This window comes from Cyanistes caeruleus, chromosome 6 (assembly GCF_971803275.1).
Source record: "Cyanistes caeruleus chromosome 6, bCyaCae1.hap1.1, whole genome shotgun sequence".
In the NCBI taxonomy this organism is placed as follows: Eukaryota; Metazoa; Chordata; class Aves; order Passeriformes; family Paridae; genus Cyanistes; species Cyanistes caeruleus.
Genome location: NC_141706.1, coordinates 22952441 through 23024529, shown reverse-complemented (window position 1 = coordinate 23024529; position 72089 = coordinate 22952441). Strand labels below are relative to the sequence as shown.

The 72089-nt window shown below is 41.8% G+C and overlaps 1 protein-coding gene across 2 annotated transcripts; it reads left to right on the top strand.

The window, feature by feature from the left end:
• The first annotated feature begins 13802 nt into the window (after positions 1 to 13802).
• On the top strand, positions 13803 to 64880 carry LOC111930749 (mucin-5AC). Of its 2 annotated transcripts, XM_086895675.1 has the most exons (49): positions 13803 to 14243; positions 16173 to 16244; positions 17177 to 17236; positions 18168 to 18429; positions 19431 to 19545; positions 20011 to 20101; positions 20507 to 20619; positions 21117 to 21333; positions 21677 to 21802; positions 22799 to 22916; positions 23673 to 23811; positions 25131 to 25241; positions 25636 to 25705; positions 26486 to 26623; positions 26708 to 26872; positions 27988 to 28082; positions 29058 to 29184; positions 29728 to 29983; positions 30606 to 30655; positions 31248 to 31348; positions 31477 to 31628; positions 32166 to 32304; positions 32402 to 32515; positions 32802 to 32981; positions 33493 to 33732; positions 34342 to 34498; positions 35112 to 35240; positions 35580 to 35721; positions 36958 to 37001; positions 37096 to 37302; positions 38156 to 52180; positions 52334 to 52557; positions 53443 to 53617; positions 53798 to 54048; positions 55367 to 55550; positions 55916 to 56114; positions 57049 to 57227; positions 57456 to 57525; positions 57807 to 57904; positions 58265 to 58296; positions 59034 to 59211; positions 59937 to 60041; positions 60270 to 60304; positions 60671 to 60793; positions 60889 to 60987; positions 61641 to 61769; positions 62407 to 62464; positions 63074 to 63179; positions 63701 to 64880. In XM_086895675.1, exons 1-49 carry the CDS (start codon positions 14171 to 14173, stop codon positions 63930 to 63932), a joined length of 20505 nt encoding a protein of 6834 aa, XP_086751801.1. In that variant the 5' UTR covers positions 13803 to 14170; the 3' UTR covers positions 63933 to 64880. The 2 variants fall into 2 exon arrangements, with proteins under 2 accessions (XP_086751801.1, XP_023784693.2); XM_023928925.2 differs by lacking the exon at positions 16173 to 16244.
• The last annotated feature ends 7209 nt before the right edge of the window (positions 64881 to 72089 follow it).

The following is a 72089-nucleotide window of genomic DNA, read 5'->3' as shown; positions in this document are numbered from 1 at the left end:
TAAATTAAATTTTCATGGATAGATAACAAAGAATAAATACCCAGATAGAATTCTTGTTTTAACTTCAGTATTTAGAGAGTTTAAGTGTGCGACTGAAGTGTAGCACAAGCTCTGTTCTGAAATCTCATTTAAGGGACCAATGTGATCCCATTTGGGGACATCATTTACAAGAAATATGGACCTTTTATAGCAAGATGTTCACTAGATTCACAGTGAATCTGGAATAAAGGATCCTACCACACCTAAAGCATTCTGGTTTAAAAATTGTCTATACACTGATATAACACACTTCCTCTACAGAATAGGCTGATTGCATACCTAATGCTATATGCTTATGTATCAAAGTCAATGGGTTTATGCTCATTTATTAAAAATTGAGCTGGTTAATAATTACTCCACCAGGTCTAATTCACAAGTTTAACTGTACTTTACCTCAGATCCTAGTTTGACTTACTTTTTTTTCTTTTTAAAGAGACTTTTCCAGTCTTCCCAAAGGACTCATGCACGTTATAAATATTCTTATCTTATTTTTAAGTCTTACATTATTATATAACATAAAAACAAATTAAATACTGGCAACAGAATTTCCCCTAAGTCACTCTCTGTAAAAGTTCAGTAATGGCTTCAGAGGCAGCAGCTTTGCAAAGGCTACTGTTTGTTGCATGAATGGCTGAAGAGCTACTGCAGGGGTCAGATACCTCTGGAAGTCTGGTTATCAAAAGCAATATTAAATGAGATCAGCAAATGTCCCAGGAAGTAATTTCACAGGGAAGCCAGAGGGTCTGACCTGGCAGAAAAAGCAAATATTAGGGGGCCCAGGACACTGTCTTCTTTACTTCATCTAGATAATCAAACAGCAGATAAAATCAGAAATCTTAAGAGTTCTGAAAAAAACTACTTTCATTTCACCATTCATATGAAAATTTGCCTTTGTATGCAATACTTTTCTATGATTTCTTATGAAAACAGAATTTCCCCAAGGTTTACATATTCACTTCATCTTATTTGAGATCCAGATGGGTTTTTTTTTTCTCCTTCAGCGACAGATGTGCAGGGCCAATGTATCTTGAGGCCGTTTTTCTTGTTGACTCACTGTTTGGGTGATTAGAGCTCTCCTTCCAATCCTTTGTGATACTTGTTGCTACACAAAGCAAGAGACAGAGGCGAAATACCAAGTACTCCAGCATCCTGGTCCTTAATTGAAATGTGTAGCACTTTCAGGAAATTCACCTTTTGACTTGGAAATCTCTATTCTCCTCTTCTTTCATTTTGATCTTGAACTGGCAAATACTGTTTTCCTCTTAAACAGCATTAAACCTGATTATCCTAGATAATCCTAAAATAGCATCACAGTGTGAAACCATCACTTTCAATCATTTCCCCAATGTAACAATCATGTTAGAAATGTAACATAATTTATTTCCTACAGTAGGGTAAGTTTTACTTTCTAAACTTAACAGAAGTCACTTCCCAGCTGGCATCGTGAACAAATATGGAAAAGCAAACAAGTAGGTTGGACTCGATGATCTCAGAGGTCTTTTCCAATCTAATTGATTCTGTGAAATAAAAGTAGACATTCTATAACTCCCAAAGATGGCAGATTCAAATGATCTAAAATCTGTTGAAACAAATAAATGTCAGAATAAGTACCTCTAAACACGATCACCAGTCATTAAGTTCATGCAAATGTAGAATTTAATATTTAACTCATATTTGCTTGTATTAATTTGTATCATAATAATTAATTATGATTAATAATGAGAAGGGTCAAAATCTTCCTCCCTTATTTTCTGACTCAACTAACTCAAAAAATGGCCCTTTCCCGCTCTGTGCACCAAAGGAGTCTTTCATCCAAACTGCCTCAGCATCCTCACTCCATTCTCACATTAGCTTTGTTCCTTGAATCCCTTCACTGCTTGCCAGCACAGAAAAGGAGCTAAGGGGAGACTGCCTTTCCTCAGCTGCAGTCTTGTTGATTCCTGTGTAACCCTGCTAGGAGGAGTAAGGAGTCATCAGCCAAATCCTTCCCTAACAAGTGGGATGTGGGACTTGGAACCAAGGCTTGATTGGGACTGAATTTCACTGGGACAGCATCTGCGTATTTGCAGAATTTGAAGTACTAAATTTCTGAGACGTGAAAATGTGTGATCTTATCAACAGGATGTTACACATTGCAGGTATCCATGATCTCAAACAGCCAAGCAAATAATCACAAGCCACAGGATAATTGCATAGAAGTTTGATAGAATTAATTACAGGGACTATGCAGTTAATACATTTAATTAGTTCAACCGAAGATTCTACTACAGATAAAGGCAGAATATACTTCAGAATCCAGGTTTTAACCTGACCAGAGTGTTTTTGTTCGAAATGGAGTTAAATTTCCTGGCTGAAATGTGTTGATCTTAGAAAGTGTAATTAAGGAAAGAACCTGTGACATGCACATTGGCAACACGGGTTTCTGAGGACTCTGCTTATTTCCTGCTGTTGCTGCACCAGAGCTCTCAATAAGAACATCCCCTTTCAGGTGTGCTGCTCCTTGTTTAGTCAGCCAAAAGTGAAGCTCTCGGTATTCAGGGCTGTTTCCAAGCACCTGTGACAGATAATGTTTATCTCTTCCATTGTGGAAAAGGCGCTGTCTGACACCCACAGAAGCCCTGTGCAAACTCGTGTTCTCCTCATACGTGCAGGCTGGTGCTCAGATCAGTATATTTAAACTCCTTAGTACACAACAACACCCACCAGGAATAAATGATTCTTCTATCCACAGTAGATGAACCAGGAGACCTCTCCAGGTGAAAGTGCAATTTTTTTGACTGCAAGTTTTTTGCAGTCATTGTGGAAACAAATGGATTTAACTTTGTAGGTCTTCATATGAGACATTTTGGCTGAACAAGAATTCCAAGTTTGGGATCTGTGTGGTTATGGGTGGTATGGTTACTATCAAGAGAAAGCTTTGCATTAACCACAGCTAAAATAAAGTGAGAGTTCTCTATTTTGATCTTCCTGAACGTAAGAGGTTTTCTTCCAGGCACCTGTCTGCTGAGCACAGCTTAGTATTAAGCATGCACTTCTGGGTGGAAACCAACTACAAAATTGTACTCTTTGCTGTAGTTCTTGTTCTCCTAGATAATGGTTGAACAGGCTAGTCTTTGTTTTCGACAATGCTTAACTTGAAGTTGTTAATTTAGTGTTTTGGCACCATACAGAACAACTTGGCAATCTCTGTGACTGTTTACCTTCTCAATATTTTGTTTAAAAATACTGTCATGATAAAATCTGCCCTTTACTCCAATAGAAAATACTGACATATTCAAACAGTCCAGATTTTGCACTAACACCTAAGAGAATTGGAAATTGCTAAGATAGGAATTATATAAGTTAATAGTTTATTAAATTACTATAGCAAGTTATTATTATATATATTATACTGATATTGCAAATACTTCTAGTTCTTTGTATGAACATATAAATAGGTATCTGTTCTGGATATAAAACTATTCAGTGTCACTTCTTGATGATATCAATCTTGGATGGGCAACAAGTATTCAGAAACTGCAGAGGGAAATAGATGCCAGAAGCTAGCCAGGCAAGTGCATACAGTTTGCTATAATATCCAGTTAGCAGGTATGTAAAACAGCATCCTTTTACTTCCCATTTCACATGAGGTAGGCTTGCCAATCTTATGCTTCCAGAGCATTGCTGCACATCCTTATGTATGTCATCTACCAGGAATTTTTACTGCAGTTTCATCCTGATTAGAGAGATTTTCAAATCAGACTTCAATTTGTAACTACCAGTGTTTCTTATGACGATTACATTTCCTGCTGGCAATAGGAAAAGACTTATGGCTATTCTCAAATAATGCAGTCAAGGATACACTAGTCAGACCCCAGGTGTTGAGAATGTGAGGACCAGTTGGCCATAATCGGGATAGCTGCAAAACTCCCTGAAAACATTACTCACTGTAGAGGGTAAACCTTCTCTTTAAGCTCTGTGATCTTGCAGATGATGGTAGTGACACATGAAGGAAGCAGTCTGTCCATAACACCTCCTGTTCAGCCCGGCCCCTCTCGATTCCATTTCCGGATGCTGCAATGCCTTCAAGAAACAGTGAGCTGTAAGCAAATCTGCTTTGGGATTGTGGCCAGAGTTTAAGATACAGCATTACCATTGTAGCATACTACCTACAATTACCATTCCTTACACTTTTCTTCCTTAATCTCCCAACATTCCCATGAGAGGGGGACAAGAAGATTCTCTGCACACCCACCAGGACACAGTGTGGTGGCAATTCCATTGTGAGTAGTTTTATTCTTTGTAGTTACTGGAATGAAGAGAAGTAGTAATGCAAGGCAGATCTGTCTGGAGCTGTTTCTCCAATACTGTGTATCGCACCGTTTCTTCCCTGCTTTGAATAAGCACATGTCAAGAAAGCTGCCAACAAAAGCATTGTTTCTGACTTTCAGTGCTTCAACAAATACTGTTTTCACACTATGAAATGTGGCTCTGAGTTTTAAATGCCTTGTTTTCAGGGAATGGCAAAGGCAGGAGTGATTGAACTTGTGCACAGACTGCGGGCACTTAAAATCCTCACCAATGCCATAGCTCTGGCCTCCACCCTTTCTTAGCACTTAACCTGACATTGTTATTAAATACTGAGCTTTGTTATACACTGCCCTAGACAGTGGCTAGGCTTGTTGTGTATTTAAGATTTTAATAGGATTTATCCTGGCTAATCTTACATGTTGTAACTGCACAGTGTAATATAGTCATTGCTCTTTATACAGGGAAAGTGTCCTTACACCCATATATTTACCTTTTCATGTACAGTTCTGGCTCTGACCTGCTTTTTCAGGCATTTCTACCTTATCCCTTTATTTACCAAAGTGGGAACCAGCACAAACCATCTTCCCTTCAATTCCTCTGATTTTTAAACTTCTAAGCTAGGACCCTAAGACATACCCATTTTTACTTCAAACACACACCTACCAATAAACAAAGAAATAAAAAACCCCAAAACCCAAAACAACCACCTAAACCCCAAGCCTGATTTACTTAGTTTAGAAGTTAAAACAATGCAAATTCTAAACCCAAGGAATTTTCCCCTAGCTTCTGTAAAAGTAGATTGTCAAAGTACATTGCTTATCAAGGTGGATCATCTCCCAGGACGACTGAATTTGGTGGCTTACACAGCACAGAGATAATCATTACTTCCATATGAGTTGAGAGTATGCTGAGAAAAACCTTTGCTTTACAGCCTAGTAAGTTTTGTGATTATCTGCGAAGGAATCCTTCAGTGGAAAAAGTTTAATTGAATATCAAGATTTTATAGGTCAGATACACTGGAATCTGCAGTCGATATTCTTTCTTGATATGATCCACCTTCACTTGTGTGGGATAAAACTGGACTGATTTCCTGGTAACTGAAACTCTGTATGAAAAACAAGGTGGTCAAACTGATTTTAACCAAATTTTGACATAAATCTTTCAGCAAACTCACTTATTATTTAGCTGGGAAATGCTTCAGCTGCTGATGTATGCAGTGTAGGCATTTCCCCCTTGATTCCTCCCTTAGAAAAGGGAGACTGACATTTAGCAAGGTTGAGTAACAACGAAAACAGCTTTTCAACAGATGCAGGCATTCCCTGTCATCGGTAATCTGTGAGCCAAGAAGGGGTGTTTGCCTAAATGATTTGCCCTAAATGTAAATTGGTAAGTTAGATGAAAAAAGCACAGGATAAAATGTATATAAGAGCATGGTCTGGGATATAGAGGAGTCTGACTCAACAAAAGTGATCACCTGATGGTTTACAGTCTTTGAGTCAAGAAATGTAGTGTTTGGAATACCATTGACAAAGCCTGGGACTCGCAGGTTTCCTTCTGTGCAGCCCAACTGAGTTTTGCTGAACTGCTTTGAAATTACACCAGCGTAAGAGGCTTGGGTTTCCTGGAGCCTTGAATTCAATCCAAAACCTGCCAGAAAAGAAAGCGCTCCCCACCTGTTTGCAAGAATGATTCAGAGAGAACAAATGAGCATACAAAGGAGTTCCAAAACTGCAGGATCCACACCATAAAAGCAAACTAACTTTTCCTGTTTCTCTTCTTGTTGGACAGAAACACTAAAAGGAGATGAACAGCTTTCTGGACCATGTTTGTTTCAGAAGGCTTAAGAGCCCACTACCTGCTATGAAACATATGTCAAACTTCTTTATTTCTTTCTTAGATTGTAGAGAGTAATTTATTTGTTTATTCTTGTGAAGACAGGAAAAAAGTCTCCTCGTTTCACGGCAGTATGTTCTCTATCAAAAATGTTATTGCATCGATAAGGCTAATAATGGAAAACAGCCCTTTGTGTCAATATTAATCTGAGATAAATTTCAATAAGAAACTTCACTTTCGATTTCCAAAAGAATCAGCTTTCCATAGAAATATTTTTTGCATCCATTTCCATTATCATGTAATTAGTTCAACAGTGGACAAGCTTTCTTCGAATCTCTTCAGCATCCAGTGCACAGAGATTGTAAGCTTCTCAGTTCAGATCTGCATTTGATGCAAATCATTACTGCCAATTTTAATTGATCAAGTGCAGTTTTCTATCTATAGTGTCCAAAATTTTTTCCAGAAACTTTAACATCCTAAATTATTAATAGGAATAATATCAGGAGATAACTGTGCTTTACTGTGCTGTATAAAAGGAATCATAGCTCTTCTACTCTGTGTTTGTAAAAAGGCATCAGCCCATAAGCACATATTAGAACTAACCACACACAGAATGTCACATCTAGTGTGACAAGAGACAGTGTTCCTAATCAGCAGCTCACAAAAATTGGTTTCAGATCTGAAATCTACATGTGATTCTGTTCAACTTATTACTAATAATTCAGACTTTACCTTCATTTCATCAGAAATATTGTTAGCACTCAAAGGAGGTGAAGAGTTAGAAGTTGTGCAGTCAAAATTAGACACTATCTACAACAATCACTACCAGCTTACAACATCAATCTCCTACTGAAGACTGACAGTCAAACTGCCATGGATAAAATTTGCTTTATGATGGCAACAGAAAAGAGCTGAATAATCTTCTCTCCATCCCTAACTCTGCAAGTCATTTCAGGGCATGGTAAGAAAGTTCAGTCCATACAATTCTTATTTTCAAAACATGAACATTCAACACCAGTTTTCAGCCATTTGCAGCAACTGACCAAAGCACATAAGGATTTTCATAGTTTTCAGATCAATAAAGCCGAAAACTGACTATAAAAAGGTCAACAGACAATTCATCCACTGACGTGTTGAATGTTCAATACAGTACAAGTCTAGCTGCTCAAGTTTGACAGCATTCTTGTTTTATATCATACTTCAGCACTGCAAAATGATAAGAAGTCTGACAGCTCAGCTTAGCAAACCCTGCAAGACCAATTAGTCACCTCCATGATGTATATTTAGAGAATATATCTAAAACCCACGGTCTGTGATAACTTACAACGCAGAGCCCATGAGAATTTCTCATGAGTGGTTCTCCTCTCCCTACTCAGACTCACTGAGGAAGGGTTACTTACGTGAGCAGGGAGCACAGGCTATCACAAGTCGCACTGTGCCATCTCTGTGCGTACGCAGGATTGCACAACCCCGAGTCCCTGATTGGATCCTGCTGCTCTCCACTGGACTGTGTGCACATCAGGCACCTGCTGCAGGGAGCTGAACCCGGATTCGAGGTTCAGGGAGAGCGCACTCTGAGCATGAAGGTTCTCCACAGTCCTCTCTCACTGTCTGGAGAATTTGGCCACTGCAGAGTGAAAATGGCACACAGATGTCACCACATTGATATGGATTCAAATACTCCCTTATTTTGAATTGTTTTGATGCTGCAAATATTAATTTAAGCTGGAATTTTCACACTTGGTTTTTTTCTTCTAGATTCTGTGCTGGACATTTCAACATCTCAGCTGCAGAACTGTAGGACTTTAACAGCTCTATCTGAAGGTGACATACTAAACATGTGACTACCAAAATAAAGCTCAGTATTCTGAAAATTAATCGTAGGGGTGTTAGACAGTTCGCCTCCCAAAATTACTGTGCCTTATTTAGCAATATTTAAAACAAAGATAATATATCCCAAGGACGTAAAAACATATTTTCAGAAGCCATACACTACTATTGATGAACTTCTCAGGGACTCCAGTGGTGGGCACCGCAGAAAAGTAACTGAGGAAATTTCTGTCTGTTTTTAGTGAGGACTAAATAACACACAGTAACAGAGTGTTAGGACACATAGGAAAAAAGAATTGAACAAGAAAAGACATTAATTTTCTAAGCTCTGTCTAAAAAAAAGCAAGAACCCTCTGAGAAACATAGTATTTCACCCATGTAATTTAAAACTATCTAATGGAACTGCACTGATGTGTTTTGACATTGCAAACTTAATACTTTATAAAAATAAATATAAAGCCTCCTTAAAATTTACTAAAATAAAACTAGATAAAAACTATGAACACAATAGACCCTCATATTAATAACCATATAAGTGAGCATCAGGTTTGTCTTCAAAGTGATTATGATTTTATCCCTGCTACTGCAGTAAGGTCTTAAAAAAATGATAGCCGTCCTTTGATGTTTGAAAACCTTAGCCAAACTTCCAAATGAAACTAATTTGTGGCCAGTTTGTACCTGCAGTACAAGCAAAATACCAATGTACCTCCCTGCATTTTGTTCAACATCTTCCATCAGTTTAAGTCTTTATGCTGTACCATTATCCAAGTTTGTGAACCGAAATGGTGAATATAGAAAAGGATTTTTAAAAGTAACTTTTAAAAGTTACTTTACAATAGAGATTGAACACACATACACAGGTAACCCCCATGCAATATGTTCTCCCTTTAAGGAGGATGACATAACAGAAGCTTAAATTATTAATGTGAATAGCAGTATTTGAACTGAAATACTAAAGAGGTCTCTGCTAACTTTTATACCACTTGTATAAATTTAGTTAATTTCTCTGAGTCTTGAATAATACATGGACCAAAGGATTTTGTTTCTTTTTCCATGTTTGTCTTTGCTTGTATGCATTTAATTATATCCTCCATGCATTTTTTTTTTTTTTTTGAATAGGAAAGTCTGCTACTTATTTAAGATAAGACATTATACTCAAGGGTCCGCTAATAATAGAACTTCTGACAAAACTTGCTAAGGTAATAGTATATATACTTATCTATCTCCACTTATACACAGTCTGTAGTTTATACTATTACCAACAAACAAGTGAGAAAAGTGTCATTCAGCAGAATTGTGTCCACCAGAGTATATTAACACAGATATTTTTGAGCTTGTACATCACCAACAGGTTCCTTTGAGGGTTTATAGATATTGCTCAGCATAGCCCTCCATTTCACCCACTTTTTGACTAGCTGTACCATTTATTTCTCTGAGCCTGCAGACACCAGTTGCTTCTAAAGACTGATTTTTGATCTGGGTCACTAAGGCACAGTATAACAGACCCCAGCTTTCAGCTGGCTCTGCACAGTGCTGCAATGGCCCTATGGCATTGCATAGCTCTGGGTAGAGCTCCGATTGCAAGCACAATGCTGCAGCGTCAGTGCCCCAGAGAAAAGCAAGTTCTCTGAGGTGCAACTTCATATTGAAGTTCACTATTCACTATTGCCTACTATGAATTTACCTTGGCGGCTGCTAGCAGAGGGATCTCTGCAGCACGCACCACTGCACAATGTAAATATGCCTTCCAGTGTGTCTGTGTACATCAGTTTTTTAGTCTATAATACCAATTGCAAATATTGGCATGCACGGTTGTGGTGTCTGTGTTTACAAACTGTAAAGAGGCTTAAGTGTTTATCCCCTTTATACACAGAGATATCCTGGATGTGTTCGGACAACATGGAAACCCAACTCTGGCCCCCATGGTCATACTTCTCTTGGTACAGGGTGCACATTGTTTTTCCTTTACTAACTCTGCACAGGATCTTTACTAACTTTCTGTAGGGAGAATGTCTGAATACAGTACTCTTAGTTGTTCTCTGACAGATTTGCTTCCCAGAGGATAACTGTTAAATAAAATGAGAGATATTATACTCAATATCTTTTACTTCCTAGTCATAGCAGTGTTAACCAGCCTTTTACATTCCAGCTATTCAGTCTCCAATGCCTGATTTAAAATGTTATGCTTTGCTTGGGTTCTTCTAAACGATTCTTCAAACTTTGAAATGAGCAGATCAGAAACAGATCCTAATCAAGTCACTTGTTTTACAGTAAAACATAGACATTGCAATGGAGGTTAAAGAATTAAGTATTGCTCCTCTACAGTGCACACACTAGAAGACAGGAGAACTACTCATGTTAATGAAATGGCTTAAAATCTCCATTATGATGTGATTTGATTCTCAATTAATGAGTTTTATCTAAGCATTTGGAAGTAAAGGAATGGATCAATGGCTCTATGTTTGACTAAGATCTAGTAAAGAACATAAAAGGAGTTGTATCCCTATTTTGGTCTTTAACTATAGCTTTACTTTAGATAGACTGTATTGTATCATACTATGAAATACTTATTGCAGCTGTTTGAAATGTAGTTCATCTTCACATAAGTAAGAGAACACCTATAACATTAATGAACAACTTTTAAGCAGAAAACAATCAGTTACCTCACTTTTCCATAGAAACCTTCAGATAGAAATCATGCATTTGAATTTGTACATGCCAAAATTCAGGGGCAATCAGAATGGTACTTCAGCTGAATTCAATGCCAAGTGTCCCAGCATCACTCTGGAGCTTAAACATGGCTTCAGAAGTGGCCAAATGACCTGCCAGAGAAAAGTCCAGCAGGCAGCTCCTTGTTAACTTGCGTTTTAGCACTCACACAGAGGAAGTGCTGTAATTCCTGTCAATCACATGTTTTCCTTCCTACCTTGAAACAAATACTCCCTACTCCAGTACGACATCAGGTGGACTAGACAACCTTTTGCATGTCTCTATAAGTTCATAATTATTTCTTTTTTAACTATAAATGGAGATACTGACTTCAGTCATTATTGCACCCAAAAGTTAACCAAGTTTGCTATCACATTTTATTTGCATTCTACAGTGGGTATCTATGAAGATAAGATATGATGGTCTCATTTTATTTTATGAAGAAGGAGATTCAGAAATCATGAGTAAGATGTGTAAATAACATCACCACTATGTAGCATTTGATCACATAGTGTTAAAAAGAATGGATCTGAAAATGTTAGTAGCCCTTCTACTGAAAGATTTAATTCAAATTACTATTGCAGATGCAGAGAATAAGAATATGATCCTGTGGAAAAAGGAAGAGAAACTATCGAAAGAAATGTCAGGGTTTCAGATCAAATGCAATGGCAAAATATTTTATCTTTTCTGTTAAAAAAATTAAAATTTTTTTAATTAAAAAAATAAAATTTTTAATTTTTAATTTTTAATTTTTAATTTTTAAAAATAAAATTAAAATTTTATCTTTTCTGTTTAAAAATTTAAATTTTTTTAATCAATAAATTCTTCTGACATATTAAATTTTCATTCCTGCAGTCAACTGTATGGATTTGATCATAAAGAGGTACAAAAATCAGACATGTTACTCCCAACCAGTTTTTAAAATATACTCTCCCATGTCACCCGTGTATGTCTGTTGAGTGAATGGAGGTGGAATACAAGTTGAAGAGGAATTATTTCTTTGAATAATTAATAATACTACTAAATCAATTCATCATAAATATTTGAGATTATTTTTGCAAAACTCATACATTTTAACACATTTTATAAAAATTTTCAAGAAGAAATTGGACAAGATAAGAAATTTAATATGGCAAGAGAATTAGTCAATGAATTAACCACTTAGTACTCTACGGACAGTTGATTCATGACATACATGAGATTTGAAATTTTAAGTCAAAAATACAGATATAGGGAACCACTTCTGATGGTGCCTTAAAGCTCAATTAAAGGGGTTAAACTATACTGTAAACCAGTTTCAGCCTAATTTATGATGACCAGACTGGGACATCTCAGAGATCCCAGTGCTTCCCTGAACATGCAGGAAATGTATATGAAACCACAGCATACCAACTGTTGATATAAATCAATTTCTAGTGGTAAGGAATACAATGATTCATAAAGTATATTTTTCTTCTTGCCAACATAATCTCTTAATAAGCTTATGTGTGTTACCCACCTGAGTTTACCATACTATTTTATCATTACTTTAATTACGTACCATTTAAATCCATTCATTTTTTTTTTTTATTTTTTCTAGATCTTCATCCCGGAACTTTGATAATAACCATTAGAGACAAAGATAATTCCTTAAATTTTCACTACATGTATTTCTGTATATACCAGTATCTTGTAGACATCTTCTTGTTAAATAAGGTATATTCTACAGCCTTACACATCGGTGAAGTTGCCAAAGGTATAACTCATGACTGAAACAGAACAATTCCTTGCCTCAAAATTTTCAATTCAATTTTGTTATGTCACCTTTATTTAAATAGTTGTCCTCTTAAAATGTTCAGGACTACCAGCATGTTTTCTTGATTTTGTTTGCTGCTTAGGTAAAAATTGTGCCTTTTATTTCCCTCTTAGTGTTGAAGTTACTTCCTCAAATCTAACAAAGAGTAGATTTTTATTAGATATTAGAAAGAAATTCCTTTCTGTGCAGTGAGTGAGACACTGGAACAGGTTGCCCACATAAGTTATGGATGCTCCATTCCCTGGAAGTGTCCAAGACCGGGTTTGACAGGGCTCTGAACAACCTGGTCTAGTGGAACATGTCCCTGTCCATGGCAGGGGGTTGGAACTGGATGGTCTTTAAGGTCCCTTCCAACACAAAGCATTCTGTGATTCTATGATTCCATGATAATTTTTCATAAAATATAATAGAGAATCATATTTGAGAGAATTTCAAGTGGACATTTAGTCTATTCCCTTGCCCCAGAGCACTGTCAACAGCACTTAGACCATTCTCATGTAGGTGTTTACAAACCTAGTGATGGAATTTGGACAGTATTCCTAGGCAACCTAAAGGAGTATTTCACTACTTTCTCAATGCTCCTCTAATGTCCCTCCCTTATGGCTAAACTTCATTCCATTTTAAACATAGTTATGGTTCCAAAGAATATGGAGACAATCCCAGTACCCTCTTCCTTGTAGGAACTGTTTGAACTCATGTGGAATTATGGGATCTGCTCTCTTAGTGGAACACTGTGTTTCTCTACATCCAACAGTAAAACACTATAAAAGGTTAATTTCCCAAACTAATATAGCTGCAAATAACTATTTTAACATGCTCAAAAACCATTCTTAACTTTCTTATTACTTCTAAGATACAGAATATTCCAAAAAATATTCTTGCTTATCTGTCCTTTACTGCGTCTAGGGTTAGAAATCACATGGATTTTTTTTTTTAATCATAGGTAGAATCCAGTAAATTTTTAATGGTGAAATCATGTTTACTTGGAAGGGAAACAGCTGAAATAACCCTAAAATTGACCATGTGAGGAGTTCTTCAAGGAAAGGGCTATATTACTGCCTTGCCAGCACAAAAGGATTATCATTGTATACACCTGTGTGGTGCCTGACCAGTGGGATAACTGCTGACTATAGATGGCATTTGATTTCTTCATTTTCACAAGCACAGTAGCTACACAGGCAGGTGCAAACTAATTAAAAAAAAAAAAAATTGTATCAGGTGGAACTTCTTTGGGGTTTTTTGAGGAGCTAATTATCATCACTTGCCCAAGGGAGCAAAATAAAAAAACATGTGAAGTAATTCAGTCAAACTTCCTGCTCAAAAGTCACACAGAAGTCTCTTAAATTGTGTTTATTCCACAACAAATAAAAATTTGGGAAGGCTAAGCCTACGCAAAAATTCTTCTTGCTCACTTCTTGACATTTCATCAAAAAGACTTGTGGAAAGAATACTCCTCCTAGAGTGTAAATACCTCAGGGAAAGTCAGAGCATCCTCTATTTACCTCTGCACCTGTAAAGGAAAACGAAAATGTCTGAAGCCCCACCTTTTAAGAGCCTTGTGAAACAGTCTGGGAACTGAGCCAAATTCTGCTCTCTCACTATATAAGACTTGGGAACAGACAGGTATTTCCTCAGAGGCAGGTTGTTCGGTGGATTCTACCGGACTTCCAGAAGATGGGTAAAGGTGGTGGGACACGAATACCACTATGGATATCAATACTAACCCTGGTCTTCATACAGATCAAAGGTAGGACGATTCACTTGCTTGACATTTTTACTGTTTTAAAGAATTTATAACTTGTTTTGGAGTTTGAAGCATTTTTTTTTTCTTCTTGGCTTTATGAAGTTAAGGAACCTGTTGCCTTCATGCAAGATTTTATTTTCTGCTTAAAATACTTTCCCTCCTAAGAAGAGAAAATTAAATCTTTTGAAACTATCATAATTTTTTTCTCCAGTTGAAATCTGGAGCTGCTCTACTGCATTGAGTGGAATTCCCTCTGAACTCACATTTCTACAAAAATGTTTCAAGATTGGTATTTACCTTTTAATGTCCATTTCAAGGTGGTATAGCAATTGTAAATGTACAAACCAAAAGGTGCAAGGGCCCCTCTAGAAAGGAATAAATCAGTTGAGGTGTATGTCTGCATGAATTATTAAAGACTCTGTTTATCAGCTGATGATAGAGTATTGAAAAAAGGGAGAATTTTACTTAAAAATCATCAGGCAAGAGATTTTAAAAAATCATTTAATCTTGCTTATGAGGTTACATAGAAGTTTAGCACACAGAGTTGGTTTGCAATGGGCTGAAAACAAATGGAACTGCTATAAATATTCTGAGGGCACTTAATAGTCACAGATGGATAGATATCTCTTTAATTTTATTTTTCTTTTTTCACCTGATAATTTCCCTTTAAGGTAACAACAGTGTTAGCTTTAAATGTATTTTGATCTCAAGTGCAGATCCTATTGTATGTTTTCATATTTTTCCTACTCCTCGATAGTCCCATAGTAACATATGTTCAGAAGTGTCAGTGTCAAAGAATAGCCCGTGACAGGACTAGCTGTAGCATTAGCACAACATGCACTGACAGCAGGGATCTGCCTGTGGCACGAGACAGAGCAGAGCCACACAGCACATGGAGAGAGAAGCTAAAAGCTGTTTGTGGCTGGGCACTGAAGGAGCCCAGAAGCACTGAATGGTTCCTGCCTTTAAAGTGGGCACGTGCCCTCTAAGGCCAGCTGCAGACCCCCAGCTCTTTCCCCAGGAGGGGACTTGCAGGCTCCCTGCAGCTCTGCTTTCAGCCTTAGCCCCTCTAGTGGACCTGGCCACAGACAGCCCCTGTGAGGTGCAGCAGGGGGTGAGCCTGCCCTTGCAGCTTTCTCTGGCCAGAGCACTCTTCACCTCAACCTGCCCCCTGATGAACTCTCACTAAACAGTGGATGGAAAGCCCCTCTGGCCCCTGTGGATATTGTAGGTATTCCTATTCTGATGCTGCAGTGGAATGGAACAAAAAATGGTTTCTCTGCTTTGGGGCAAAATCAACAGGCACAAATGTATCTATTGGAAAGACCTATTTCCTTCTGTGTGGTGTGGCTTTTGTATTTATTCTCCTTCTGTGGCTTATTACAAAGAGTGCTTGAAACTATAATATACAGAGCAACTTTGGCTTTGACAAAGATCAGACTTCTAACCCTAAAGTGAATTCTTCCTGTACAAAAGGGACTTATTTTAAAGCCATCTAGCTAGGAAAAAGGTTTTACTGATGCTTAAAGCACAGAAAATCTAAGAAGTTTAGGTCCTTTATCTGAAAAGCTTATAAGGGAATCCAGGGGTATACTAGAACAGAATAAGGACCTGTTCAAATCACCACTGGCATGTTTTTGATGGCTTCCCTACAGTAATTTAGTAACCAAAAAAAGGAAAAGGCTGAAGGAATGATGTTTGGCCATCATTGTTGTATGGGTCCTGATGTATCTTTGACCTTCTGCACATAAACATATCATTGATGATTTCTGATATACCGTGTGTTGCATGTTTAAACAGATATAATTGAGACTATATAATGATGTTATATAATGAGACTATATGATGAGACTCATATAAATGTGACTATATAATGAGGAAACTCAAAGAAATTAGACACTCACATTTCCTTTACTGCTCTTCCTGATGCAGTTCAAGCCCAGAGTGGTGAAAAACCAACAAAGTTAGAGTATGTTTCTCCATCTCTCCTGCAGCGACAAAAATGTAGGTATTTTTATGGTGATCTCATTAAAAAAAAAACAAACCCTAAGGTTTTGTTCAAAATAAAAGTAATAAGTAGTAAGATTACTACAATATTTTGATTCCTAGCTAAAATATACCACACACATTAAAAGAGAAATCCTCTGTGCTATATCTCCAGTTCTCAGCCAGTCTCTGACTGCTCTAAGCTTGAGAACTTTCTCTGAGATCTGGCCCAGTGGATCTGCTCTACTGATATGATACAGTTATCTAATCTTTAACTTCACGAAAGGTACATAACTTATATCTAAAAGTGTATTTTCAGAAGAGGTGTGTGTTTACATACATATCACCGAGGTACTTGATAGTAGGTAATAAAAGGCCCATTTTTTTACACTGTGTCAAGATGACTGCATTACTCACAAGAAAATAAGAAAACTGTAAGTACCTTAAACATTAGAATAATTATGTACTACAAGATCATGCATGACACATAATTGGATAATGCAAAATAAGTGTGGAAGCCTCCAAAGCTGACTGGTGTACTAGTGATGACAGGCTGAAGTAGTTGCTCATTAAGTCTGCCCTGCAAAACGTGTGCCACATTATTTAAATATAGCTGTTGTAATCACTATGACAATACAGAGCTCTGAGGATCATATTTCTGCTTTTGAGTTCAGAGTACCAGGGCCAGCATCAGATAGGAGTCCTGAACAAATAATGGAATAAAGTATTGCAATCTGTCTAATTTAGCTGTTAGTGAAATTTATAGAAAGACAGAACACAAAGCATTATGTATAAACCACCAATAAAACCTTGTGGAAACTCTCCGCTAGAGTGCAACTAGTAGTGGGAAAAACTAATCACTTAAAGGCCTAAACAATCTCTACCCATGTTTTAGAATTTCAAAAAAGATTAAACTTGGTCATTTTTTTCTCCTTTCTATTTTCTACCAGCTTTCAGCTCCCAAGGAGTGACAATCATTCCATCTTTTCAAAATACACTGAAAGTAAAGGGTAAGTTAAGCCAATGTCATGGCTCAGACATCTGTGCTCTTGTTAATGACAAGGAGCATGGAGCGACTGAAAAAATCAATAAATTTGTGTAAGGTCCTTTAGCATCAGAAAAAATTAGCAGAAAGTTAATTGATCAAGTAATCTAACTGTGAATCCAGTGCTTTGCTTCATTCTTTTATAATGCTGTAAAAAATTATACATATATTTTTACATGCATACATATTGTACATGCTTTTCCCTAATATTATGTATATTTCCAGTAAAGTGAGGAAAATATTAGTGTGCTGAAAACTGTCAAGACAGTTTATCTAGGGAAATAAGGTAGAATTCAAGCAGGCTGAGTGTAAATGTGGAAGGGGACTGGGAAGATAATCAGGGATATTGGGGAGCATGCTTGCAAGGAAAGGAAGACTGAAAAGGAAGATTTCTATAATGGGCAAGGGGAGGAGCAGGGATCAAGGTGATGGGTAATTTTGGCACAAGAACAACCAGGAATACGTGGGATGGGAATGTGTTTTGGAAGATGTTGACAAAAGTCTTCCAGCCACTTAGAGGTTGTGGGTATGAATGACTTTCCCAAGTAAGAGTATCAGTAAGTTTTAAACTTGCTTTAAAATGGTTTTATGGTGAAACTTCAGGACTCCATACATTCAGAAAAAGACTTATAGGATAGGGAAGTCATCAGAACTAGAGCACTGGATCTAGTGACCCAGGAGATCTCTTTTGATCCTAGGCCCTATATCCCTATGCAAAGCTGATTAAGCACAAAAAGCAACTGAACTAAATAAATAAATAATGAAAAACAAGTATCTTGACAAAACAGAGGAAAGATGAGCTTTTTGGACAGAGGCTGGTGAAAGAAGCAGGAGGGAAAAAGCATCTACAGTGAAGGTATTACAGAAAATTCTTACTGCTTATTTTGAATCCACAGCTGGCAATCCCTCTCACAATGGCCGTGTGTGTAGCACGTGGGGTAACTTCCACTTCAAGACCTTTGATGGGGACATCTTTTACTTCCCTGGGGTCTGCAACTACATCTTTGCATCCAACTGCAAGTCTCCCTATGAGGACTTCAACATCCAGATTAGGCGTGCGATGGTGGAAAATGCTACTGTGATCACTCATGTCATCATGAAGCTGGAAGGAACAGTGATTGAACTGACCCCCACCTCTGTCCTGCTCGATGACAAATTGTATGTTCCTACCTTGTTCCAGTGGGCTCTTTGAGCAAGTATCCCTTTCCCTCATCTGATCTCACATTGCTCTGTAGCAGTGGGAGGGCTCAGGTTCTTCTTGAAGTAGTAATAAAAAAAGAGGGCTTGAGAGCAAGCTAAGTGCCACTTTTGCAGATTTTCCCTGTGGCTGTTTTGTTCAGATGAGCTGTATCCAATATGCTGTCCCACTGCTACAATAGGGACAATGCTACAAAGTCTATAAGCTGCATTCTTTACACCCTTGAAGTTAGTACTTTCCATTAATTTTACCACAGCAGAATCCCTGAGAGGAATTTTTGACAGCTTTTGCTCTTGCGCTGAACAGTGTGTGGGAAGGCAGTGATGGCTCTTCAGCTTGTACCTGAATTAATTTAAAGTTATCTGTTCTGGAAATTTTCTATCTATGTAGCAGTTGTAGCATTGACTTTGACAGAGGGTGTGACACCTCCCCAAAAGGCCAGGTAAATATTTGGGCGACTATCCTATAGTGAGCTGTCCATTACGGCAGCTATGTACAGAGAACTAGTCTAAAGGTTATCTTGGGTACAGCTTCCTGATTGGCACTCATGTCACAGAAAGCCTGGAGTCTATCCCTTTAGCATCAAATGCTTCAAGGTGTGCTTGAGCAATATCCTGAAGCACACTGGCTGCAAAACAGAGCCTCCCCGCACTTTTGTAAACAATACAGCCAGAGATATATGCTAACATTTTACCTAGCAAAACACCCTTAACAGAGACAGCCAAAAGGAACAACAGGGAAAGCAAGGCTGATCCATTTGCACAATGAGAGGCAATTGCATAGGAAATGGATAAAATATTACAAACCTGTGTTGTCTGCAGTATTTATTGCTCTAATTTCTTCACAGATACATGTTGAAAATTCTGAAAGAGAATGAGAAAGGATATCATTGTGGGCATTCAATGGATATTCTGTCCCTACCCTATTTCTGTCCCTACCTTGACTTATGATCTTTTTCCAGGGTCCAGATGCCCTACAGCCATATGGGAGTCTTGATAGAGAAAAGTAACAACTATTTGAAAGTTTCTGCCAAGTTGGGACTGACTTTCCTTTGGAATGGACATGATGCCCTCTTGGTAAGAAAACATCCAAAGCACAGAAGAAGGGCTGTACTTTGAAAATAGTCTGTTTACACCTTTGCAGTATTACAGCCAGGCAGGCATTAGTTACTTTTGGATTTGTGTCCATTTTTAGTGTATTGTTCTGTCTTCCAGTCTTCTCTCAATTTCCCTTTATTTCCCCCCACCAAACTCAGCTCAAAATCAATAGATTCTGAATTATAATATTCCTACCTCACAGTATGTAATCCTCGGATTCCAGACCTGGCAAAGTATTGATGGTCACAACCCAGGGCTAGGATAAGAGTGAGCTTTTCTTGGTCAGCACTGACCGTTCCAATGGTGCCTACCTTGTTTTCACACAGCACAGTCTCCACAACAAGCATGTCTCAAATTTTGAGTACATGAGCAATACTGGCATAGGCTGTGCTCCTGACCATCAAGACTGCCATTTCTATAAAATGCCTCTTTTTTTTTTTCTAGGTGGAACTAGATAAGAAATATGCCAATCAAACTTGTGGACTTTGTGGGGACTTCAATGGAATTCCAGTCAGCAATGAATTTATTTCAGGAAGTAAGTAATAAAAAGCATTCCTAACTACTGGTGGTTTGTTTTGTTTTGTTTTTTTTTTTTATTCTTACAATATACTTTAATATAGGTTGTGGGTTGTATTAACTGGAAAACTGGGGATACTTCTTTGTGTATTCCTGTGATGTCAGTTGTGCAAAGTCAGGACTTTAAGATATATCAGAATGCTTCCATCACTGTTAGATATTTTAAGACCTTACAAACAGAAATTTTTACTTGTTTTCAACAGTTACAATCCAGTTCTTTATATATCCTGTTCATTTTTCCCCTTTCATATTATAGTGATATTATCTGGTAATCATTGTTCATGTTGTGGCAGGTAGTGTCACAAAAGAAAACTCAGAAAATTCAGTAAGCATTATTCTAACATTTGAACTGTTTTTTTTACAGAGACAAAACTGACGCCCATACAGTTTGGTAACAGGCAGAAGATGGATGGACCCACAGAGCAGTGTGATGATCCTATTCCTCCTACTACTCTGATGAACTGCTCAAGAGAATTTGTAAGAACCTCTCTCTCAAAATTTGTTTTCTCAGTGTGAATACATCCTCTGTCTTTGGAGAAACTTTTTAGAAAGGTGAAAAAATAGGGCATGAATATGACTCAACTGTAGGTCTCAAAATAAAAATATTCTAAATTTCATGTTGTATTTTTTGCTAAAGTGAATGCCAAAAATTTGCATTCCCCTTCTACAAGAAGATGCCATATTTTCCTGAAGGAGAAAGTTTCTAAGAATGTCTTAATATAAAGAAATTATATAATACTTTGGAAGTGACCTGAGGTGATGGTAACCCAGGATATGGAAGCTACTGGAGTTATTCAAAGGTGGTTATTCCATGTGGTTTTACCCTATTGTTATATTTTTCTTTAAATATCAGCTAATGGCTACTGTTGAATGCGTTCTGGACCAGTCAATCTTTGATTTGTTCTGCTCCATGCCTTAAATTTAGTTTCATGTTTTCTTAACACTTTGTTTACCTTCTGTCTTTTCCTCCCTAGGCTTCTATCTGTGAGACAGTATTAACCAGCAAAGCATTTACGAGTTGTAACATGCTTGTGAACGTCCAGGACTATATTGAAACTTGCATACAAGACCTGTGCCACTGTGACAGCTCTATGGCTGACTTCTGCATGTGCAACACCTTTGCTGAGTACTCCCGGCAGTGTGCTCATGCAGGTGGACAGCCCCTGAACTGGAGAACCTCAGACCTGTGCCGTGAGTATCTCGGGAAGGGACCTCCACCTGTGCTTGTTGCACACATCTAGCAAACTTCAAATATGTGAGGTTTTCCCCTGAAGAAGACGGTCATTTAAAAGTGCACACAATTATCATGAAATCAGTTTTAATCTTGGCATATGCAAGACTTTGGGAATATGGAAGTTTAGGGGATTTTGCCTAGGGGATTTTCAATATATATCAGAAAATCTATAATGTTTCAGCCTCCTCTTGGATCAGGATACCCTGTCATATCTTGACACAAACCAACCTAAATTACAATTACTGTTTTCTCAAACTTTTAAATGAAAGGTCAGTTTTATAATACTCTTTCTACTTTCAGCCAAATCATGTCCGTTCAACATGCAATACCATGAGTGTGGCTCTCCCTGCTCCGACACGTGCAGCAACCCAGAACGATCCGCTCTTTGTGAAGATCACTGTACAGATGGCTGCATCTGTCCTCCAGGCAAGCTCATTTCCTGCCCTATTCTCATAGCCAAACCCCCTAGAATACTCACCTGTACACACTGAACAACCTTCATATTCTGGATCAGTCCTATCAGTGCTGTTATCATTGAAGTAATAGCTGCATTTCTCCCCTGGATGGACTATTTCTATTCAAATTACTTAATATGCCCTTTTAAACAACAGATGTGCTTTATATATATATATATCTTTTATATATATATGTGTATAAAATGACTGAACTGACAATAAGATAATTTGCTCCCATCAACAGCAGTGTCTTCTGTTCTCAGCATTCAAATTCAGTTCACAGAAAGTACTAAGTGTTTAAGCAGATTTTGTATGCAGTCATAATGCCTGCTGTTAGCAAAGCTGCATCGGATTGCACAAATGACCAAATCCTTCTTGTCAAGTGCTGTGTGTCTAAACAACCAGGAACTGACAGAGCACTAGGCAGAGTGTTAGATCTGGTACTTCAGAGAATTACACACAAGAATTGTGTATCAATACAAGATAGATGTGTTCTCTCTGTGCATGTTTCTGGGTCTAAGTTTTTCTTGCTGTTGTGACTGTATCACAGGAACCCTTGCAGCTGTTCTGCCCAGTCCCATGATGTCTCAGAGAATTCACCATCACTTGTTTCTGTAGTAGCACTGACTTCTCTAAGGCAATCCTCTCTCTCTGGGCATAGCAATATTTACTGTTCAGATATGTCCATGGTTCATCTATTCCATCTCATTACCTAATAGTTTTAATACTAATTCCATTCAACTGAAGTCCATAGCAGAAAGGTATTTTCCTAGAGGTCTCTTTTGATCATGCTAAGAATTTTGGATAGACTTCAATGGACTATAGCCCTTCAATCTCTACATAGCTTGTATCCTATAATTTTAAAGTACAGAAGAAATGGGACATAGTCTCAGGTATCTGCTAGATATGTGTTGGAAGGCAGGTTCTGCAGTGCACAGAATAAGTAACAGATCCTTTCTTTTCCTAGGAATGGTGTTTGATGACGTTAATGGTGCTGGCTGCATTCCCCGCACAGAATGCCACTGTACCTATGAGGGGGAAACTTATGCTCCTGGTGCCTCCTTCTCATCTAAATGCAGATCATGGTAACATATTTTCTCACTTTTTGGTGCTTTGCGTCGGGGGTTTATTGTGCATTAGGTGAATATTTACTGACTTCCCATTAAAAAACAAATGAGCAACTACTTACCAATTGAAGTTCCATAATTATTCTGCTTTAGAGGTTACTTTCATGTCTGTTTTCCCTTCACACTTGGAACAAAAATTCGAGTTTTTGAACAGGTGCTTCAATTTCAAGAAATATCAATGAAAGAAGATAAAGTCAAATACCAGAGGTGTTTAAAAATGTGAATTAGTGTTACACCTTTTCAGCACTATGGTATAATGCTAAAATGCTCATTTAAATGCTAGGGAGGGCATGACATTTGGGACATACTGCATTTAGAGTGGGAGACCACATTTGACAGGCATGCTTGACAAATATAAAATATTTTTAATATTCTATAATTACTGAAGTATTACTGCAGAAGTGTAGGCAACAGTGCATAGCTATTTATTTATTTTTCCAATAAATATTTAATATATTTGATATGGATTACAAGTTCACCAGGACTGAATTATGTCCAAAGGCTAGAAGCAAACAACAATATGTATAGAAAATTATCATCTTAATATAAATGTGCCTGCCCCATATTTGTCTGAGGTTTCAAAGCAATACTGGATTCTTTTGCAGGACGATCAGTGTTTCAAGAGGAAAATTAAGGCATCATCTGCCTTTATTGCCTTTTTATTTGTTTTACACTTCCATTACCCAATGTTACTGAATGCCTCCTTCCTTTCAGTACCTGTGTTGGAGGTGAATGGTCTTGTGTCACTCAGTCGTGCCCTGGGACTTGCAGTGTTGAAGGAGGTTCCCACATTTCAACATTTGATGAGAAATACTATTCCTTCTTTGGAGACTGTAGTTATGTCCTAACCAAGGTAAAAATGAGTCACAATCTTTGCTAAAGAAAAATGTTTTTATTATATATAATGTTTTTAATGAAAACTACTGGCAACCACATCAGTTTTCTGAATCTCAGAGGGTTAGCATGGATTGAGGGTTAACATCCCTAAATGGATTTAAGGGGCTTTTCTGTTAGAGTTATACTAAATAATATTGTAGTATTTTTGTGTTCTTTGAGAATTGTTAAGATTTGCACTGAGTTTTTGTTAGATTTCAAAACCATAGTTGTATTCATTGTTTATTTTTACTGGATGACTAAGGTAAACTATTTTCATAAGGACTTCATATTAAATAAAATCTGTTCTTGACATGATAAATCTGAATGTTCCAAAGAAAGAGAATCATAAAATCTAAGAAATGAGCTAGAATGATATGATTTAGAAATGGTCTAAATCAATGAAATTTTTGGATAAGATTCACAAGCACTGCCTTGATGCACAACGGCACCATAGGTCAGACTTACACGTTAAACTCCTCCTTTGGGCACCAACATGTAAAATCAGACTCTCAGGGTCTCTGGAGGCAGAGGAAAACCTCTAAATTTGTACACAAAAGTTAAAAAAGCCTCAGAATTTAATATTGAATTTCTAGAGGGCTATAATTCTGCATTTCAGTTGTCCTCAATTTAGTCTTCAAAATGCCAAAAAGGTGATAAGACAAGTTCAGAATCACAGCCTTCTCTGAGTCTTTCCCTTTTGTTTTGGCCATTGGGCCAATTTGAAGATGGCTCACATAGCACACTCCTATAAAAATCAGAACTGAGTCAAAATCTGAACCTTTATGCAGTAATTTCCCGAACAATAACTTTAATTTCATTTTCCCCTGTGAGAGGATATTTAAATCCATATTTCCTACCTGTTAAGAGTGTCCAAATCACCAGTGTCTTGAATACTCTATTCAGTGCAGAAGACATTGGAAACAGATTTTCCGAGGTAAAATTCATAACCAGTGGGCAAGAAAGGCACACCTCCTCCTGCCCTAGCATATTAAACAGGTATTACCTACACATTAGCAACTAGTCTTACTAATGCATGAGGAAGTTTTACTGTTCAGGTTAATATGTTCTGAGTGCCAGAAGCAATGTTACAGCATCCAGGGTGCAGACTGCATGAATGCCAGCTTGCTTGGTGACTCTAGACATACGTTAGCCCACATGAGCAAGAATAAATGAAATAAACAATATATTAAAAGACTCACTTTACTAAGAATTCCATTTGCATGTGAACATTTTTGAGATAACTGTATTTTAATATAGCAAATCCTTTTAACAATATCTCTTGTTTTCTTCTTCAAGCTCTGTGATAGCAATGAATTCACGGTGTTGGGGGATATCCACAAGTGTGGCCTGACTGACACTGAGACATGCCTCAAGGGTGTAGCCATCAGCTTAAATGGAGGACAAACGGTGAGCAGCAAGTGTGCACACTTGACTTCCTCTAGGGATGTTCCCCAAGATTAACAGACAAGGCAAATGTCACATAACAGCACAGACAAGAAATTTGCACTGCCTTTTTGTTTTATCTCATACGAACCTTATTAAAAGAAAAGTTAAGAATGAAGTAAGCACATTAAAAGAGATCTTAGTATCTTCCTGTTATTTAGATAATTTATGGTTTTTGCTTTCTTGGACAGTCAGTGGAACAAAGTAATAATGATTAAAGAAATAGGTACAGGCATCAGAACATCATCATAGTATCCCTCCATTTTTTCCCCCTTTACCTTGAATGATATCGGATAGGGAACATTTGGAAAGTATTTAACTTATCTGCTTGATAATTATTATTTTTTCTTGTGGACAGAACATTGTGATCCAGCCTTCTGGGAGTGTATTTGTGAATATGATCTACACACAGTTACCATTTTCAGCAGGTAAATTCCTTTGAAAAACTTCTATTTCTCATTTTTACTTTAAAATGCTATTAGATGATTTAAACTAAAGCCAAATTCTACCTCTGGTTTCACTGCAGCAAACCCAGAGCACTGCCTCCCATTTTTATGTAGTAGGGTTTGCCTATTCAACACTAATAATTTTAGCGACATCATGGTTTAAATTTAGCAATATCTAATTAGTTCAAGCAAATAGTGTTATTGCACACTTTCAGATCCAAACATTGTCATATGAGAGGAAAGAAAAATTCTGACATGCAACTGAACTCCAGTTTCTCAAGTCATTTAGTTCCCGATGTTCCTCTGTCCTTGTTCTCAAAGCGTGTTCATCACTGAAGTTTCTTACACGCCAGTTCCTCTCAAACCCCACTGCACCTGAACACAAAGCAAACCATGAAAGGACAGAATAGGTCCAGCCTGGACTCTTCAATTAAGTAGTACTATAGCATTTTCATCAAACAAAGGCAACCTTTTAAGTAACAACAGAAGTGTATGTCCTTCCCTCATTTTATAAAACACCTGACAGAAAGTGGAGGTTTTGTATACATTTATCACTTAGGTGTTTAGGTTAGACCATTTTGGTTCTGGATTTGAGATCCTATAAAGATTGTTTTCCCACCAGTTCTTCAGAAATTAGGATCATATCAAACACAGCTGTGGAATTCCTTTACTATTCCTCTAGTATATTGTTCCTATAACAAGCAATTAATTCAAATGCTCATCTCTAACGAAATTGTAACTATTTTATTCTTCTATCCCTAGCAAATGTCACCATCTTCAGGCCTTCATCTTTCTTCATAATTCTGCAAACAACTTTTGGTCTTCAGCTACAGGTTCAACTTGTGCCTTCAATGCAAGTTTATATAGACCTAGACCCGTCACATAAAGGGCAGACCTGTGGTGAGTGACCTTGACCTAACAACTGCCTTCACCAGTACCTGTCATCCTGTAAGAGACTTGCACAGACCATCTGCTTCCCTCTAGGTCTCTGTGGAAACTTCAATGATGTCCAGACAGATGATTTCAAAACCACCAGTGGTGTGATAGAGGGCACTTCAGCTGCCTTTGGCAATACTTGGAAAACTCGGGCTGATTGTCCTAATGCCAAAAATACCTTTGAGGATCCCTGTACTGTCAGCATCCAAAATGGTAAGCTCATCAACCTCTTCTATTCTCCTTTAAGATGCAAAGAAGGAATAAGCTGCACCACCAAGCATTTAGCCAAAATAACAAAAGTATTTGCACACGTGTCGCTCTATTGGGAATGGCGAGAAGAATGACACAGACTCTCTTGTGAGTTGAACAGGAGAGTTTCTACATCCCTCAAGGTTTATTACCTCAGATCTTCTTTTATAGACTGATATATGAAAGTACAGAAAAGTAAAACTCTTATTGGTTAGTAAGCTAACACATCACCATCATTAGTCAGTGGGATACACCACCGCTCGACCTTCTCTTGCAAGAAAACAAGAAACTGACAAACAGCACCTGCAAGGCTGTTTGCTATCTCTGAGGATTGTTTTAATTCCTCCTTATGATTTCCCAGGCTGCTTTCTCAGGTGAGACTGAGAAAGTTATGTGACCTGCTATTCCACAGGCACTGTGCTCCCTGCTTCATAGTTAGCATCCATACACACGCACACAATTTTCCCCAGTTGACATTAGAAGGTTTCAGTTAATAAATAATACCTAGCAAAATATTTTGGACCTTTAGATATGTTCCTTTGGATCGAGATGGCAAGTCAAATTACTTAAGGGAGAATGGAACCATGCAGTGTATTAGGGATTCATCCCTGGAAAGGACTGATTGTCACATGGGGAAAAAAAACTGTGCCTAGCTCCCCGAAGGTTGTGGCCCTTCCAATGTTAAACTAAGAAACAGACTTAAACTTCAGAGATTGAAAGCATTCAAGCTCCATTTCAGCCAACAAAATATATAATTCTTGAGTATTCACAAGCTGCTCTTTTCTGAGATGAACTAGCATAGTTTTAATTCACAGTACGAGCCTTCCTTTTAAAATTCAGCTAAGGGTATCTTTAGTTTATTCCATGACACTTATCATGAATTAGAGAACATTCAGTTTATGAAGAGTTCATATTTCTGCCTAGAGGAAGTGAAAGACTGTGTGCCTCAGCAAATGCAGAGCTTAATTATATTGTAACGTTAAGCTTCTGCTTCCCCTGGAGGAGGTATAATTCCACTGAGACAAGAGTTTTGCAAATAGAGTGCCACAGAAATCCTTACCATGTTTTTCAATTCACAGACCAATATGCTCAGCACTGGTGTGGACTGCTCTCGGATACCACGGGACCTTTTGCTGAATGTCACTCAACAGTGAATCCAGAAGTTTACCAGAAGGTATTTGTCTCTAGCCTCATCTAATACATGAGAAAAAGACTCAGATTTCTGATACTAACACCTGAGATAATAACTTGCCAGTTGTGAGGAGATGCATTCATGATAGTACCTTACAAGCCAAGGGTTCATTCATACCTACACAATATGAAATTTGTTCTTTTGTGAAGCTATGTTTCTTTCCATTCCCTGGAAGATAAACTTGCAGGTGTATTCCTTCTGCACCTATTTTTAGGTGCAAGCTTAAAGACTAAATTAGAAGTTTGAATTCGCTGGCAAAGGATAAAAATTTTCCTCTCGGAGGGATACAATGAAAGCTTTAGCCAGAATCTTAACTGAAACTTTAATTCTTCTGAACTGCTCTCAGAAGGATTTTGCATATAAGCAAGGACAAGGCAACCAATGTGCATAAAAAGCAGCAATGAGAATTAGACAAGATGTGAACAAAAATATTCCAGGGATTCAAGGTGATGAAATGCTGTAACACACTCCCTGGGTACTTTAGAAAACTTTCCTGTTATTGGAAATTTGTAAAATTATGTTCAATAAATGTCATCTAGAATTAACAATATTGTATTATACCTGCCCAGCATAGAAATCCATCAAATAACTTCTTGTATTCTTTGTTCCTCTGCTGCAGAGAGCCCAGACTCTTAAACATAAGCTCCAAAAGATGGGTGGCATAAAATAATCTCTATTCTAAATATATATGACACACTGGCAATGAATTTGAAGTAGTTGGAAAACAGCCAACACATGAAAAAAAAAAGAAAAATTAAAACAGTGGACCTCTGATTTCTTTTTTTCACATAAATAACCTCTTTTGAAAGAGGTAAATGAAAATCAGGCATATGTTTACTTATACATGTGGATTACACTCACTTTAATCTCTTGTGAACATAACACTCTTAAAAAACTGCAGATTGCCATGGCTTTGACATGACATTGTGACGATCTCACGTCATCCTCTGTTCCTAGACCTGTATGTTTGACACGTGTAACTGTGAGAAGAGTGAGGACTGCATGTGTGCTGCCCTTTCCAGCTACGTCAGAGCCTGTGCTGCAAAAGGAGTTCTTCTCACTGGATGGAGGAGCAAAGCCTGCAGTAAGTTTTACATCCCTTTGCCTTATGAAAATGATCATCCAGAAGGCCCCACACAGCAGCTCTCAGGGATTCCATAGTAAACTGTGTTAAACTAGGTTTAAGTGTAGCATTGACTTTCAAGAAGCTGAGGAAGAAAGGAATGCTATAAAAGACAGGGAGAAATATGAAAAAGAGGCTTTGTTAGATTACTTACTCAGAACCATCAGAAAAAAACCTGAAGAGTGATTCCTTGCAATAGGAATAAAATAAGTAGGGTGTTTCTCAACTTACTTTGACAAAAAGTATAAAAATAGCATAGAGAAAGAAACACACTGTCTTAATATAATTGAACTTTGTTCTTTTTTTTAACTTGGGCAAAACATTTGACACAGTCATAAGGGAAAATTTTGCTTTAGTACTACAAAAAGTGATGCTGCTGGAGCTGTCAGTAAAGCATATGTACATACAATGCCATGTTAATCATATATACTTTATCACAACTACTTTATACCTATATTGATTCTTGAATTAACAACAAATGTAACTCACTTCCTTATTCCCAAGCAAAATACACCACCTTGTGTCCGAAGTCCTTGACGTACACCTACAATGTCAATTCCTGTCAACCCACCTGCCGGTCTCTGAGTGAGCCTGATGTCACATGCAGCATCAAGTTTGTCCCAGTTGATGGCTGTACCTGCATAAATGGAACGTACATGGATGACAGTGGCAAATGTGTGCCTGCTTCTAGCTGTCCCTGTTACTACAAAGGAATGCCTCTGTCTTCTGGAGAAGTTGTTCATGATAATGGTGTTGTCTGGTAAGAGATTTGTGTTAAAAGTAAATATATATATGTAGGCAATAATGAAACCATATAAGTGTTATGACATCAAATGAAATTAATTTCTATGCCTGAAATTTTCACTTAAAAAAATCATAGCTTAAAAAATTCTTAGGGCTACCTGTGTTTGGAAGTTTGTACATAAACAAGTATAGGAATTCAACAAACAGTCCTGTGCTGGGTCAGCCTTTGCTAACAACCAAACTCCTACCCTGTCCCTTTCTCCGTGCCTCCCTTTCTTCCTTGCCTCCACACATGTTTTTCTTACCCATGACTGTAAAAGGCTTGTTCCATGGTGAAAGATGCCTGATGATCTTGTTACAGATTATTCCCATTATGATGGGAATCTGAACTATTCTGAAGGACAGTTTTAAACCAGGCATATAGACAGAGCAAGCATTTATTTATATAGAATCTACTTTTATTTTGTTATACTCTAATATAGAACATTAATATTTTTGAAATGTGCAAACTATTTGATAAAGGACACATTTTATTTGTTCTATCACACAGTAATTTTTCATTATTTCAAGTTTATTGGGAAATGGGCTGAAACTTAACAAGAAAACGTTAAAAAATATTCATTCCCTTGTTTTTATAGCACTTGCGCCTATGGAAAGCTGAGCTGCATTGGAGAGAAGCCTGAACCAGGTAACATATCACTTAAGATTTTCTTTAATTCTCCATTTCTGTCTTCACTCTTTTAATTTCTTTCCTTTCTTGTCATAATGCTGCAAATTGTACAAATCTGAAATCAACCAAGAAAATTAATTGAGAATTTCTGTAATGTAGAGGACATTCTCAATATAAAGAAACACCTTTCAGGTGGCTGAAACAACTTAGAACCCCCTGGTTACCCAGGGTAAAAGGATACTTAGTCAACTCACTCAATGTGAGGGGAAAACTATTCACATTTTAATTCATATGTAAAACAACCAAACTAAAAAAAACCCAAACAAGTAAACCAGGATATTTATTATCCTAGTTTTTTCTGTCTTTATGAAAGGAGTTGTTTTATGAAGCTAACTAAAAATTAATTTTATTGAATAGTGCAAGCAAAATCACAAAAACCGGGTGAATATGAGATGAAAACATCTCATATTTTGGTTTCTTTCTCACTAAAGACATCACATTAAGGTACACATAATTCACAAGGGAGTATTTCCATTTTTTTTTTCTTGGAAACACAAAGATACAAATGCATGGTTGGTCTCACATTTCTCATGGCTTTCTTCTCTTTCAGTCTGTGTGCCTCCCATGGTTTATGTTGACTGTGGCAATGGCACTGCAAATGTGGTAGGAGCAGGATGCCAGAAGAGCTGTCAGACTCTAGACATGGAATGTGTAAGTACAGACTTCTTATACCTAGTTGAAAGCATATTACTCAAGATCTCTTTTACAATTACCAGCTACAACTGGACTCTTCCAGCAGGGAAATGTTTCAAAACATGTTTTCTTTATGGTCCCTACAGTACAAAACTCACTGTGTCTCTGGCTGTGTATGTCCTCATGATCAAGTGTTGGATGGCAAAGGTGGCTGTATAGCTCCAGAAGACTGTCCATGTATTCACAATGGGAATTCCTACAGTCCAGGAGAATCAATCAGAGTTGGCTGTAACAACTGGTAAGGGCATATTGAAAAATAATATTTTGGGAATAAAAAATAGAACATTTTAAGTTCTAAGCAAATAACATCATTTCACTCTAGCAGTATCAAGATTTCTAGGAAGGAATCCTGCATAAAATGATCCTAAAAAGCATTTTAGTGCCTAAAAAGCAAGCTCTGTCTAATTTTTCTCAATGGCACCACCCAGAAATTGCAAGTGGTCAGAAAAGCACTATGGTTTTGATGTTGTCATATTCATTCGAGTCAAAAAGTCTTTTTGTTTCTTCCAAATAAATCCTTCCAATTAATAGATCCAACAGGATCTGGAAATATGAAAGAACTGGTGTTTTCTAATGCATGTGATTCATTACATTATTAAGTAATACATCTTTGGATAAATTCCAATAGTTCTTGTGCTATGCTGCATTTTTGAGAATAAGCAAACCTTATTTTTTCAGTAGAATCTTAACACATTTTAAAATACAGAAATGTACCTATATTTATATTGTGTGTTTGTCTGGTTTTTACATTTGGAGTGATTTTTGTCTTGTGTAGCACATGTAGAAACAGAAAATGGCAATGCTCTGAGGAACCCTGCCTGGAAACATGTTCTGTTTATGGAGATGGGCATTATACCACCTTTGATGGCAAACGCTTTGACTTTGAAGGAGACTGTGAATATGTTCTGGTCCAGGTAAGGGAGTTCTGCCTAGATTTTTGCTCTAAATACCTTGAATTTTAGGTATGAACATGTAGCATAGTTAACGGTGAATATCATTCTCCTATTTCAGAACTACTGTGGTCAACAAGCTATGAATCAGGGAACCTTCAGAGTCATCACTGAGAACATACCATGTGGCACTACAGGAACTACCTGCTCTAAGTCTATTAAAGTTTTCTTGGGTGTAAGTATTTTCTTTAAGTTGTGCCAGAAGGATGAAACATGTGGTCCCAGATAGACTGCATAGGAGAAGTGGCCTCCAAGATAATGCAAATGTGACTAGACTTGTTTGCTCTCTGCTCTAAAAAGCTAAGGAGGGAGCTCTACAGAGAAATTTCTTAACATGAGGTTGTTAAATAGGATCCTTTTGATGATAATATTATTATTTCAAGAAGTTACTGTCAATATACAAAACAACAAAATAGGTGACTTTTTAAATTGGCCTCTAAGTTTTTCTTCTCCTGTCTTAGAACTATGAGCTGGTACTCAGTGATGGACACTCTGATGTCATCCAGAGGACACCTGGAGGAAAAATGCCATTCCAAATCCGTTCCATGGGCATCTACATGGTGGTTGACACTACTGTTGGTCTGATACTCATGTGGGACAAGAAAACCAGTATATTCATCAAACTTAGTCCCAGCTTTCAGGTACACTTTAAAAGTGAAAGCATGTATAAAATTCTGCAAAACATTCCTATTATCTCTCAAAGAAAGAGGGTGGAAATTTAGGCTGTAAACCAGAAGACTGTAGCCAAAAGAGCAGAAATCACATATTGATATCCTTGTTGTGTTGACTTAAATTGTGTACTATGCAGTATCCTTGAATTATATTATTCAGCAATGGCATAACAGCAACTTTATCAGTAGTTTTCTTCATGAAAAGCCCTCACTGAAGAGACATATTTAGGATCATCTGAAACTAAATAGCTCAGTACTTAAAACAAAACCCATCAGTCTACTCCTTCTTCTGAGCAGCAAGTTAGAGACATCTCTTCATGAAAAGGGTTTTAAGAAAATGACCAACACCGTTACTAAATAGGCATTAATAATCTTATTTAAGATGGTTACATGAGACTCATCCTGAGGTCTGTTACTTGCAGATAGTAAGAAATTGTACCTTATGGGATCCTTGTAATTTTGTTTGTTTATCCTGATGCAGGGCCATGTGTGTGGACTTTGTGGAAACTATGATGGCAATGGAAATAATGACTTCACTACTCGAAGTCAGTCTGTGGTAGGAAATGTGCTGGAGTTTGCCAATAGCTGGAAAGTGTCTTCTAGTTGCCCAGATGCCAATCGTACCCAGGATCCATGCTCTGCAAACCCATACAGGAAAGCCTGGGCACAGAAGCAATGCAGCATCATTACCAGTGAAGTGTTTGCAAACTGTCACTCACAGGTAGGACAAAAAATTTAGTCTTAAATTCTTGACAAAATGTTTACATCCATTTTTATGTGAAATAGATTAAAAAATACTCTTAAATACATTGTGTCATGATTGACAAAGTGAAGTTAGACCAAGTTCCTACACAAAGACTGCATAGGAATATTTTCACTTATATTTTCTCAGTTTTTGTCTTGAGCAAGTACACTAGAGAAATTGTTTGTTTTGGTTGGTTAGTTAGCTTGTTTGTTTTTAATAGAAGGAACAACAATAGATCTCAAGATACGTTTATTTTCTAATGGCATCATTCTCTACTAATATAGAAAAATATAAAAAATTTATAAAATAAATATCAGCCACCTGATATGTATGACCCTGTGCTAGCTTGTAGTAATTACCAATATTTTGCAACTGTCTTCAACATCAAACAGTTCTTAATATTCCAGCTTACTAGCAATAGCTTTGATCTACATTTTCCTCTTGATTTTTCAAAGCATTCTCATGACTTCTTCTTTTCCTAGCTTTCTCACATACAGAGCTATGAGTTTCAGATATCTTATCCAGTTATTTTAGGACAGTGCAAAGAGGACAAGGGTGTGAAAACTTGAATGTTTTTTCCATCAGGTTGAACCAAATGAGTATTACCAAGCCTGTGTGGATGATGCTTGTGCCTGCGACACTGGAGGAGACTGTGAATGTTTCTGCACAGCAGTAGCTGCCTACGCTCAAGCATGTAATGAGCTGGACATCTGCATATCGTGGAGAACCCCATCCATTTGTCGTGAGTTTTAACCCACTACTTTTCTAAGGGGTTCAGAGGGAAAGAAAACAGAAGGGGGGAAAAAAGGAAACAAAGTAGAACAGGAAAGGAAGGATAAAATTGTATTTCTAAGAGGCACAGCTGTATGCTTAAATAGCAAACAAAACCAAAAAAAATAATCCTAAAAAACCCCAACAAAGCAGTTGGGTAAATCACTAGAAGACAATCTATCTTAGTAAAATGAAACCACAGGTAATAATTTTACAAGTGGTGTGATTAGTGTCTAATTAACTTGACAATCACGATAGAGTACTGGTGAAATATGATACTTTATTGCACTGCTACCTGTCTGCATCAGGCTCTATGTAAATAAACATTAGTGCACACTAGCTAAGATCAGTGTTTCAGTCAACTGATTTTTCATGTTTAATGTGTAACTCTGTTTCATGATATATATATTTATTGCTGTTAAAAGGTTTTAGAACTATAACAATTGTATTGTGTTAGCAGTAAGACAATATATTGTTCACCATCTATGTGATTATGCTGGTCCCACTGGATTTTTATCAAAAAACCCCTGAAAGAGTATAGAGCTAAAACATCAAATAAATTTTTCTGACATTTCTTTTTCTAGCTCTGTTCTGTGATTACTATAATCCACAAGGGGAATGTGAGTGGCACTACAAGCCATGTGGAGCACCTTGTATGAAGACCTGCAATAATCCAAGTGGGAAATGTCTTCATGAGATGAGGGGTTTGGAAGGTAAACATAACTATGCATATCTCATTCTACTTGAAAGGTTAAAATGCAGTATAGTGAACAAAAATTGTATTTTTCAGTGTATGACATGTTTGCACTAGAAATTATAAGAAGATATTTTCTAATTAATATTGTATTATTGTATATATCCTAGTGGATTACATACTTGTTTGGAGTGAAGATGAGGATAAAACACTCCAAAGCATGATGTGCAGTCAAAGGAATAGCAGTAAGAGGGTCTGAAATTCCACTTACTACGTGAGACATTTTGGGAAAAGCAGATATTAGTGTAGAGTTACTTATGAAAGGCCTAGTATCAACTTGATTCTCTTTTCATTGCAGGCTGCTATCCACAATGTCCCAAAAATAAGCCCTATTTTGATGAGGAAACCATGATCTGTGTTTCTAATTGTGGTTGTTATGAAGATGGAAAAAATTACAAACCAGGAATGGAGATGCCTTCAAAGCAGAATTGTGAATCATGGTAGGATTAGAAAAGAATTTTAAAAATAGTTTAAAATTGTGGAACATAATTAGTTAAATGTGTGATGAATTATTTGTCAGCAGGAACTAGGCCAGTCAGGGGCTGATGAACAATGTCTGATTTCCTTCCCTTCCCAGGGAATTAAATGATAACACAGTGAAATATTTTATCATCGAGAGATTAGTTTACTACTTATTTTATATATTTATTAAAGTCCTTTTAAGTTGTTATTATTATTAAATGAAGTGAAAACAAGCTAAAATTATTTCAGTTAGAGAATAGTCTGAGAATTTTTATAAAAGATATCCCTAAACTCATGTGAAATTCATTAGAAGTTAGCAGCCAACTCATCTACATTGTTTTGAGCTTGTTTCTGTTATTGCACTGGTACTTGCAGAATTGCAACAGTCAGCACTTACTCTCATGGCATTACCCTGTGATATAGTGCTCCCAAGCCTTCTGTAAGGCTTAAGTACAGAATTAGCAAAACCAATTGTGGAGCAGTTGTCTTAAGATACCTCTAATGTAGCTGCACTTAAATATGGTAAGCAGTGCAATCTGAAAAATAAAAAAAAAATCTTAAGCCAAAGCCCATTGGAGCTAAACCAACTTCCTTGGCAGGTTTTGCACTTCATAGATGCCTTTACCTATATCATCTAGGCCACTAACAGCAATAAACCTAACCCATTAAATACATATCTAAATTTCAGTTTATTCAGTGTGTAAATGTCCTTAGACCCTGTAAATAAATACATCAAGATTCAGCTTTTAATTGATAAATTGTGCCTAAAACCAGGGTTCTTCTTGCATATTTTGGAAGCCTAATGAAAATTCACTGTGTAGATTACATCAATGTCCATGGTATTGATCCTTTGTGTATATCTTTGTAAATATAAATTATACATTTACTGAGCTTTTCTCTTCCAAAAAATAAAGAGACCTGTTGGGGAGATAAGAATATTTCAAATCATCCATCTCTCGTCTGTTCCTGACAGCACTTGTAGGGATGCTGCATGTTTTATATGCTGGCTCAAAGAAGAGCTACCTTTCTTGCCAGAGAATTTGTGAAGATGCCTAGTCTGAATGTACAGCAGAAATTACTAACTCAGAGGAGATAGTCATTTTACATTTAAACACACAATGAATAGCAAAGGCTTGATAGAAGAGAAACTAAAACAAAAAATGATGTCACGAACCAGTATGCCCACACTCATAACCTGTTTTTCTCTGTTTCAGTGAATGCACAATTCATGGCAAAGAATGCAGATATGATGAACATGGTATGTTGATGAAGTCATTTCTATATGGATAAGACATATTTAGGGTACTCTGTGTTTCAGATAGCATGGAATAACATCCTGTTTTAATCTACAGAATGTGTGTGCATTTATGAGGGGCAGAAATACAACTACAACGATGTGGTCTACAACACTACAGATGGCACAGGATGGTGTATTGTTGCAACCTGTGGTCCTAATGGAACGCTTCAAAGATTTATCCATGACTGTCTAACCTCAACAGCACCCACAACAGCAACGACATTTCACTTCAGTTCTACGCCAGCTACCACTACTTCCACAGGTACATCCTTTGTAGTCCATTAGGGCATATTCTCTTCTTTAGTGAGAAAAGTAGATTTTACAATATTAAGTGGATTGCTCAGACATTGGCATTGAGATAATGAAATTTTGGTTTTTAGGATTCCTGTACAGCATTCTTAAGGTTGGGAATTTCTAGTTACTCTGGGTGCATGTTGAAATCAGTATTGAGTATAAAACGTATAAGTTTTGAAATTGCAGAAAATATCAGCATTGCTGGAATTCAGTAGCTATTTTTCCATCAATTTAGTAAATGAGAGTTGACCTGAAAAAGCTCTCCAATCAATAAATGGTTTCTTAATATCACAGCTAAAATAGAAAGTGTAGGGATGCTTGAAATGGAGGAGCAAAGATAATAAAGTGAGGAGTCAACTGATTTGGAAGAAAAATGTAGCTGTGGATCTCAGTGCATACACTAAACTCTGCACTGATTTCAATACATTCCAGAGAGACTAGTGTATAATGAAGCAAGATAAAACCAAAGCGAGTAACACTAAACCAAACGCAAAACATGTGAGAGTTGCTTTTTTTCCAATGTGTATAAATTAGACCTGAGCCTTATTTCAGCACCTTGTAACACATAATTTGTATTCTCCTTGGAAGTGGCAGCCTGTCACTACATTAAATTGCAGAGTGGCTGATTTTTTTGTTTGTTCGTTTGTTTTCTGTTCTACAACAAATTATATATATAATAAACTAATGCTAATAAACTACAGGAGCATAATTCAAGAAAAATGACATTAGGAAAATTGTCAGCCCAATTAAAATAAGAAAAAAGACGGTATCCATAGGAATTAATTCTTAATTTCATTGTCTCTCCCTTTTATCCTTTACAGTGTCACCAACTACGTCAGTATGTGTTCATGAAGTCTGTACGTGGTCAGAATGGTATGATGGGAGTCTGCCAACCCCTGGCTATGATGGGGGAGATTTTGAAACTTTTCATGATTTACAAGCAAAAGGATATGAAGTCTGTAAAGCTCCAAGGGCTGTGGAATGTAGAGCAGAAAAATTCCCTGATATACCACTGAAAGACCTTGGCCAAAAAGTAGAATGCAGTACAACGAACGGCCTGATATGTTACAACAAGGATCAAATTTCAACAATGTGCAACAACTATGAAATAAGAATCCTTTGCTGTGTTTTTGTACCATGCTCTTCCACAACGCCTCTGAGCACATCAACCCAGGTCACAACTTCAGCTCCGACAGAAACATCTACTGAAACAACACATTCAGTTACTACAGAACGTACAACATTCACACCTTCGACTACTGAAGAAACAACAACCACAACTAAAATGATGACACCGGTCACCACATCCCCTTCAACAATTCCTCTTTGTTTCAAGGAAAAATGTTACTGGTCAAGATGGTATGATGTCAGTTATCCAGGGTCAGGTTACGAGGATGGAGATTTTGACACCATTCAGAACATTAAAAACAAAGGATACAAAGTTTGTGAAAATAGAAAGGATGTGGAATGCAGAGCAGTACGGTTCCCGAATACGCCATACCCTCTACTAGAGCAACACATAACATGTAACACAGAAGAAGGGTTGAAATGTTACAACAAAGATCAACTGCCACCCATCTGCTATAATTATGAATTAAGATTTAAATGCTGCATAAATGTAAGCGTACCATGCGAAACAACCCCTGAAAGTGTTACTACAACAACAGAACCAACTACAATTTGGTCAAGAACAACATCCAATAAAGGACCAACAACATTAAGTTTACAAACAAAACACAGGACAACAACTGAACACACCGTCCAACCAAAAACAGATTACATACATACCAGAATAACATCAAAACCAACTACAGAAAAAATTTACACAGAAGTAATAAGCAGCACAACACCAAAACCCACCACCACCTCCACCACCACCTGTCAACCCGAAGTGTGCACCTGGAGCGAGTGGTTTGACGTTGACTTCCCCTCCTCGGGGCCCAACCAGGGAGACTTTGAAACCTACCAGCACATCCGCGCCGCCGGCAAGCGAATCTGCCGGCAGCCAAAGGAGATCGAGTGCCGGGCGGAGGACTACCCCGACGTTGCCATCCAGCAGGTGGGACAGGTCGTGCAGTGCGACGTCCACTTTGGACTGGTGTGCAAGAACGAGGACCAGACGGGCAAATTCAAGATGTGCCTCAACTACAAGATCCGCGTGCTCTGCTGCACCCCCAACTACAACTGCTCCATCCAAATCCCCTCCACCCACAGCAGCCCCACCACCAGCACCGCGACCACAACGCTGCCAACCTCCTCCCCGGTCACCACCTCCACCTCCACGCCCTACACCTTCACCACCACCAGTCCCACCTCCACAGAAATCAGCACTTCCACCAGCACCACGCCACTGACGTCTACCACCACCTCCACCACCACCTGTCAACCCGAAGTGTGCACCTGGAGCGAGTGGTTTGACGTTGACTTCCCCTCCTCGGGGCCCAACCAGGGAGACTTTGAAACCTACCAGCACATCCGCGCCGCCGGCAAGCGAATCTGCCGGCAGCCAAAGGAGATCGAGTGCCGGGCGGAGGACTACCCCGACGTTGCCATCCAGCAGGTGGGACAGGTCGTGCAGTGCGACGTCCACTTTGGACTGGTGTGCAAGAACGAGGACCAGACGGGCAAATTCAAGATGTGCCTCAACTACAGGATCCGCGTGCTCTGCTGCACCCCCAACTACAACTGCTCCATCCAAATCCCCTCCACCCACAGCAGCCCCACCACCAGCACCGTGACCACAACGCTGCCAACCTCCTCCCCGGTCACCACCTCCACCTCCACGCCCTACACCTTCACCACCACCAGTCCCACCTCCACGGAAATCAGCACTTCCACCAGCACCACGCCACTGACGTCCACCACCACCTCCACCACCACCTGTCAACCCGAAGTGTGCACCTGGAGCGAGTGGTTTGACGTTGACTTCCCCTCCTCGGGGCCCAACCAGGGAGACTTTGAAACCTACCAGCACATCCGCGCCGCCGGCAAGAGAATCTGCCGGCAGCCAAAGGAGATCGAGTGCCGGGCGGAGGACTACCCCAACATTGCCATCCAGCAGGTGGGACAGGTCGTGCAGTGCGACGTCCACTTTGGACTGGTGTGCAAGAACGAGGACCAGACGGGCAAATTCAAGATGTGCCTCAACTACAAGATCCGCGTGCTCTGCTGCACCCCCAACTACAACTGCTCCATCCAAATCCCCTCCACCCACAGCAGCCCCACCACCAGCACCGTGACCACAACGCTGCCAACCTCCTCCCCGGTCACCACCTCCACCTCCACGCCCTACACCTTCACCACCACCAGTCCCACCTCCACGGAAATCAGCACTTCCACCAGCACCACGCCACTGACGTCTACCACCACCTCCACCACCACCTGTCAACCCGAAGTGTGCACCTGGAGCGAGTGGTTTGACGTTGACTTCCCCTCCTCGGGGCCCAACCAGGGAGACTTTGAAACCTACCAGCACATCCGCGCCGCCGGCAAGCGAATCTGCCGGCAGCCAAAGGAGATCGAGTGCCGGGCGGAGGACTACCCCGACGTTGCCATCCAGCAGGTGGGACAGGTCGTGCAGTGCGACGTCCACTTTGGACTGGTGTGCAAGAACGAGGACCAGACGGGCAAATTCAAGATGTGCCTCAACTACAGGATCCGCGTGCTCTGCTGCACCCCCAACTACAACTGCTCCATCCAAATCCCCTCCACCCACAGCAGCCCCACCACCAGCACCGCGACCACAACGCTGCCAACCTCCTCCCCGGTCACCACCTCCACCTCCACGCCCTACACCTTCACCACCACCAGTCCCACCTCCACGGAAATCAGCACTTCCACCAGCACCACGCCACTGACGTCTACCACCACCTCCACCACCACCTGTCAACCCGAAGTGTGCACCTGGAGCGAGTGGTTTGACGTTGACTTCCCCTCCTCGGGGCCCAACCAGGGAGACTTTGAAACCTACCAGCACATCCGCGCCGCCGGCAAGCGAATCTGCCGGCAGCCAAAGGAGATCGAGTGCCGGGCGGAGGACTACCCCGACGTTGCCATCCAGCAGGTGGGACAGGTCGTGCAGTGCGACGTCCACTTTGGACTGGTGTGCAAGAACGAGGACCAGACGGGCAAATTCAAGATGTGCCTCAACTACAGGATCCGCGTGCTCTGCTGCACCCCCAACTACAACTGCTCCATCCATATCCCCTCCACCCACAGCAGCCCCACCACCAGCACCGCGACCACAACGCTGCCAACCTCCTCCCCGGTCACCACCTCCACCTCCACGCCCTACACCTTCACCACCACCAGTCCCACCTCCACGGAAATCAGCACTTCCACCAGCACCACGCCACTGACGTCTACCACCACCTCCACCACCACCTGTCAACCCGAAGTGTGCACCTGGAGCGAGTGGTTTGACGTTGACTTCCCCTCCTCGGGGCCCAACCAGGGAGACTTTGAAACCTATCAGCACATCCGCGCCGCCGGCAAGCGAATCTGCCGGCAGCCAAAGGAGATCGAGTGCCGGGCGGAGGACTACCCCGACGTTGCCATCCAGCAGGTGGGACAGGTCGTGCAGTGCGACGTCCACTTTGGACTGGTGTGCAAGAACGAGGACCAGACGGGCAAATTCAAGATGTGCCTCAACTACAAGATCCGCGTGCTCTGCTGCACCCCCAACTACAACTGCTCCATCCAAATCCCCTCCACCCACAGCAGCCCCACCACCAGCACCGTGACCACAACGCTGCCAACCTCCTCCCCGGTCACCACCTCCACCTCCACGCCCTACACCTTCACCACCACCAGTCCCACCTCCACGGAAATCAGCACTTCCACCAGCACCACGCCACTGACGTCTACCACCACCTCCACCACCACCTGTCAACCCGAAGTGTGCACCTGGAGCGAGTGGTTTGACGTTGACTTCCCCTCCTCGGGGCCCAACCAGGGAGACTTTGAAACCTACCAGCACATCCGCGCCGCCGGCAAGCGAATCTGCCGGCAGCCAAAGGAGATCGAGTGCCGGGCGGAGGACTACCCCGACGTTGCCATCCAGCAGGTGGGACAGGTCGTGCAGTGCGACGTCCACTTTGGACTGGTGTGCAAGAACGAGGACCAGACGGGCAAATTCAAGATGTGCCTCAACTACAGGATCCGCGTGCTCTGCTGCACCCCCAACTACAACTGCTCCATCCAAATCCCCTCCACCCACAGCAGCCCCACCACCAGCACCGCGACCACAACGCTGCCAACCTCCTCCCCGGTCACCACCTCCACCTCCACGCCCTACACCTTCACCACCACCAGTCCCACCTCCACGGAAATCAGCACTTCCACCAGCACCACGCCACTGACGTCTACCACCACCTCCACCACCACCTGTCAACCCGAAGTGTGCACCTGGAGCGAGTGGTTTGACGTTGACTTCCCCTCCTCGGGGCCCAACCAGGGAGACTTTGAAACCTACCAGCACATCCGCGCCGCCGGCAAGCGAATCTGCCGGCAGCCAAAGGAGATCGAGTGCCGGGCGGAGGACTACCCCGACGTTGCCATCCAGCAGGTGGGACAGGTCGTGCAGTGCGACGTCCACTTTGGACTGGTGTGCAAGAACGAGGACCAGACGGGCAAATTCAAGATGTGCCTCAACTACAAGATCCGCGTGCTCTGCTGCACCCCCAACTACAACTGCTCCATCCATATCCCCTCCACCCACAGCAGCCCCACCACCAGCACCGCGACCACAACGCTGCCAACCTCCTCCCCGGTCACCACCTCCACCTCCACGCCCTACACCTTCACCACCACCAGTCCCACCTCCACGGAAATCAGCACTTCCACCAGCACCACGCCACTGACGTCTACCACCACCTCCACCACCACCTGTCAACCCGAAGTGTGCACCTGGAGCGAGTGGTTTGACGTTGACTTCCCCTCCTCGGGGCCCAACCAGGGAGACTTTGAAACCTACCAGCACATCCGCGCCGCCGGCAAGCGAATCTGCCGGCAGCCAAAGGAGATCGAGTGCCGGGCGGAGGACTACCCCGACGTTGCCATCCAGCAGGTGGGACAGGTCGTGCAGTGCGACGTCCACTTTGGACTGGTGTGCAAGAACGAGGACCAGACGGGCAAATTCAAGATGTGCCTCAACTACAGGATCCGCGTGCTCTGCTGCACCCCCAACTACAACTGCTCCATCCAAATCCCCTCCACCCACAGCAGCCCCACCACCAGCACCGCGACCACAACGCTGCCAACCTCCTCCCCGGTCACCACCTCCACCTCCACGCCCTACACCTTCACCACCACCAGTCCCACCTCCACGGAAATCAGCACTTCCACCAGCACCACGCCACTGACGTCTACCACCACCTCCACCACCACCTGTCAACCCGAAGTGTGCACCTGGAGCGAGTGGTTTGACGTTGACTTCCCCTCCTCGGGGCCCAACCAGGGAGACTTTGAAACCTACCAGCACATCCGCGCCGCCGGCAAGCGAATCTGCCGGCAGCCAAAGGAGATCGAGTGCCGGGCGGAGGACTACCCCGACGTTGCCATCCAGCAGGTGGGACAGGTCGTGCAGTGCGACGTCCACTTTGGACTGGTGTGCAAGAACGAGGACCAGACGGGCAAATTCAAGATGTGCCTCAACTACAAGATCCGCGTGCTCTGCTGCACCCCCAACTACAACTGCTCCATCCATATCCCCTCCACCCACAGCAGCCCCACCACCAGCACCGCGACCACAACGCTGCCAACCTCCTCCCCGGTCACCACCTCCACCTCCACGCCCTACACCTTCACCACCACCAGTCCCACCTCCACGGAAATCAGCACTTCCACCAGCACCACGCCACTGACGTCTACCACCACCTCCACCACCACCTGTCAACCCGAAGTGTGCACCTGGAGCGAGTGGTTTGACGTTGACTTCCCCTCCTCGGGGCCCAACCAGGGAGACTTTGAAACCTACCAACACATCCGCGCCGCCGGCAAGCGAATCTGCCGGCAGCCAAAGGAGATCGAGTGCCGGGCGGAGGACTACCCCGACGTTGCCATCCAGCAGGTGGGACAGGTCGTGCAGTGCGACGTCCACTTTGGACTGGTGTGCAAGAACGAGGACCAGACGGGCAAATTCAAGATGTGCCTCAACTACAAGATCCGCGTGCTCTGCTGCACCCCCAACTACAACTGCTCCATCCAAATCCCCTCCACCCACAGCAGCCCCACCACCAGCACCGCGACCACAACGCTGCCAACCTCCTCCCCGGTCACCACCTCCACCTCCACGCCCTACACCTTCACCACCACCAGTCCCACCTCCACGGAAATCAGCACTTCCACCAGCACCACGCCACTGACGTCCACCACCACCTCCACCTCCACCTGTCAACCCGAAGTGTGCACCTGGAGCGAGTGGTTTGACGTTGACTTCCCCTCCTCGGGGCCCAACCAGGGAGACTTTGAAACCTACCAGCACATCCGCGCCGCCGGCAAGAGAATCTGCCGGCAGCCAAAGGAGATCGAGTGCCGGGCGGAAGACTACCCCGACGTTGCCATCCAGCAGGTGGGACAGGTCGTGCAGTGCGACGTCCACTTTGGACTGGTGTGCAAGAACGAGGACCAGACGGGCAAATTCAAGATGTGCCTCAACTACAAGATCCGCGTGCTCTGCTGCACCCCCAACTACAACTGCTCCATCCAAATCCCCTCCACCCACAGCAGCCCCACCACCAGCACCGCGACCACAACGCTGCCAACCTCCTCCCCGGTCACCACCTCCACCTCCACGCCCTACACCTTCACCACCACCAGTCCCACCTCCACGGAAATCAGCACTTCCACCAGCACCACGCCACTGACGTCTACCACCACCTCCACCACCACCTGTCAACCCGAAGTGTGCACCTGGAGCGAGTGGTTTGACGTTGACTTCCCCTCCTCGGGGCCCAACCAGGGAGACTTTGAAACCTACCAGCACATCCGCGCCGCCGGCAAGCGAATCTGCCGGCAGCCAAAGGAGATCGAGTGCCGGGCGGAGGACTACCCCGACGTTGCCATCCAGCAGGTGGGACAGGTCGTGCAGTGCGACGTCCACTTTGGACTGGTGTGCAAGAACGAGGACCAGACGGGCAAATTCAAGATGTGCCTCAACTACAGGATCCGCGTGCTCTGCTGCACCCCCAACTACAACTGCTCCATCCAAATCCCCTCCACCCACAGCAGCCCCACCACCAGCACCGTGACCACAACACTGCCAACCTCCTCCCCGGTCACCACCTCCACCTCCACGCCCTACACCTTCACCACCACCAGTCCCACCTCCACGGAAATCAGCACTTCCACCAGCACCACGCCACTGACGTCCACTACCACCTCCACCACCACCTGTCAACCCGAAGTGTGCACCTGGAGCGAGTGGTTTGACGTTGACTTCCCCTCCTCGGGGCCCAACCAGGGAGACTTTGAAACCTACCAGCACATCCGCGCCGCCGGCAAGCGAATCTGCCGGCAGCCAAAGGAGATCGAGTGCCGGGCGGAGGACTACCCCGACGTTGCCATCCAGCAGGTGGGACAGGTCGTGCAGTGCGACGTCCACTTTGGACTGGTGTGCAAGAACGAGGACCAGACGGGCAAATTCAAGATGTGCCTCAACTACAAGATTCGCGTGCTCTGCTGCACCCCCAACTACAACTGCTCCATCCAAATCCCCTCCACCCACAGCAGCCCCACCACCAGCACCGCGACCACAACGCTGCCAACCTCCTCCCCGGTCACCACCTCCACCTCCACGCCCTACACCTTCACCACCACCAGTCCCACCTCCACGGAAATCAGCACTTCCACCAGCACCACGCCACTGACGTCTACCACCACCTCCACCACCACCTGTCAACCCGAAGTGTGCACCTGGAGCGAGTGGTTTGACGTTGACTTCCCCTCCTCGGGGCCCAACCAGGGAGACTTTGAAACCTACCAGCACATCCGCGCCGCCGGCAAGCGAATCTGCCGGCAGCCAAAGGAGATCGAGTGCCGGGCGGAGGACTACCCCGACGTTGCCATCCAGCAGGTGGGACAGGTCGTGCAGTGCGACGTCCACTTTGGACTGGTGTGCAAGAACGAGGACCAGACGGGCAAATTCAAGATGTGCCTCAACTACAAGATCCGCGTGCTCTGCTGCACCCCCAACTACAACTGCTCCATCCATATCCCCTCCACCCACAGCAGCCCCACCACCAGCACCGCGACCACAACGCTGCCAACCTCCTCCCCGGTCACCACCTCCACCTCCACGCCCTACACCTTCACCACCACCAGTCCCACCTCCACGGAAATCAGCACTTCCACCAGCACCACGCCACTGACGTCTACCACCACCTCCACCACCACCTGTCAACCCGAAGTGTGCACCTGGAGCGAGTGGTTTGACGTTGACTTCCCCTCCTCGGGGCCCAACCAGGGAGACTTTGAAACCTACCAGCACATCCGCGCCGCCGGCAAGCGAATCTGCCGGCAGCCAAAGGAGATCGAGTGCCGGGCGGAGGACTACCCCGACGTTGCCATCCAGCAGGTGGGACAGGTCGTGCAGTGCGACGTCCACTTTGGACTGGTGTGCAAGAACGAGGACCAGACGGGCAAATTCAAGATGTGCCTCAACTACAAGATCCGCGTGCTCTGCTGCACCCCCAACTACAACTGCTCCATCCATATCCCCTCCACCCACAGCAGCCCCACCACCAGCACCGCGACCACAACGCTGCCAACCTCCTCCCCGGTCACCACCTCCACCTCCACGCCCTACACCTTCACCACCACCAGTCCCACCTCCACGGAAATCAGCACTTCCACCAGCACCACGCCACTGACGTCTACCACCACCTCCACCACCACCTGTCAACCCGAAGTGTGCACCTGGAGCGAGTGGTTTGACGTTGACTTCCCCTCCTCGGGGCCCAACCAGGGAGACTTTGAAACCTACCAGCACATCCGCGCCGCCGGCAAGCGAATCTGCCGGCAGCCAAAGGAGATCGAGTGCCGGGCGGAGGACTACCCCGACGTTGCCATCCAGCAGGTGGGACAGGTCGTGCAGTGCGACGTCCACTTTGGACTGGTGTGCAAGAACGAGGACCAGACGGGCAAATTCAAGATGTGCCTCAACTACAGGATCCGCGTGCTCTGCTGCACCCCCAACTACAACTGCTCCATCCAAATCCCCTCCACCCACAGCAGCCCCACCACCAGCACCGTGACCACAACGCTGCCAACCTCCTCCCCGGTCACCACCTCCACCTCCACGCCCTACACCTTCACCACCACCAGTCCCACCTCCACGGAAATCAGCACTTCCACCAGCACCACGCCACTGACGTCTACCACCACCTCCACCACCACCTGTCAACCCGAAGTGTGCACCTGGAGCGAGTGGTTTGACGTTGACTTCCCCTCCTCGGGGCCCAACCAGGGAGACTTTGAAACCTACCAACACATCCGCGCCGCCGGCAAGCGAATCTGCCGGCAGCCAAAGGAGATCGAGTGCCGGGCGGAGGACTACCCCGACGTTGCCATCCAGCAGGTGGGACAGGTCGTGCAGTGCGACGTCCACTTTGGACTGGTGTGCAAGAACGAGGACCAGACGGGCAAATTCAAGATGTGCCTCAACTACAAGATCCGCGTGCTCTGCTGCACCCCCAACTACAACTGCTCCATCCATATCCCCTCCACCCACAGCAGCCCCACCACCAGCACCGCGACCACAACGCTGCCAACCTCCTCCCCGGTCACCACCTCCACCTCCACGCCCTACACCTTCACCACCACCAGTCCCACCTCCACGGAAATCAGCACTTCCACCAGCACCACGCCACTGACGTCTACCACCACCTCCACCACCACCTGTCAACCCGAAGTGTGCACCTGGAGCGAGTGGTTTGACGTTGACTTCCCCTCCTCGGGGCCCAACCAGGGAGACTTTGAAACCTACCAGCACATCCGCGCCGCCGGCAAGCGAATCTGCCGGCAGCCAAAGGAGATCGAGTGCCGGGCGGAGGACTACCCCGACGTTGCCATCCAGCAGGTGGGACAGGTCGTGCAGTGCGACGTCCACTTTGGACTGGTGTGCAAGAACGAGGACCAGACGGGCAAATTCAAGATGTGCCTCAACTACAAGATCCGCGTGCTCTGCTGCACCCCCAACTACAACTGCTCCATCCATATCCCCTCCACCCACAGCAGCCCCACCACCAGCACCGCGACCACAACGCTGCCAACCTCCTCCCCGGTCACCACCTCCACCTCCACGCCCTACACCTTCACCACCACCAGTCCCACCTCCACGGAAATCAGCACTTCCACCAGCACCACGCCACTGACGTCTACCACCACCTCCACCACCACCTGTCAACCCGAAGTGTGCACCTGGAGCGAGTGGTTTGACGTTGACTTCCCCTCCTCGGGGCCCAACCAGGGAGACTTTGAAACCTACCAGCACATCCGCGCCGCCGGCAAGCGAATCTGCCGGCAGCCAAAGGAGATCGAGTGCCGGGCGGAGGACTACCCCGACGTTGCCATCCAGCAGGTGGGACAGGTCGTGCAGTGCGACGTCCACTTTGGACTGGTGTGCAAGAACGAGGACCAGACGGGCAAATTCAAGATGTGCCTCAACTACAAGATCCGCGTGCTCTGCTGCACCCCCAACTACAACTGCTCCATCCATATCCCCTCCACCCACAGCAGCCCCACCACCAGCACCGCGACCACAACGCTGCCAACCTCCTCCCCGGTCACCACCTCCACCTCCACGCCCTACACCTTCACCACCACCAGTCCCACCTCCACGGAAATCAGCACTTCCACCAGCACCACGCCACTGACGTCTACCACCACCTCCACCACCACCTGTCAACCCGAAGTGTGCACCTGGAGCGAGTGGTTTGATGTTGACTTCCCCTCCTCGGGGCCCAACCAGGGAGACTTTGAAACCTACCAGCACATCCGCGCCGCCGGCAAGCGAATCTGCCGGCAGCCAAAGGAGATCGAGTGCCGGGCGGAGGACTACCCCGACGTTGCCATCCAGCAGGTGGGACAGGTCGTGCAGTGCGACGTCCACTTTGGACTGGTGTGCAAGAACGAGGACCAGACGGGCAAATTCAAGATGTGCCTCAACTACAAGATCCGCGTGCTCTGCTGCACCCCCAACTACAACTGCTCCATCCATATCCCCTCCACCCACAGCAGCCCCACCACCAGCACCGTGACCACAACGCTGCCAACCTCCTCCCCGGTCACCACCTCCACCTCCACGCCCTACACCTTCACCACCACCAGTCCCACCTCCACGGAAATCAGCACTTCCACCAGCACCACGCCACTGACGTCTACCACCACCTCCACCACCACCTGTCCACCTGAAGTGTGCACCTGGAGCGAGTGGTTTGACGTTGACTTCCCCTCCTCGGGGCCCAACCAGGGAGACTTTGAAACCTACCAACACATCCGCGCCGCCGGCAAGCGAATCTGCCGGCAGCCAAAGGAGATCGAGTGCCGGGCGGAGGACTACCCCGACGTTGCCATCCAGCAGGTGGGACAGGTCGTGCAGTGCGACGTCCACTTTGGACTGGTGTGCAAGAACGAGGACCAGACGGGCAAATTCAAGATGTGCCTCAACTACAAGATCCGCGTGCTCTGCTGCACCCCCAACTACAACTGCTCCATCCAAATCCCCTCCACCCACAGCAGCCCCACCACCAGCACCGTGACCACAACGCTGCCAACCTCCTCCCCGGTCACCACCTCCACCTCCACGCCCTACACCTTCACCACCACCAGTCCCACCTCCACGGAAATCAGCACTTCCACCAGCACCACGCCACTGACGTCTACCACCACCTCCACCACCACCTGTCAACCCGAAGTGTGCACCTGGAGCGAGTGGTTTGACGTTGACTTCCCCTCCTCGGGGCCCAACCAGGGAGACTTTGAAACCTACCAGCACATCCGCGCCGCCGGCAAGCGAATCTGCCGGCAGCCAAAGGAGATCGAGTGCCGGGCGGAGGACTACCCCGACGTTGCCATCCAGCAGGTGGGACAGGTCGTGCAGTGCGACGTCCACTTTGGACTGGTGTGCAAGAACGAGGACCAGACGGGCAAATTCAAGATGTGCCTCAACTACAGGATCCGCGTGCTCTGCTGCACCCCCAACTACAACTGCTCCATCCATATCCCCTCCACCCACAGCAGCCCCACCACCAGCACCGCGACCACAACGCTGCCAACCTCCTCCCCGGTCACCACCTCCACCTCCACGCCCTACACCTTCACCACCACCAGTCCCACCTCCACGGAAATCAGCACTTCCACCAGCACCACGCCACTGACGTCTACCACCACCTCCACCACCACCTGTCAACCCGAAGTGTGCACCTGGAGCGAGTGGTTTGACGTTGACTTCCCCTCCTCGGGGCCCAACCAGGGAGACTTTGAAACCTACCAGCACATCCGCGCCGCCGGCAAGCGAATCTGCCGGCAGCCAAAGGAGATCGAGTGCCGGGCGGAGGACTACCCCGACGTTGCCATCCAGCAGGTGGGACAGGTCGTGCAGTGCGACGTCCACTTTGGACTGGTGTGCAAGAACGAGGACCAGACGGGCAAATTCAAGATGTGCCTCAACTACAGGATCCGCGTGCTCTGCTGCACCCCCAACTACAACTGCTCCATCCAAATCCCCTCCACCCACAGCAGCCCCACCACCAGCACCGTGACCACAACGCTGCCAACCTCCTCCCCGGTCACCACCTCCACCTCCACGCCCTACACCTTCACCACCACCAGTCCCACCTCCACGGAAATCAGCACTTCCACCAGCACCACGCCACTGACGTCTACCACCACCTCCACCACCACCTGTCAACCCGAAGTGTGCACCTGGAGCGAGTGGTTTGACGTTGACTTCCCCTCCTCGGGGCCCAACCAGGGAGACTTTGAAACCTACCAGCACATCCGCGCCGCCGGCAAGCGAATCTGCCGGCAGCCAAAGGAGATCGAGTGCCGGGCGGAGGACTACCCCGACGTTGCCATCCAGCAGGTGGGACAGGTCGTGCAGTGCGACGTCCACTTTGGACTGGTGTGCAAGAACGAGGACCAGACGGGCAAATTCAAGATGTGCCTCAACTACAGGATCCGCGTGCTCTGCTGCACCCCCAACTACAACTGCTCCATCCAAATCCCCTCCACCCACAGCAGCCCCACCACCAGCACCGTGACCACAACGCTGCCAACCTCCTCCCCGGTCACCACCTCCACCTCCACGCCCTACACCTTCACCACCACCAGTCCCACCTCCACGGAAATCAGCACTTCCACCAGCACCACGCCACTGACGTCTACCACCACCTCCACCACCACCTGTCAACCCGAAGTGTGCACCTGGAGCGAGTGGTTTGACGTTGACTTCCCCTCCTCGGGGCCCAACCAGGGAGACTTTGAAACCTACCAGCACATCCGCGCCGCCGGCAAGCGAATCTGCCGGCAGCCAAAGGAGATCGAGTGCCGGGCGGAGGACTACCCCGACGTTGCCATCCAGCAGGTGGGACAGGTCGTGCAGTGCGACGTCCACTTTGGACTGGTGTGCAAGAACGAGGACCAGACGGGCAAATTCAAGATGTGCCTCAACTACAAGATCCGTGTGCTCTGCTGCACCCCCAACTACAACTGCTCGTTCTCTACCCCTTTAACTACCACTAGGACATCCACGATTATTACACATAGTGAACATTTCTTTACCTCATCTCCACCTGTGGTTTCTACGCCATGTTTCTGCAAGATTGGTGATGCAGTTTTTTCTCCTGGTTAGTTTATATGTTTTTGATACCTCTTTGTTTCATTTTTTTCTCTTTTTGCTTTTTATCACTTTTCGTCTTATGAACGGGTTTTTTTTTCCTTTCTTACTTTTTATATTTTTTGATTTTATTTAATATTTCCTCATATTCTTTTTTCTTCAGGTGATTTGATTTACAATAGAATGGATAGTGATGGATGCAGATTTTATGCCATTTGTAGCCCAACATGTGATATTGAACGACACACTGTGAATTGTAATGTCTCTACTTCACCAGCCACTACTTCCTCTGAGTGGTCTACAGTGACAACATCAGTTCCTTTGCGTCCCACCTCTGCAAGTGTTGTTTTTCATGGTTGTGTTTCCACTCTTTATCCTCCATTACAAGTACGTAACTTCTGTGTTATTTTTTGACTGTTGGAGTAGTATCCTTTTTTGAGTGGTAGCACTTTGGAACAATATGTAGTGTTTAAACCTTACACATGCTGATTGTCTTAATTATTTTGCTAATGATGAGCAATATATATAGGACCTAATATTTGAGTTTCCCTTCCCTGAATTTCAGTTTTTTATACTGCTAGAGCAAGTTACAATATTCTTTTCTTGTTACTCTATTTTTAATATACATATATATATAGTAATATATATATAATATGACTCTTTGGTGCATTGTGCATTTAGGGTATCTTTTCACTGACATAATAGAAGGAGTTTTCTTGTGGGTTTTATTTTTTCAGTACAGGGAAGTATTTAAAATAGAGTGAAGGCTTGTATATGTTTCTGTTCTCCTGTCTTTTTACTCCTTTAAACTTTCTCCATTGTTATGTTCTCTGTTGACCTTGAGGTATGCTATACATAGAATAGAGGAAATAATTTCCTGTAACCTAATACATATCTCCCAAGCCCCAGAAGAGCTCCTCATGCAGAAGCAGCAAGTGCAGTTAAGGTCCCTACCTCCTTTTTGCATTAAAAAAAAATCTTGTAGAATATTGACAACTCTTTTCTTTCACTGAAGATTTTAGTTTTAGTCTTTTTTTTTTTTAGATTTAGAAAAGTAAGCGTTTTCTATCTCATATAATATGGTCAGTGTTTTGAATACCTCTAGTTGCCTTCAAAAATCACTAAACCACAAACTGAAGAGTAGTAACACACACTAATTTCCTTTTCGACACCACCATTACTGGAAAAATTATAGCATAAATCTAAAAAGAGGAGTAAAGGTTATACCTGTTTGCAGAGTTTTGTGACAAAAAATTTTCCTTCATTGTGCAGCCTGGAGAAAGATTCAAATTATCCAACTGTACAGAAGTGATCTGTAATGGAGACAACGATATAGATGTAGTACCAACGGTCTGCCCACCCGTAAAGGAAATTACCTGTGCGAACAGATATCCACCAGTGCTGGTACCAGATGAAAATGGATGCTGTTACCGATATGAGTGTCAATGTAAGCACCAATTGATTCAGAAATAACGCCTTTTGAAAAAGAAGGAAGGCAAGCTTTAAACAGATTATATGGGCATTTTAGTTTCTTAGGCTTGCTCTATAAATTGTAGTATCTTTAGGTTTTACGTTTTCTTCTACATAAATTCTCATCTTAATCTTCCAAATATTTTCTCTGTCCCAGGTGTTTGTAGTGGATGGGGTGATCCTCATTACATTACTTTTGATGGAATCTATTATACCTTCCTTGAAAACTGCACTTATGTCCTGGTGAAACAGATTGTCCCTAGATATGACAACTTCCGTGTTTACATTGACAACTACTACTGTGATGCAAAAGATGGGCTCTCTTGCCCTAAATCCATTATTATTTTCTACAAATCTGCAGAAGTGCTCCTGACTCGTGAACTCATGAATGGTGTGATGACCAATGTGGTAAATATTTTTTTCAAAATATTTTTTGCAAAAAAGAAGTAGCGTCCCTAAGCCTTACTAATGCTATTCTGCAATACAGTCTGTTAGAATATTACATCATGGAGGTGGATCAGGGCAGAGGGTATCACTGGGGCGGGGGAGAGAAAAAAGATTGCAATTATTGAAAATAAGAACAAAATCCATATCTCATGAAAACTGGTACATTGTGCCACACATTTATGTAAACACACTTTGAAGACGTACAAATGCGAATTTTAAGCAGGAGTCTTCTTTTGGGGGAAGATGTATATGTATCCCTTATCCATTGTATGACTAGGGACTGCTTTCTCTACATATGGAACTTCAGGCACCAAACAGCCCTGACATGATTCCTCCTTCAACTTCTTACTGTGAAGAAAGGTATAGCTGAAAAAAAGGGGTGACTTAGACTGTTACCTCACATTCATGAACTAAAGTAGTGTTGGAAAACCAATTAAAATGAGAAGATAGTCCCACTCTTACACTGGAGAATCTATTAGTTGATCAGAGAATCTAGAGAGAGAGAAAAGTTTGTCTGAATAGGCACTCCCACCTTACAGTGTCATGCCAAATTCTCAGTCAGAAACACATGTTGGCTGCAGTGATTCCCTGCAAAAGAAAACAGTAACTGACAATTTTAACTCCTGCTTTAGCCTGATTTAGTGAGGAGAGAGTTGCAGAATAACTTCTGACAAAAAACTATTTGGCTAATATGTTTACCTTTATTATCTCATATAAGATACTGGCTACAAATTGAAAAGTTTAACAAATAAATATGATCACTACTACATAAAACTGGCACTAAGGGTTTTCCTGACTTTCTTTTGAATTCAGAAAAGTCTTCCAATGGCAATTACTATGTAATACAGAGATGGTATGATTATATGGCAAAGTTATTACATAATAATGGCAGGGATGTTTCTGCAGCTAAAGAAAACTACCACTCATTTTTATATGGAAAATGTTTCCAGTACACAAAATAATGAGGGATAAAATGAAAATACTTGGATTTCTATTTATAGAATACTGTGCATTAGCATACAATAAGCACAAACACAGTACATGGAGGCCACTTAGATTATTATCACATTTTAGCAATATAGCAATACAAGCCAAGATATCAATGCACATATATGCTGTCGTTAGGATGCCAATGGGAACTGGATGTAATGAATAACAATATAGAGTTATGCATAATTATGAAGATTAGAAAATGTATTATTTAAAACAATTAGGCAGAAGCAGTACTTACTCTGACATGGTGTTTTGTTTTGTTTCATTTTATTAACCCTGCATTCAGATGTACTTCAACAAAAAGATTGTTGAACCAGGCTTCAAAAAAGATGGCATTTCTTTCTCCACTCTTGGCATCAATATGATTGTTGAAATAGAAGAAATTGGTGCTGTCATCACCTTTAGTGGTCTGATTTTCTCTGTGAAGCTCCCTTACAGCAAATTTGGCAACAATACGGAAGGACAATGTGGTAAGAAGAATGCTCAGATTGGAGGGGGTCCTCTTTCCCCACCCCTGCTTTGGTTATTCTCATCCACTCTGGCTATGCAGTCTTACAATTTACAGAAATTTTTAGACAGCAGTAAATGGAAATGAATACAGTTCTGCTTTTCAACTTCTGTAGGATGTCAAAGGCTCAGTATTTCTTTGGGGCTAGGGTTTTACATCCGTTTGTTTTACCATAACCTAAAGTTCATATAACTAGAGAAAGTGCTCCCTACGAAGCAAGGTAAAATATGCATTTCATGAGCACATCACACCTAAACATATCAGCCCAGGAGTGTATTGTGCATCTCTGATGTGGCTTGTGAGACTTACGCAGCTTGTCTCTTCCAGGAACATGTACAAACAATAAAGCAGATGAATGCCGCTTACCAAGTGGCAAGATAATTTCCTCCTGTCCCCAAATGGCTCATCACTGGATTGTTGATGACAACAAGTCGTGCCATGGAATACCAGTACCACCAACTATAACAACACCTCCACCCAAGCCGCAATGTCAAACACCTCTGCTCTGCAAGCTTATCTTGAGCGAGTAAGAAAACAAATTCATTTTTTCTAGACAAAACTGTCTCAGTATCTCACAAGCAGAGTAACAGCTATAGCTTTAACATGTGATAATAGCTGAAAATGTCAGCTTAAAGAAAGGAGATAAGTAGTAAAAGGCCTTCGCAAAAGAAACTGGTCTTAATAACTTGCGTGCCAAAGATAGCTGAGCAAGGAGAGGTAAAATCAGAAAATCAGGGATGCAGCAAGTACTAAAATCAATATCCCCTGGATGCAATACTTCCAGAGTATGTTTATTAACTATTAAACAAAGACTGAACTCTAAATTTCTAGTGGGTCTGCAGTACGAATCATAGATCACGCAGTTACCAAACAGGTGAAGAGAACAGACACGAACAGCTGAGAAATGTCCTTCATTCTTTGTACATTTTACCTAAAACATAGAGTTCCAAAAGCGCAGAGGCTTTTTTCCTGGTATAGGTATATTTCCTATAAATATATATAGGTATTTCCTATAAATATATATAGGTATATTTCCTTTACCTTTGTAGGTTGACAAAAGCTTTTTTTAGATGAGTTTCTTATAAAGGCCGTCTTATACATGCTTTCTGTAATATCCAGTAAGTTTGGAGCTATTTTTATGTGTGAATTTTCTATAGATTTTTTTTTTTCATTTCTTTTTTTCTCAATCTGGTGCAGTTGTCTTTTACACTAAATTTCTGGTGTCAAACTGATAAAAAGTTGTGTACATATACAGAAATACTATGACCATTATCATCTTTAGAAAAAAAATACACTTCAGATTTCTTAGTTTACTGGCCATTCCTAAGGTTTTGTTTCTCATACCTTGCTTTATGAAGCAGAGTCACATGCTATTAACTGGAAAGTGTTTTCTGACAGGAACAGACTTTGTATAATGGCTCATTAACATAGAAGGGGGTTGCTTTCTTTACTGCCTGCAGGGTTTTTGCAGAATGTCATACAGTGATACCACCAGAACCATTTTTCAAAGGCTGTGTTTTTGATGGATGTCGCATAGACGATGAATCCATGCAGTGTTCCAGTTTGGAGATATATGCCACAGAGTGTGCTGCTAGAGGTGTCTGCATTGACTGGAGAGGAATGACCAACAATACATGTTGTAAGTATTGCAGTAATCAAAATGTGTGTGATAAATGGTGTTAAACACTAAGAAATTAGTGTTTTAGTCACTAAACATGAATATATCTGATACTTGGTTACTGTCTACAAAAATCCAGTGGGGTCCTTTCTCACAGAAGCTTCATATGAAGAAGGCAAAGCTGTAGTAATTTTTCTGGAAAAAAAAAAAGCACCTATTGTCAATTTTTAATTGTCTTTTTCCATACAGCATTCAGCTGTCCATCAAGCTTGGTATACAAGCCATGCGGGCCCATCAATCCAGTTACCTGTGACCAAAGGTATGGAAAACAAAAAAAACCCACCCTGAAACACCTGCTTATGTTTTTCTTATCTATCTACTTTCTTCAGAAATTTGAGTTATTTCATAATAAAATGTATTAATTTCACTAACTTATTCAAGATTTGTAAATACCAATCAGCTCTAGTAACATATGCTTCGTGTTGCCCTTCAGGAAGTGTAAATTTTTTGTCTCTCTTGTATCTGACATGACATGCTCCTCTGTCACCTGCCTCACCACAAAAGTGCTGTACTCAAGCACGTGCATTCTTCCCATTCCAGCTATGAGCGTCCTGGCTATGGAGTAACTGAAGGCTGTTTCTGCCCTGAAGGAATGACACTCTTGCGTGCAGAGAGCAACATCTGTGTCTCTGAATGTGGTAAGTCATCTATAGCTAGTTTGGGGGATAAATAGAGATCAGGATTGTTAGTCAGGAGGCCTGAGTTCTATAGTCATTTTATACCTGGTCAGATCATTGCAAATCAGCCTCCCTAAGTGTCCCCAGTTACAAATTGAGTAATAGTCAATATTACCTTTTTTTCCCCTATCATCCTTATGTGAGACCCACCAAGATAGTGGAACTCTACCTTTCAGCAAAATTAGTCTGCATATTCATTTTCCTATTAGCTTTATCTTCACAGTATTTTTATTTGAAGCTGCACATATGTACTCCTTTCTCAGTTTTCAGTGGTGTAAATACCCATTCATTTGTTTGTCTGTTTTTTCTTTCTCTTTCCAGTCTGCAGAGAACCAAATGGAATGTCCAGATGGGTGAGTATCACAATGAGTGTGGCTTAATGAACACAGACAAGTGAAACAAGATGATATTTAGTGTTCCACTAAACCAAAGCTTTGTCACAAATGTTTGTTCACTTTTAGTCTTAAAAATAAGGAGTGCTATAGCACCCCTAAGAAATTTAACAGTAAGTGATAAAATATTCTTTCAATAACCTCTCACACAGAAAAAAAAAACTTAAACAAAATAAGAGAGAAAGAGAGAGATGGTAGTAGTGCAAGTTAGGCATATATGCTTATTTCATTTCCACTAATTTGGCTTACTAAAATGACTAGAAATGAAGGGAGAGATGGATAACAAAGTTTACCTGTTGCTTATCGTGTTCATAGCCTGCATTCTTAGCTCCTCAGCTGCAGAGAAATCAGCAACCTAATGTGAAAATGAGTATGTCATATGATCATTTCTTTCTCAAAAATGGATGTGAGGCTCAATCACTTCTCCTTTAAAACTCCTGTAACCCTCATAGTAACACTATTAACAAATAGAAAGTAATAGCTTTGTGAACTCAGAATTTTTAATGGCCTCCAGTATCTTCCCCTAATAAGTATTTTGAGGGTCTCCTACAAAATATAAAATATGAAAAAACTAATAAAATCAGTTATCACTATATGCATGAATATGTCAACTAGAAGCAAATAAAATAGTTTTGGTTTATTTTTATATTTAATTTTTTTTTTCCCATCCTTTGTCTGTGTTTTTCTTTTTGATTTAGCCAGAAGAAAAATGGACAAAAGATTGCCAGGAATGTGTCTGTGACAAAAATACTCTTCAGGTGAAGTGCACAAAACACGAATGTTCTCTGACACAGCAAGTATTTTGTGAAGAACCAGGTTACATGCCTGTTCAGATACAGATACCGGAAGATCCATGCTGTACTAGGACTGAGTGCTGTAAGTACTGTCTTAGTTCTTTATCACGGGGACTGTGCTATATTAATTTTAGGAAACTACAGCAATAATTTATCATTTTTTAATATTTTGCATTGATGCCATATAATATGATGCTTTTATATAATTTTATATATTTTAAAATAATGCTTTTCTCCCTCATCCCACATTTTAGAGCGTTCTTGCAGAGCATACAGTAAATGCCCTAAGATAAGAAATTTAAAGATTAAAATATTTTATATAGTTAGACATAGAAAAGTAACTGAAAATCTTCTATAATTTAACATTGAAAGCCTTTAATATTTCCACTATCTGAAACAATATTCAAAAACCATTAAAAACATTTTCTATTTCAAAGGCCAGTATTAGGAAAATTAACTTTAAAAAATAGTCATGACTACTTAAAAATTTCTCAAGAAAGTTCCAGAGCCGGTTATCAGATGAGAGAGTCATCAGATTTCCCCACTGACACAAATTTCTGTTTGAAATTATCTCTTTCCAGCAATTATCACTCTGTTCTTCTCAGAGTTTTGTTTTACAAAGGTTATGGGAAAGCCCAATCACACTGGAAACACCTTGGCACATAGACTGAATTAGTAATTAAACTGTCTTTTGTAAACACCATTTCTAAACACCATGGGAAAACTTCAGAAGTTCATGTAAAACAAAACTGTTTTAATTAAAAAATTCTGAGCTTATTATTTTCTGTTAATTTTTTTATAAAACAGACTGCAACACAAGCCTCTGCCCTGATATCACCCCCCAGTGCTTAGAGGGACAGGAAATAATCACAATAATGCCACCTGGAAACTGCTGTCCTGTCTTTGAATGCAGTAAGTATTATGCACCCTCTTAATGTGCTATTTACTGCTGTATTTTTCTAAGTTACAAAAACCTGATAAGAGAAATGCAAATTATCTGTGTTATCATGTTGGGCCTCGTCGTGAATGAGCGTTTTAAGGCTGCACAGGCCTACAAAGCAGGGTGTAGGCTACGAAACAGAAGTTTTCTCATGCATTTCTGCCTCCTAAAACTTACACCGCCTTCCTCTTTTTTTACAGGACAGGGCTGTGTAGTCAACGAAACCTATTATGCAGTAAGTACACAGAGTTATTCACTATAAAAATACACCTTCACATATTTCACAGTGCACTGTTTTTGAGACATCTGTCACGGTCCATATTTTGTAGGAAGGCCTGAGATAAAACATTATTCATTATTTCACTGAGGTTAACACCCTCCTGTACAAGCAAAAGCATTTTCTGCTCTCCTTCCTATATTAGCAGAATTTGATTCCAAAATCAATACTATCAACCAGAAACTCTGCTTAAATAAAACAACCAGAATGGTATTTAAGGATAACTTAGCCTATACATAGCTCATCTTTGTATTTTCTGTGACATGTATACACAGAGCAGCTTATTTTAGCTGACTAATAATGGGTTATTCCAACTTCCCCTAGCCTGGAGCTGCCATTCCATCAGGCCCCTGTGAAGAATGTACCTGCTCTGAATCCTCTCCCTCAAGCCCTCACCACCCTTGGGTCACATGCCAGCCCATTATCTGTGACACATTCTGCCCGCTGGTGAGTGCTCCTCTGCTGTCAGAAGTTCCTAGCCCGCTCAGCTCGAGCCACCATCAGTTCTTAATGCTGTTGTCTCTCTGTTTCTTTCAAAACAGGGCTATAAATACACAGTGGAACCTGGACAGTGCTGCGGCACATGCAAGGCAGCAGCTTGTGTAGTGACGCTGGGAGACAACATTACACACGTGCTCCATGTAACTACCTCTGGTTCAGTTCACTTTTGGGGAGCTCTGCTAGTCTTTCCACTCTTCCCTCTCCTCATATTTGTCACATTTATTTCCTCCATCTTTTCCCATATTAGATAAATGCTTACTCAGGCAGGGACTGGACAGCTTCCACACAGCCTAAACAGTACCTTACACCACAAAATACCACTTCTCAGATTTCTGGAAGCAACTGTGATATGACACTGAACAATGGCTTGCAGAAATCAACATAGGAAAATACATAGGTGAAAGCAATGGGCTTTTGTTTGCCTCCAGCTCTGAAAATGTAGCACATATTTTGCTCAAAAGGATAATTTTATCTGTGGAGGCATTTTGACACATGCATAAATTCTAATGACAGAGCTATTGAAATGCAAATTATTCTTTCCAAATGAGTCCATGTACTTACCCCATTCACACAAAAAGCACATCTATACCCAGATAAAAATAGAGCCTCTTCACTTGGTTAATGAAAAACACTCAATAGCAGTATGATATGGCAAATAATTATCAGCTGAAATTCAAGGAAGTTGTTGGGCATAATCAAACTACTATACACAGAAAAAATACGGCATTGCAGGGCTTTTGTTTCATTTTTATATAAGACGACTTTAATTTGCTTTAATTTTGACTACTTTCAGGAAGGAGAACATTGGAATCCACCTGGTGATAACTGTACTGTTTACACATGTGAAAAGCATGGTGACCACTTCATTCAAGTCATCAAAGAGGCAAGCTGTCCTGCCTTTAACCCTGATGAGTGTGATCCAGTAAGTACTGTTCTACCAGCTCTCATTTTTGGAAAGATTGCAGTGCCTAACAGCAGTGATAGGAGGATCATGGTGTCCAATGAAAATAACTAGCAGAAGCATCATGCAGGAAGTAGCTCTCCTTTCATCCTCTCTGAACCTGGTCCCAGTCAAATTTTATCTCAGAAAAGCAAAAAAATTAAAACGAGTGATATATCAATCCTCACTGAGGATTGGACATTAGAGAAAAGGATACAGCTTAATATTTTGGATTCCTAAAAGTATCAAGTGACCTAGAAGCAAAAATTAGCCTCTGGCAATTCAGTTATTTCATTCATTGTTATCCTGTCTGTTATAATCCTTCACTTCTACTGCCTTTGGTCACAGTATTTTGTCTTACATGTGCTACGAACTTCATTGCTTGCTGAAATTATACTACTGAACTGAGGGTTTTCCTCCATTTCAATTTTCAAATAACACTTATTAACATTAAAGTAGTGAAGTGCCCTTAATATTTAGCCTTGCTTGAAGTTAGATTCCATGTCAATACACAAAAAAATACACAGTCTCTGGTGCCAGAGAAAATTAGGAAACAGAAAAAGTCTGCTTTAGTATGCAGAAATGAAACCTGGGTTATCTTTTTGTTTTTCCACTTAAGGATGATGTCAGGTTATCTGACGATGGTTGCTGTTTAGTGTGCCGAAGAATACCGAAACGTAAGTAATAATAATAATTTTGTTTAAAAATATTGATTATATGTACCTTATTAGGTATATTAGCCTGTTTTGCACAATGGGTGCATAGACAGAAGTAAGCTGACCAGGTTCTGGTTCACTGCTTCACTGGAGCGAGAAAGGAAACACGTGGAAAAGAAAGGAACAGGACATTTCCACTATGCATTTTAGGTCCTTGTGAAACCGATGGAGAATTTTCCCATCCCCTACTGTTAAATAGTGGAATTTTTGTGGGGGGGTGAGGACTGTGACTGTTCCCCAATTTCCACAGATAGATCCTCTTTAAGGAGGAAAGTGAAGCCAGTTCTGAGAGACACGTGTGCATCGAGCAGTTGCCACAGTACTGCTCTAAATTTCTGCATCCTGCACCTAGATGCATAAGAAAAAGCAAAAGTTTCATCCACTGATAAAACAAACAGCAAGTCTTCATCTGGCCCTCAGCAATTAAAAGAAAAATGCACTGTGACTGAGTTTCCTATTTCAGCTCCATCCACCTTAGTGTTCAGTTACAAACTATCATATGGTAGACAGCTATCTATTTACACACACATGTATTTTAACCTATTTTCCTTTGCTTTGTGATGACCTCAGTTTGTATGAAGCACAATATGACTACTGTCATCAACTATAATGGCTGTGTATCTCCTGCACCTGTTGAGATAACATACTGTGAAGGCAGCTGTGATGCTTACTCACGGTAAGTGGCATAAAAGATAATTGTGGCCTCTTGTCTTCTGCTCTTTACACCAGTTACATCATGCAAATCACAAGTGTTTTTCTGATGTGTCCAACATCCACCCAGTCATCAACTGTTCCCATTGTGCTGTGTAATGTTACATTGTACTAGCTTGATTACCTCGAGATTCAGTGTTTAATAGCCTGTTCAGTGTCATAGTGAATAGACCTGAATTCTTATTTTGCCCATTTAAACCTGAGGTTATTTTGTTTCTCATTATTCCCTTGCTGCACTGTCTCATTATGTGATCTGGAATAATTCTTTCCTTTTTCTGTGCCTTAATGAAGACCTAGAGTCATCAGTTTTTACAATGAGGCGCAATTTACTTGTATTTCACCTCAGTACTCAGTAAGAATGGTAATATTGAGCAATAGTCCCACATGCAAGCACACAACTTCTGGTTGTTTTGTAAAGGGTGGGAGAGGCAATGTTATTTCTCACATAAACTCTGAATCTTTCTCTTTCATTGATTTTCCAATCAGATATTCTCAAATGACAAACACGATGGTGCACAAATGCTCGTGTTGTCAGGAAATCAAGACCAGCAAAAGAAAGGTGACTCTGATGTGCAGTGACGGAACCTCCCTCGAGCACTCCTACACCTACGTGGAGAAATGCAGCTGTGTGGGTGCTGAGTGCATTACTCAAGACAACACCCAACAGGAGACACAGCAGATAAAGACCTCTCAGGAGCAAACAAATATCAAAAATTAGAGCTAGAGAGAAGTCCTCAAACAAGGGCTGAGCATAAGACTAAATAAAGAAACTTCAAAAAATACAAAAGTGTCAGGAGCAGCTAAAATTTTGGATGAACAGATGATGTTTACTTCATAAAACCCCAGTATGTCTGTCTACAGAATTTCAGTTTTCATTATCAATATAATTTCATTATCTCCCATTGGTTTTTATTTATTTTTTTTTACACCTTGAGTGGTACAGCACAAGTTCATCTTGACATTTTCTGTACATTTGTCTTCCGAGAAATGCTGGACTTTTAATAACATTTTCATTCCAGTTCACAGAGAAAAATCAAAAGACAAATCCAGAAAACAAACCAAATCCAAGGAAAAAACTGTACCCGTCTGCTTCTATATGTTTCTTTTTTTTTTGTTGAGGAAAACTTAGAGGGCAGAAAGCCATATCTTTTCAAAACTATAAACTTCAATATTTTGAAGAATTTATGATGGACATATTTCCCTACATGTTTTTGTGAGGAAAAGGAAAAAGTCCTATTGTGAGAAGCTGCTGCACACTACTTTTTGTTTACATAACACCATCAGCATAGTAGCTATATGAAAATATAGATTTTTTTTATTTTGTTTTGTTATGTGGTTAACTGTTTACAGAGGAAATATATATATTTGCCAACAGAGGCATATGAAGGATTTTTTTTAAAGTAAAATAATAATAATAATAATAATAATTGTAAATTCTTTCCTAGGAAACTTTAAAAAGTTGAACCACTGCTATTTATTATTATTTTTTTGAATACTGATTTATTGGGTCATTTCTTTCAGAATTAAATGTTATCCTATTTCTTACTCTCAGTCATGTTGTCTGGGTATGGTATAGTTTCTTTAGTTTTTGAATATTATTTTATTTTTGTTCCTTAAGACACCAAAAAAGCAATTATGATTAATAAATTTTGAGCATTTTACAGCACCTCTGCTTTGACTTTTCAATGAATCCCTTGCGTGAGAGTTGCTGGCTCCATAAAATAAAGTTCTGGGTCAAAAGCCAATATAAGCTGTGGTACCTAACCCCCTATAGAGCTTTGCTACTGCTTTGAATGAAAAAAACCCTCAAAAAACAAACACTTGGAAGTGTTCCGAGCACATCACTTCAGATGTCATCAATTAGTGAACTCTCAGAAAGCAAGCACCACTCTGAGTCTGCACTTGTTTTGTGGCCCTGAAAGTTCCTTACCTGACTGGCATGAACTATCTAAAGTATTTCAAACCAGTCAAAAGTCAGCTCTTGTTTTAGAGCCCACTGCAACATATTTATAAATGCAAATGCCCAGTGCAAATAAATAAATCTCTGAAATTGCACTGTTGTAAACCTATGCGGTTACTGCTGAGAGGGAAGCTCTTGTCAGTACAGACAATTGGATGGGTGAAGGGCTGGGTGTCAATGTCTTTGCAATGGCTCCCAATGTCTCTGCTGACTTTGGGCAGCGAGGCTCCTGGCACAGACAGGGGAATGCACAGCCTGGCTCTCTGAGCTTTGGGGTAGAACAGTAGGGTCAAGGGGGGGTATGTGGTGGGCAGTTCGGGAAGGCTGTGCCTTCCTACTGCCTCAGCCAGTGGGGGAAGGAGGAGGGCAGCATGTGCCTGGAGTTTAGGATAAAAAGAGGCTGCTCCCTCTGAAACCCTGAGAGGGAGAACCCCTCAGCTGTGTGCCCTGGTGGATTCTTTCCTCCCGTTCGGATATAGATGCAGGACTCCTCTGCCTCCTTTTTGGACATAAACTTCTGGCGTTTGTGGATTTTCCTGACTCTACTCAGCTTTAGTACTTTAGGGTTCTTGGAACCATCCACCACAGCTCTGACTGTACATTGTACAATGCCAGGCAACCTCTTACGAGTAACTGCTGTAGGATTTGTAAGGGGAACAGTAAAAAGCTGAAGTTTTTTTACTAAACCATTCTCCTACCCTACAGTTTGGGTGGCTCTCACACCTGTTTTTCTTTCACAGAGCAATACCCACCCCTATACTTCCCCCTTCAAAGGCAGGCACTGAGTTTTCCGTGAGAATCACTAACATCACCATACTTCCTGCTGGCAGAAGTCCCGACCTCCGTCCCAGCTTCCTGTTGACATATTGTTAGTTTTTTCCATGCTTTGGGCTCTCCTGCTTCCCGGTGAGGGCTCCAGGTGGCACACTGCTCTGTGCCTTCCTTCCCAGCTAACTCACCAGGCTTCCCAATGCAGCACTGCCACTGAATTCATGACCAGTTCGGTGTGTAACAGATTTTCTAGCCTTACCAGGCAGGCTAGGAAATTAGTATTCTCCTATTAATTCTGCAGAAGGGAAATAATGTCTATAATAGAAAATCAATTATTATGTGCTTTGTTGGTCCACAGAAGCTCCTTGCTCACCATTAACCTTCTGAAATGGCAGATTTCCTGCATGTTGCTTCAAGATCATTAGTTGTTTTCCCATACAAAGCCTGTATTCCATACAAAATCTGTATTTCAGCATCCCAGAAGATACCCCCTGTCCTGGAGATCCCTGTATGTAATAAGTCTGTACCACCAGATACGCTGAAAGAGAAAAAACTAATATGATGAGGAAGAAAAGAAGGGGAGACGTGTCACATGGGAAGACTGAGAGGTGATAATGGCAGGGACAGCAGAGTTTGGTGGCATAAGAAGAAAAGAAAAAACAGAAATAGAAGCAAGGGCACTGACAGGCTCCAGTCCTGGCATGGGGAGACAGGAAACAAGAGGCCCATAAGCCAAGGTAAATCATGGAGGCACACCAAACCTGTGGCTGAGGAAGTACTGGAGACCCTGCCTTGGAAGAAGGAGGGATTTGGAAGAAGGAGGGATCTCTATCACAGATGCAGTCCCAGGGCTGGGAAAGAGAAAATGGGAACCCTCAGTTCTAAAGGAGGACAGGGAACAACATGCTTTGGGGATTAAAGACAAAATAAAAGATCTTGAAACAAGACATGGAGTAAATGTAAACCAGAACACTGCAATGGATGTAGTAGAGCAGACTTGCACTCTTCCTAAATTTTCCTTTACACAGGACCTATCTTTATCTTCTGCGTTGTTGCTGACACAGATTGGGTAATTGGTCCAAAGTAAACCCTCCTAAAAACTAGGATAAGCTGTACCGCTTCTCTTTGTCAAAAACAAATTACCATTTTTTTAAACCATAGATAAATAAGAGTCAATAAATGATTGGCTGTGAGAAAGTGATTGTCTTGGCAGGTATTTCATGACAGGTCAGAATACCAACAGGTCACCCTGAACTGTGCTGGTGTAGATGGTTAATGTTTGTTACACCAACAGCAACACCAGAGGGCTCTGGGCTCACAGTTTACAGACCTGGATGAACAGGTTTGCTATCAAAAGTGTTCCTTTCCAGGTACTTCAAAGTGAGCCACACAACTATTCCTTACTTTCAGATCCTGAGGATGAACTTTGCCCTTAACTTACTCCCGAACCTACGAGCATCCATTCCACATAAAAAGATTTGTTTATACATCACTTAATTAATTTTTTTCTTATCTGATCATAGTTGGAGCACAAATAAATTGCAGCAGAGAAATCATTCACTTAAAAGTTATTCCAGCTGAAAAAAACCACAAAGTTTTAGTGTCTCATTTCAATATTGAATTAATGGGCATTCATATCTTTGCTCTCAACTCAGGTTCTGTATACATGGCTCAATTTTTTCATGACCAGCTTATTTTTATTCCTTGTTCACACAACATATTAAAACTCTGCTGTGTAAATAACAAATGACTAATAATCACTTTTCAATTATGCTTTGTAATTATCAGCAACATATAAACTGTAACCTGAAATGATGTGTCTATTCAGATTCCAGCTTTGAATCCACTTCCAGTAATTCATTTGCCTCTTAAAACAAGACAGTCTTTAAACTACATTATATTCTGAAAACACTTATTGAAGGCTTTAGGGATGTTTGTGGCACAGCTCAGGAGCTGGGCTGATAACAGAACTCAAAAATGGAAGCCACACTTTATAACAGTAAAAAACAAACTGAAAGAAGGAAGCTTTTTACCTCTTCAGTAGGTTTTATTCTAACCATTGCAAAAAAAAAAAAAAAACAACAAAAAACCAAAAAATGCCACTTTCTGGCAACAAGACAGATTAAGACAGAGTTTTATAACAGAAAAGGAGACTAGTTCTATTCAAGCATTATTAATGTAATAATAATTATAAATGCACAGGAAGTACATTTTTGCAGTGGTCACGACTGTCGAATTTTTCTTTGCTCCATACAGCTTCAAAAATTACCTTCCTTCTTGAGCCTCAGATTTCTTTTGGCATTCATTATAACTCCTATTTATAACTACAATTTGATAATGAGTAACCAGAAAATGTTTCCACAATTAAAATAATTTGGTTTGGATTTTCTTAAATAGACAGAAACTTATTCTGCCTGCCTCTAACTACTCTCCTCCTGTTACAACCATGCATACAAATAAAATCCGACTTTTGCCTACTTCTGTTTCAAGAAAGCAAAGGATGTTTAGGCAATCAAAAATGGAACTCTTAAACAGAGTAATTGTGGGTATGTCACACACTTAGTCTCACAAAATGAAAATGTGTAAGGTCTTAGCAGCCAGTCCTGAAGCGAAACCATTGCTTCTGCATTTGCACCAGTCTACCTACAAGGATTCACTTGGATCCACTGACTTAAAAAAATATACAGAAAGATTTGAGAGGACCATGATTCTGAAGCAAATTTGAAACTGGCTTTTGTTTCAGAAACTATCAGATGTGGACTCTGCAGGTGTTTCCTCACTCAGTGAGGAGTCAGTCAAAAACTATCATTCCCATTTATCTGACCTCTGGAGAGGTGTGGGGCCAAAACTGAGCTTTCTGTCATTACTCAATGTCACAGCTACTGAAGCACACAGCTGCCAACTTCAGCACAGCCATAACATAAAAATCTGCAGAAAAGGCAAAATAAACGCCTTCATAAAATGACCTCCTGCCACAACAGAACTGAATTCCTTACTCACGTTAATTGTTGTATTGCAATATTCTGTAGAATGAGATTATCCTACCTGATGTAGTTTCATCATTTGTCCCACTATCAATGCTTTTGCACTTTATGACCTCATCCTGATAATAATTAAGGTCCATTATTCATATACCTGCTATTTTACAGGAAATTAGCATTGCAATTGCACTAAATTTGGCCAACTGACGATAATGCAAAACATTACCTCACAGACTTCATGGCAAGGAGTAGTTTTACAGCATTCATAATAAAGAAGTTGTCACAGTACACTTGATCTAACTTTTACATTTAGCAAGGAAGCTATGGGAACAATGTTATCCATCCCTCAGTAATACTGTACAGGATTTTACTGAACAGTATTTCAATAAACAGGATTTCAATCCCAGCTGAGATTCCATCATAAGTAAATTTTCAACCTAAACAATTTTTAGATTTCAAATATTATCTGGGCTTTTATAAAATAAAATGGAGTTTGTTAGTCACTGTGTGCTGGTTTTGGCTGGGATAGAGTTGAATTTTTTCATATTAACCAGTATGGGCTATATTCTCCTGTGACATAACTGCACTATAAAATAGATTTAAATCATCAGTCGCTTATTTGGCACAAGGAAGGCTTCAGCTGATTAAAAAGACTGTGTGATCTACTCTCCTCTGCCGCTTCTTAGCTCTCCATGCTCAGAGTCTACTGCAGAGAAAGGGCAAAGAACAGTTCGAGTCCACTCAACTCCTGCAAGCTTCACAAAGCTCATGAGCTCTTCTGCCTCAGTACCAGAGAAGCACTTCCAGAACCAAAGAAGCACTCCTGAAGCAGAATTTCACATGAAACAGCCACCCTAAGCCACAAGGTCATCAAGGCCAGCCTGCACTCCAAGACACATGGAAGAACTTGTCAGCTTTACACCAATATAATTACAGTGGACATGATCTAGCAGGATCTCAATTTACCCCACAGGAGAAAACAAATATGCACTGTGACTAATCTCTGAGACTTTCAGGAAACTAAAAAAATGGCTTAGAGGCTCATTTTTACGGTTCATCCACTCAGCTGAAGAGATCCCTAAGCATTCCAGATGCCTCAGTAAGGACACCTCACTTACCCAACTGAGGAAGCACATCTGAGGAACGTACAATGGTTCAAAATTACCAGAGACAAGGAGAATTTACCCTACCTTGGTTCATTCATTATGGCATGTTGGTGTTATTACATGATTTTTCCAGCACATGTGACAAGATCACCAGGCCTTTGTATGCTGGAAATTACACACAAAGCATGAGAATCACAATCTTTCTTGCATTTATGATAGCAAAAATAAAGAGGGAGCCATTTTTCTAAAGTCAGGTTTATTTCTCTTAGTTGTCAATTCATTTTAGGTAATTAAGATTAATCTGACGTGTTGATGTGGCCAAGATAAGGATTCAGAGATAATATGCCCATAATAATTTGCAGTAGCAAATTGCATCAATCCTGGCAACTATGGTTTTTAGAAGTTTATATAAAAGATGCAATTAATGTAATACACTGCAAATAATTTCTCATGCACGATTCAGTCTCAAATACCATTAAATAATAAATAATCTTGCCAATTGTGCCCCACACGGCTCTTTGAAAGCTCCTTTTACAAGAACTCGAAGTAATCAGTACAGGATGAAACAAATTTATCTGAATATGCTGCAACCAGTTCATCCATGCTGTAAGAGCTTTTTGGGAGGGAAGAAAGAGAACAACCAGTCTTCTGATAGCTTTTCTCACTCAAAACAGCGCCATGGCTATCACAAACTGTTGAAAAGGCTGCAAAATGTTGGCAGTACAGGACCTGTGAGAGGCCCAGAAAGAAGGAGGTTGTATCCTTCCCAGGGCCTAACCCAAAACTGACCAGGAGTGTCCTCCCAAGAAATGTTGAGAAATACATAAGGAGGAGGACCCCCTTCACCAGGGGACCTTCAGGTACAGCCTATTAACCCCACAGGGCCCTGCTGGATGTGAGTACCAGTTGCAGGAAAAGCCTTGCTCCTGGTAAAGCCCCTAAGGAGAATGCCCACCCCAATGTGAGGTGTTGTCTGACTCCTAGAGAAAGGGGCTGCCAAGTGTGATTTCTGTCAGTGCACCCCTGTGCAGAGAGGGACTGTCACCACCCTGTGCCATACACACAGGGCACCTGCTGCTCCAGGGATGGCAATTCACCAGCATCCCCATTACTCCAGGGGAAAGACAGCAAAGTATGTACCTGCAGCATGGTACTCCTGCCTCTTTGGGAAACCCTTTCTGAGAGGACTTTGCAGTTCTGTTGCATTTCTGCAACTGGGACAGCAACCAAGATTGTGCCTGAAAGGGCCGGGACTTTGTTTTTACCTTTCTTTTAATAGTTCCTTCCTTCTTTTTTCCAGACAGGAATTTGGATCAGAACAAGCCCATCCCTTACTGCAAACATGCACAGCAAATGAAATCACAAGTTTTCCACCTCAAAATAACTTAGTGGAGCGCAGGTTAATCCCCCTCAAGGAGGTAACCTGACTCCTGCCCAGGATTACATGTAAAGGGTTGAAAAGTGCTGCTGGCAAACTGGTCCCCAAGGCTCTTGAGGCCCCAGGAGGGGTGCCCTGGCCCCGCAGCAGCCCTGGGGTCAGCCCCTCTCAGCCCCTGCAGACAGGGCACGGCAATGCCCTTTTTCCATCCTATATTCCCTGGAGCAAAGCACACTCCACACAGTATTTATACAGCTGGTATACACATATTTATGCACAGGTGAACAAAGCAAACTGCTCCACCATTCTCCATAAAGTCAAGTTTCTAACGTCACTGGGATTTGGTATGGGTTTATCTTCTTAAAAGGTTAAAAGAGAAGAAAGAGAAAAATGTATCCATTTGGTTTTTGAAAGTGTGTCCTTTTTCCAACCCCTTTGTTTTTATCAGCAAGTTTTGCTGGTGTGCCCTGGTTGCCTGGTTGCATTGCTACTGCATTTTACAGCCACTTGTGTCCTAACAGATGCTCTCCTGGTCTCTGCTGGGAGCACACCCCTGCTCTGTTCACAGGATCTTCAGGCAAACCTAAGGATTCTGTTAGTTTAGATGATGGGCTGAGTCAGGACAATACAGGGCATGCTCAAAGCTGTACGTATTCCTCTCCATAGAGTGAGCCAAACT

What these genes read in the sequence shown, in the direction of transcription:
- LOC111930749 (XM_086895675.1), top strand. Translation starts at nt 14,171, where the DNA reads ATGGGTAAAGGTGGTGGGACACGAATACCACTATGGATATCAATACTA. An exon ending in GAGAACCCCATCCATTTGTC is followed by an intron (nt 34,499 to 35,111) that starts GTGAGTTTTAAC and finishes TTCTTTTTCTAG; the next exon opens with CTCTGTTCTGTGATTACTAT. An exon ending in ACCCTGATGAGTGTGATCCA is followed by an intron (nt 61,770 to 62,406) that starts GTAAGTACTGTT and finishes TTTCCACTTAAG; the next exon opens with GATGATGTCAGGTTATCTGA.